Genomic DNA, 72089 nt, shown 5'->3' on the forward strand with positions numbered 1-72089 from the left:
ACATAACTCCTACCATCTTGTAAGCAATATGCTATCGAATTTCAAATCCCAATCTACCATTTTTTGGCTCATCTCTCTAATAAGAATTTTTCCTTCTAATAATACAGGAGAAAAAAGACCTAATGGATCAAATATAGAAGACAAAACCTGTCTTTTGGTTGAGACATCTTTGTTAAGGGAAACCTCCTTGATTCTCAAGGTATAATTCTTATTATAAATATATCCCAACACCTTTACCTCTTCCTTATTGCAAACTACTTCTTGTTCAAGTCTTGAAAGAATAGAAGAAAAGTTGCATGTCCACTCTGTAAGAGGTAAACCTCCATTAACCACTTCCATATGGTGACACTTACGTAGGCGTCATGAGGAGCAAGTGGGTACACGATGATGCCGACGTCGGCGTCTTGATTATATTTATTGTAGTCGTACCTACGTAACCTCCATTCTCTCTAAACTGGCTTCATCATATTTTCTATGGTTATCAAAATTCACGGGCGAAAGAGAATGAACAATTGAGCACTGACTTTATTTTTTATAATGGGATTATTATGATGCAACATCGCACATCGGGCAGCTAATGCTGCCAGACGTGCAATGTGCCCTGGAGTGAAGAGGTTAAGCATGGACTTATTAATCCTCTCGACCATAACAGGGAGGGAACGAAATTCATTGGAAGTGTAGATCAGATTGTCTACATAGAATTTATCCTTTGAGAGTCAGCCTGCATGGAAAGACAATGTTGGATGATGAAGTTCAGTATAAAGGGAGAGCAGATGAAACCAAAAATAATAGTATTATACCTATAAGGAATATAGTGGTTGTTAATCCTAAAGAAACAGAACCTATTACAATCACCCTCATCCTCCAAAAGGATCTGCAAGAAGGCCTTCATAATATCTACTAAAATGACAAAATTGTTGGTTGTGAAGTACAACAAGAGAGAGAGGAGGATGTTCATCAAATCAACTCCTGGGAATGCAGCCTCATTTAAGGAAGGGGCCTTTCCTATTTTAAGAGAGCAGTTGAAAACTGGTCTTATTTTAGAGTTGGCAAGATCATCATTCTTGAGCACATGTCTATGGGGTATAAAAATTTGGCCAGGGACTCTTTTAGTAACTGGTTCAATAATGCCCAAGGCCTCTTGCTGATCAAACACAGCCTCATATTCCTCCCTAAGGCCCTTTTGCTCAAGCTTATCATAGACCCTGTGTGCCACTGCCAAAACTATCTTTAGATTTGAGGGAACAAGGTCCACCAAATCCTTCTTCCACAGGATCTTTACATAATAATGACCATCCTCAACAGATATGGACTGTTTAGATTTATCAGCTTCCAAAGCATCAATGTCAGTGGTTTATTATTCTTTAATGCCAGTGGATTCTAAAGAATAAAAATTATCAGGACTGTACTCTACATTAGAGTTAACAAAAACTTCCTGCTAAGGATCAAATTGTAAACTTACTGGTTCTAAGCAGAAACTGACAAGTAACTTTTCCTTGCCTGACCTTTTGGGAGGAAAGTATTTAACAGTCCTTTTAGACTGAGTACATGAAGTTCCTTTCTCAGGTTTTTTTAGAGAAATTCCATTGGCTTTCAAAGAAATATTGTAGGAAATAAGAGAATCTCCATCGTATTTCTCAAAACAATTTAATAAATCTACTCCAAGGTCTGATGCGGGATTTATCCTCAAAGGGTTTCCTTCTAATTTGAAGCCATCAGACCTTTGTACTTCAGTAGAGGACATTCAGAAACCCCTGTTATCATCCCTCTTATAGAGAAAGGTTTCTTGCTAGGAGGGATATATTGAACCCCAGTCCCCTAAGGAATGAAACCATCAGCCTTGCAAGGCGGGCTACCATATAAGGGGGCTCTTACAATAGAAAACAGCTGAAAGTTTTGCAGAATGCCATTTCCAAAAATCTCCAGAACCTTCCATTGATATCCCTTCACCTTGGGAAAACTAGGGGAAACAAAAAATTCTTGATTATTCATACTTTGGAGTACAAAGTACAGTAGAAGCCTGATTTAACGAACTAATTCAGCCAAGGTCCAGTCCGCAAAATTGAATTTTCCGTTAAATTGAGCGAGTGAGTGTTGGTGTTACAGTGTTGCCAGAGCAGATTATAAAAATGATACGTACTTAAAAATTTCCTAGTGTACGCACACACACATACAGTATATATACTATTGTAAGTGAATTATAGGCAGCACAATTGTGAATTGCAAATGAACAGCAACGTGCAGTAATTTGTTGCAACGTGTGTGTATTTACCTAGTTGTATTTTACGGGAAGGGGAGCTATGCTCATGGTGTCCCGTCTTCATATCTCATTTTATCTAAACTATTTTTAAATTCATGTATTGTTTTTGCACACACCACTTTCTCATCTAACTTGTTCCAACTGTCTATTACTCTGTGAGGAAAGCTGTTCTTTTTCACATCTCTTCTATAGCTGTCTTTCTTGATTTTCTTTCCGTGTCCTCTTGTATTTCTATCATCCCATTTTATCAGATTCTCTCTATCAATAATTTCTATGTCTTTCATGATTCTGTAAATAGCTATCAAATCTCCTCTCTCTCTTCTTTGCTCTAGTGTCTGTAGTTCAAGTTTTGCTAGTCTCTCTTCATATGATAGTTTTGAGAGTGTTGATGCCAATTTTGTAATTGCTCTTTGTATCCTTTCAAGTTTTTTTTATACATTTTTTTGTACTTGGTGACCACAACGTTGCTGCATATTCCAATCTTGGTCTTATCAGAGTGATTAGAATTTTCTTCACCATTTCTTCATCCAGGTATGTAAATGCCACTTTAATTGTTCTTATTAAATTATAAGTTTCTCCAAAAATCTTATTTATATGTTTCTCAGGTGACATATTATTCATAACAATGACTCCCAGGTCCTTTTCATTTTCTACTTTTTTTTATTCCTTCCTCTCCCAATTTATATGATCCTGTTATTCTGTTTTTGCTTTTTCCAAATTCCATTATACTACACATTTTAGTGTTGAACTCCATCTCCCACTTCCTACTCCATTCCTGTACTTTATTTAGATCACTCTGTAGTGACTCACAATCTTCTTCCGTGTTCACATTTTTCAATAGTTTTGCATCATCTGCAAAGAAGCTAATATAACTTTCAATTTCTTCATCCATATCATTAATATATATAGCAAACATTATTGGGGCCAGAACTGTTCCTTGTGGAACACCGCTTATTACATCATCCCATTTTGAGTGTTTGTCTCTTATCACTACTCTCATTTTTCTTTCTTGCAAAAAGTCTTCCATCCATTTAAGCAGTTTGCCCTATATTCCTCCTTCAGTTTCTAATTTCTTAAGCAACTTCTTATGTGGTACGTTGTCAAAAGTTTTTTTTAGGTCTAGAAATGCACAATCAGCCCATCCATCTCTTTCTTGTATTATATCTATTAGCCTTGAATAGAAACAACGCATGAGTGTCCTTGTCTGAATCCAAATTGCCTTGGATTTAGCACGCTGTTTTTTTCTAAATATTTTACCCATTTACTTTTGATAATTCTTTCACAAATTTTTACTATTGTACTTGTTAGAGAGACTGGTCTATAGTTGGTAGGGTCTTCTTTATTACGTCCTTTATATATAGGTACTATATTTGCTTTTTTCCAATCTTCTGGAACTTTTCCTTCTTCCAAGGAACTATTTATTATGCTATGTATTTTGTCTGCCAGTTCATTTCTGCATTCTTTCAGAATCCAGTTTGCTATATCATCTGGTCCATGCGATTTTCTGACATCAAGATTACTCATGTGTTTCATTATTTCATTCTTTGTTACTTCTATTTCTTTGATAGGGGGGACTTTCTCTTTCCATTCGATCTCTTCCGCTTGTATATTCTCCTTTGTAAACACTGATTTAAAATGCTTGTTCATAATTTCCACCATTTCTATTTCCTCTGTGTATTCAACTCCTTGTCTTAATTTCTCCAGGTCTTGTTTGTTTTTCAGTTTGTTGTTTACAAATCTGTAGAATAGTTTCGGTTGATCTTTACTCTTTTCTATGACATCTTTTTCATATTTTCTCTTTTCCTCTCTGCATGCTTGTACATATTCATTTCTATAACAAGTATATATTTTCCATTTTCAGGTCTTTTGTCTTTCTTCAATTTAGTCCAAGCTTTGTCTCTTTTGTCTTTTAACACTCTACAACTTTTGTTGTACCAGCACTTTACATATTCTTTTTCTTGTTTTTGTCTTGGGACATACTTTTCCACTCCTTTTTATAAATTTTTGTCAAAATATTCCAATTTTTAGTTTACCATTTACATACCTGTAAAATAGTTTGGGTTGTTCCTTGCATTTTTCTATTATTTCTCTTTCATAGTTTCTTTTTTCATCACTGCATGTTTTTACATAATTGTTTCTTAATTTGATGTATGTTTGCCATTTGCTTGTGTTTTTGTCTTTTAATTTTTTTTCCAAGTTTTGTCTCTTTTATCCTTAGCTTCACTACATTTTTTGTTGTACCAGCTTTTTATGTATACTCTTTCTTGCTTTTGTTGTAATACATATTTGTTCACTCCCTCATTATAGATTTCTTTTTGTATATTCCATTTCTCTTCCATCCTTGTTTCTTCATTTAGGAATCTTTCCCAGTGTTCGTTATGAAAGAATTTTTTAAGTTTCTCAGAATTTGTTTTCTTGTACATTAATCTTCCTTTTCTATGTTTTTCGTTTCTTCTTAGGTCCACTTGCTCTTTTAGTTCAAATTCTATTAGTACATGGTTACTCTTTCCTATTGGGAGTTTTGTAATTAATTCTGTCCACAATTTCAGGTTCCTACGTAAGTATTAGATGCAGTCTTGATGGTTCCTCATTGTTTCTATATCTGGTATTTTCAAAGGATTACAAAGGAATACAAAGGCAGAGCATGCCAACAGGACCATTTGGTCCATATTTAGGTCGGATGCAAAAAGAAAAATCATAATAAAAACAAATAAATGAATAAACAAAAAATACAATGTAAATGATAATTGAAATACATAAATAGATGCATAGGTATAGTTAAATAATAAACAGGTAAATAGTAAATAATAATAAATTAACATATAAGTAGTAATAAATGAGATAATAAACAGACAAATGATAACAAAACAAATAAATAATATAAAATAAATGGTACACATTACAACATCTTAGTATTAAAGTCCACATCCCATTTCTGACTCCAGTTCCATACCTTATCCAGGTCTTCCTGCAGTGCTTCACAGTCCTTATCAGTTTCTACTTTCCTTAACAGTTTGGCATCGTCTGCAAAGAAGCTCATGTAACATTTCACATCCTCGTCCATGTCATTCACATAAATAGCAAACATTATTGGTGCCAATACAGATCCTTGTGGTACTTCACTGATCACCTCTTTCCAATCTGAATATTTTCTCTGAGCACTACTCTCATCTTTCTACCAGTCAGGAAGTCCTCCATCCATTTTAGTAGGTTCCCTTGTATTCCTCCTATGTGTTCCATTTTTGTTTTAGTAATTTTCTGTGTGGTACTTTGTCAAAAGTTTTTTGCATTTCTAGGAATGCACAATCAGCCCATCCATTTCTTTCTTGCACTATGTCTATTAGTCTTGAGGAGAAGCATATTAAGTTTGTGGTGCATGATCTTCCTTGTCTGAACCCAAATTGTCTTGGGTTTATTATGCTGTTGTCTTCCAGATGTATTACCTATCTATGCTTGAAGATTTTCTCACAAATTTTGGCTATAGTGCTTGTTAGTGATACTGGCCTATAGTTGGTGGGTTCTTCCTTGTTTCCTCCTCTATATATTGGTACAGTGTTAGCATTTTTCCAATCTTTAGGTATCTTTCCTTCTTTGAGTGAGCTATTTATTATGATGTGTATTTTGTCTGTTAGTTCTTCTTTGCATTCCTTTAGAATCCAATATGCAATACCATCCGGGCCATGTGATTTTCTGACATCAACTTTTGATAGGTGTTCTGATATTTCTTTTTGTGTTGTAAACTCACTCATTTGGGAGATTGCTTGTTATTATCTTCATCCCAATTTTGTATTTTCTCTCTGGTGAAGACAGATTTAAAGTGATTGTTCATGACTTCGGCCATTTCTAATTCTTCTGTGTATTCTATATTTCCTTGGCATAGTTTCACCATTTCCTGTTTGTTTTTAAGTTTACCATTCACATATCGATAGACTAGCTTGGGTTGATCTTTGCACTTATCTATAATATCCTTTCATGGTTCCTTTTCTCTTCTCTTCTCACATTAACATACTCATTTCTGTAGTTTATATAAATTTGCCATTTACTAGGTTTTTTATCTTTTCTCCAGCTTTTCCAAGCTGTGTCCCTTCTGTCTTTTGCCTCACTGCATCTTTTGTTGAACCAACATTTGATGTACTCTCTCACTTTTGTCTTGGCACATGCCTGTTTACCCCTTCATTGTAATTTTCCATCAAGATATTCCATTTCTCATCCACTTTTTTCTCTTCCATATAGAATTTTTGTAACAAGTTGGTCTGTACTTTGGACGTGATTTTTTTTAGTTAAAGCTCCAAATAGATTTCCTTGGGCTTTTGGCATGTCAAAGTGTATTATATCCTTAGACTATGGTAAAAAAAGTCTGCTTTCTAAAATTATTGTCTTCTAATTGCCAATATTATGACTAATGGTCCTGGACTACACACTCAATAGAAATGTTGAAGATTTGTGATGTCATGTCACTTGCCTGTGACCAGCCTCAACGGAAATATGATCATACTTATTTTTCAAATATTTTTCCTCACGCTGCATTAAGTATCTGCATTTTTACTTGCACTGTTATTTCATGGAGTGAATATATGCATTTTCATACAAATACCTTTATCAGATAATTTTGGCAATGAATATTAATTCAAGGAACAAGAGTTCCAGTGACGTCTACCAAGGCGAGCTTCCATAGAAAGTGAAATGGCACCTCCCAGGTTTTGAACTCAGGACCCTCGGGATGCAGCCCAGTAACCGTAACCACTGAACTACCGCATGATGAAAAGAGAGAAAAAAGCAAAAGCATGGCGCTGCCGAGATTCGAACTTGGATATGTTGATACAGTGTCAGCCATGTGTGCCATCACACCATGGCGCCATGCAAGGAAGGAGAATTAGAAGCATATATACCTCACATTGAGCCCACAGGGACCTTCTATGAAAGCTTGCCAGAACTCTTGTTCTTTAAATTCATGTTTGTGGCCACACATTCATTTTTATTACATTCATGCATACTTATATATACAGACGCTCCTCTAATTACGTTCATTCGTTTTGCGTTTTTTCGATTTTACGTTTGAACTGACTGTAAAAAAAATTGTAATTTTTTTTTGAGTGAATTTTTTAGTTTAGCGCGCTCTCCGTAGTTCAAACGATACTTACGCATGACGCTGCGTCCATTGTTTACATGATACAAATGACAGACTGAACGTGCCTTGCCTCCTCCACCATCTCAATTTATGTTGCTTGAATTTAATTTATTTGAAATTAATTTTACAGTAAACTCGCGCTTATCCGAACGCGTTTTAACCGAATAATCGCATTAACCGAATATTTTCTCAATACGGTAGCCATCGCTTCAACCGAATGTATTTGGATCTCAACCGAACATTCAAACACCCCGCCGCCTCTTCCGCCACCCGCAAGCTTCACTAAGTGCTCACACGGTGGCAGCACACTCCATGTTTACACCTAATCGGCTGTTTATACTCTATAGAATATTTTTCAACAAAAACCCACTGTGTTGGATAAGAAGAAATGAAATAAATAGATTCCATATATTTTGATCACGGACTGTGATCCTTTTCAGTGGAATACAGAGTAGAGGAGCAAAAGGCATGTCTTATAAACAGTAAAAGAAGGAACATGGATAGGACTCAGGTAGCGTCTAATGCTTTGCGGGGCAGGTCACCCGCCTTCACCAGAGATGGTAGTAATTTGTGGACTGCCCACCATCTCTGGTGAAGGCGGGTGACCTGCCCCGCAAAGCATTAGACGCTACCTGAGTCCTATCCATGTTTCTTCTTTTACTGTTTATAAGACATGCCTTTTGCTCCTCTACTCTGTATTCCACTGAAGAGGATCACAGTCCATGATCGAAATATATGGAATCTATTTATTTCATTTCTTCTTATCCAACACAGTGGGTTTTTGTTGAAATTTACTAATGTGTTATGACATTACTTTGTAGTTAGTTCTATAGAATATGTTTATGAACTATTATAAGCATTTCTCATGTGTATGTTAAGTTTACAGGTACGAATATTGCATACGACATTACACCATAAAACTCTACGGGAATGAAACATACAAAGTCGGATTAACCGAACATTTCTGTTAATCGGACATTTCTAATCCCCCTTGGAGTTCGGATAAGTGGAAGTTTACTGTATTTTACAATGTTATGTGTATAGTTAATGATTTAGGGGTGTTTTATAAGATACGGTAATAGAATTTACGGATGTATAGTACAGTAACAACTTACGTTCAGCCGTTCGGAACGCAACTAAAACGTAAGTTGAGGAGCGTCTGTATACATACGAACAAAAAAACATACATATATACATGCAAGCACATGGTCCAGATGGAATTGCAGACTGGATACTGAAAGAATGTATGGAAGAATTAACTGACAAAATATACATTATGATTAAAGTATTACTTAAAGAAGGAAAAGTGCCACTGGACTGGAAGAAGGCAAACATTGTACCAATCTATAAGGGAGGTAATAAAGAAGACCCATCTAATTACAGACCGGTATCACTGACAAGCACAATAGCAAAAAATTGTGAAAGAATTGTCAAAAATAGATGGGCAAGGCACCTGAAAGAAAAAACTATACTAAATCCAAATCAATTTGGATTCAGAAAAGGGAGATCATGTACAACAAATTTGATCTGCTTCTACTCAAGATTAATAGACATAATACAAGAAAGAGATGGGTGGGCAGACTGTGCCTTTCTTGACCTACAAAAGGCATTTGACAAAGTACCACATAGAAAACTTAAAAAGAAGATTAGAGTCAAAAGGTGGCATCAGAGGAAAATTATTGGAATGGATGAAAGACTTCCTGATTGGGAGGAAAATGAGAGTTGTAATTAGAGAAAAATTCTCAAACTGGGAAGAAGTGAAAAGCGGTGTCCCGCAGGGATCAGTACTGGCCCCGATCATGTTTGCCATATACATTAATGATATGGATGAAGGTGTAGAGTGTTATATGAATTTCTTTGCAGATGATGCAAAGATACTAAAGAAGGTAAAAATGGAGGAAGACTGCAACTCATTGCAACAAGATTTGGACAAGATCTGGAATTGGACCCAAAAGTGGGAAGTAAAATTCAATATAAAGAAATGTAGTATAATGGAGTTCAGAAAGAGTAAAAACAGAATATCAAAAGATTACAAAATAGGTGAAGAAAAGGTGAAAAAAAGTAAACTCGGAGAACGATCTTGGAGTGATGATTGGCAAGGACATGACACCAGATAAGCATATTAACAAAATATTCGGAGAAACCTACAATTTATTGAGATCAATCAAAGCAGCGTTTGCCTATTTGGACGAAGAAATGATAAAGAAAATCCTAACTACACTAATAAGACCAAAACTGGAGTACGCAACAGCACTCTGGACACCATGTACCAAAAAGAACATTAAAAAACTAGAAAGGTTACAAAGAGCAACAACCAAACTAGCACCAACTCTTTCCGAACTAACATATGAGCAAAGACTGTCCAAATTAGAACAACCAACTTTGGAACAGAGAAGAGAAAGAGGTGATCTGCTGACTATCTACAGAATATTGAAAGGAATGGAAGTTTTAGATAGGGATGACTTGTTAATACGGGACAACAGTAAAAAGAGAGGACACGAAAAGAAACTAAAAAAAGATAGTTACAGAAGAAATTTAAAAAGGAACAGCTTCCCACACAGAGTGATAGATTCATGAAATAAATTAGACAACGAAACAGTGTGTGCAAACACTATACAAGATTTTAAGAAAAAAACTTGATGCTGAGAGATACAAAGACAGGTTACCACGAGCATAGCTCCCTTCCCGTATAATACAACTAGGTAAATAAATACATACATACAACGGTGACACAAAAAGAAATAAGGGACCAGATAAAGAACTTTGATGTCAGAAAGTCACATGGGCCAGACGGAATAGTGAACTAGATATTAAAAGAATGCATTGATGAAGTCACAGATAAAATACACAAGATAATTGACTTCTCACTCAAAGAAGGAAAAGTACCACAAGACTGGAAAAATGCAAATATTGTACCAGTATATAAGGGAGGAGATAAATAAAATCCAAAAAAACTATAGACCAGTATCCCTTACAAGCACAATTTCAAAAATATGTGAAAGTTATCAAAAATAAATGGACTAAACACTTGGAAGAGAACAAAATACTAAACCCCAACCAATTATGATTTACAAGTGGAAGATCATGTACTACAAACTTATTATGCTTTTACTCACGATTGGTAGATATAATAGAAGAGATGGTTGGGCAGGCTGTGCCTTTCTGGACTTACAAACGGCTTTTGACAAAATACCACACAAAAAGGTACTAAGAAAAATTGAAACATTAGCTGGAATACAGGGAAAATTATTGGAATGGATGAAAGACTTCTTGAACGGAAGAAAAATGAGAGTGGTACTTAAAGAAAAGAACTCAGATTGGGTGAGCAAGATAATTGGAGACCCCCAAGGCTCCGTGTTGGTCTGATAATGTTTACTGTTTATATAAACGACATGGATGAAGGATTGAATGTTATATAAACTTCTTTGCAGATGATGCAAAAGTATTAAAGAGAGTAAGTAAAGAAGAAGATTGCAGATCTTTTCAAGAAGACCTGGACAAAGTCTGGAAATGGAATATAAAGAATGAAGTGAATTTCAACATTAAGAAATGTAATATAATGGAATTTGGAAAAAGTAAAAATAGAATATCTGGTCAATACAAAATTGGAACAAAGGAAGTTAACAAAAGTAAACTTAGAAACCTAGTAGTAATTATCTCAAATGACATGTCCCCAGACAAACATGTAAACAAAATAGTTGGAGAAACTTACAATTTAACAAGAGCAATGAAAGTGGCCTTTGACTACATGGACAAGGAAATGGTAAAGAGAATACTAGTTACACTGATAAGACCAAAATTAGAATATGCAGCATCACTATGGACACCCAGTACAATAAAAACATAAAGAAACTAGAAAGAATTCAAAGAACATTAACAAAGATGGCAACAACACTTAGCAAGTTGACATACAAACTAAGATTGGACAAACTAAACTTACTAACTCTGGAGCAAAGAAGAGGAAGGGGTGATTTGATAACCATCTACAGACTTATGAAAGGGATGGAAATCCTTGATAGGGATGATCTGCTTAAATAGGACAGAAGAAATACATGAGGACACGAGAAGAAACTTAAGAAGGACAGTTACAGAAGAGATTTGAAAAAGAACAGCTTTCCACACAGAGTAATAGATACATGGATGCAGAAAGATATAACTGTGGGCCACTATGAGCATAGCTCTTCTTCCGCAAAATACAACTAGGTAAATACACATGCCTATATTCATAGTTAGGTGTGTAAATAGGTAGATATGCTTATGTAAATACATAGTAAGGTAGATCAATACAGATAGATATAGACAAGTATAAAGTGTAACATCCAGTGACAGTTCTAATGCCTTCACATAAAGACGTGTCCACAACTGCTAAGATTTGCAGTTCCTGTTTTCATCAAGCAATTCATTGCCTTTCTTCTTTGGCTCTTCCACTCTTCTCTTTCATACTCCCTATTTTGTCATTCCTATAAATGTCTATATTAATACTATTCATCTTGCTGTTTTTATATCAAACTATTTACAAATGAAGCTGTATATCTTCTTGCACGCCATAGAAAACAAATGTCAAGGATTGATGATGTCATGTTGCTTCCCTCTGACCCCAAGATGCCTCGCTGGAGAGATAGCAGGTATGTGCAGCCTCAATAGGAATCGATTTATCTTTTGTCCAGTGTTGAAGGTGTATTTTTGCTTCTGTATTATTTAACAGACTTAACATTACATTTAAGAATTTAATATTAAGTCTGTTAAATAATACAGAAGCAAAAATAGAAATTTGGGAATGGATGCTAGGAGGAGATTGTATGAAGGAGTGATTGTGCTGACAGCACTGTACAGGACAGGCACATGGAACATAAGGGAGGAAGAGAGGAGGAGTTTGAATGTGTTTGAGATGAAGTCTCTGAGAAGTATGATAGGAGTTACTAGGCTGGATAGAGTGAGAAATGAGGAGGTGAAGAGGAGAACAGGGGTGGAAAGGGAGTTGGGAGATAGGGTAGATTAAAGAGTATTGGGATGGTTTGGATGCATGGAAAGAATGAGTGAAGAAAGGTTAGTAAAAGAGATGTGGAAGGAGTGAACATGAGGGATCGACCTAGGATGAGATGGATGGATGGGGTAAAAGGGGCTTTGGGAAGAGGGGAATGTTTGTTGAGGAAGGACAGGAGAGGACAGAAGACAGGGGTGAATGGAGAATTGTTGTAAATGAATGATGTGATGCATGAGGTGGAATGGGTGGGGGATGGGGGGTGAGGGAGTATGTATGAGAAATAATTTGACGGAGTCCGAAGGGATTTCTCCCCATCTTCTTTTCTGCATGAGGGGATGGAGAGGGGGTTCGCTGAATTAATGAAGCAGCCTTGCTGTGAATGTGCTGTGTCTTGTGACACTACTTCTGATCCAGGGCAGTGGGCGAGATACAGGGATGACGCGTCATCCAGGAGGTACCAAGATAAGAGGAAGGGAAGAGGCCGGAGGTGAGTGGAGTGTGATGGGGATGGAATGGGTGGGAGTAGTTTTTATGCCTTTGTTTTTTGGCTACCTCCCTTACAAGGGGGGAAAAAAGCCTTTGTTTTATGTATGTAAATTAACATTATAACCTTGCAATATACAGTATTATGGTCTATAACATAAAGTCACAAAACAAATGCCCTGGTTACCTTATCCATAAGAGTTTTTGTTGAAGTCTCTGCTGTATTGATATGAAATATATATGGTTCTAATTACCTTAGATGAGTGCATGGTGCTGTGGTGTGATGGCACACATGGCTGACACTGTATCAGCAGATCTGAGTTTAAATCTCGGTGGTGCCGTGCTTTTGATTATTTCTCTTTTTTCATGTTGTGGTGGTTCAGTGGTTAGAGTCACTGGGCTGCATCCCGAGGGTCCTGAGTTCGAAACCTGGGAGGTGCCATTCTAGTATCTATGGAAGCTCGCCTTGGTAGATGTCACTGGAACTCTTGTTCTTTGACTTAGTAATCATTGCCAAAATGATCTGATAAAGGTATTTGTATGAAAATGCTTATATTCACTCCATGAAATAGCAGCGCAAGTGAAAACACAGATACTTAACACAGAGTGAGGAAAAATAAATGACTAGCAAAAGTTTTGGCCAAGCCCCTATCTAGAGCCATGGGATCCATAAGTGGGTCTCATCTAAGAAACTCAGAGGACCTGCTGCGCAGATTAAAGGGGATAAGCATGAGGTGCATGAAAATGGCCAGTTATGATGTCAAGTCCTTATTCACACAAATTCCCATAGATGGCGCTTTGGAGGCAGTGTGGAGAGTGGTCATCAACGTGGACGAGGAGGAGTTGCCGCTGCCCAGGGGAGACTTCATGAAGCTGGTATCCATGTGCGTAAACTTTGGTTCATTCACCTTCGAGGGAGAAGAGTTTCTTCAGCACAGTGGCCTAGCAATGGGGTCACCTCTGAGTGCCGTGGCTGCTTGCCTCTTCATGGAGGTCCAAGAGAAGGACCACTACTCTCATATGGTAGGAAGGAGGGCAATATGGCTCAGGTACGTGGACAATGTGCTTATAATCACTCCAAACAGGACAGACCTGGATGACATCAGGAGACAATTAAATAGAAATTTGGGAATGGATGCTAGGAGGAGATTGTATGAAGGAGTGATTATGCCGACAGCACTGTAGAAGGCAGAAACATGGAACATAAGGGAGGAAGAGAGGAGGAGTTTGAATGTGTTTGAGATGAGGTCTCTGAGAAGTATGATAGGGGTTACTAGGCTGGATAGTGTGAGAAATGAGGTGAAGAGGAGAACGGGGGTGGAAAGGGAGTTGGGAGATGGGGTTGATGAAAGAGTATTGGGATGGTTTGGATGCATGGGAAGAATGAATGAAGAAAGATTAGTAAAAGAGGTGTGGAAGGAATGAACATGAGGGATCGACCTAGGATGAGATGGATGGATGGGGTAAAAGGGGCTTTGGGAAAGGGGAATGTTTGTTGAGGAAGGACAGGAGAGGACAGAAGACAGGGGTGAATGGAGAATGGTTGTATATGAATGATGTTGTGATGCATGAGATGGAATGGGTAGGGAATGAGGGTGAGGGAGTATGTCCGAGAAATAATTTGACGGAGTCTGAAGGGATTTCTCCCCATCTTCTTTTCTGCATGAGGGAATGGAGAGGGGGTTTGTCGAATTAATGAAGCAGCCTTGCTGTGGATGTGCTGTGTCTTGTGACACTGCTTCTGACCCAGGGCAGTGGGCGAGATGCAGGGATGACCCATCATCCAGGAGGTGCCAAGATAAGAGGGAGGGAAGAGGGTGGAGGTGAGTGGAGTGTGATGGGGATGGAATGGGTGGGAGTAGTTTTTATGCCTTTGTTTTTGGCTACCTCCCTTACAAAGGGGGAAAAAAGCCTTTGGTGTATATATGTATGTATGTAACATTAACATTATAACCTTGCAATATACAGTACAGTATTATGGTCTATAACATAAAGTATTGATATGAAATATGTATGGTACTAATTACCTTAGATGAGTGCATGACACTGTGGTATGATGGCACACATGGCTGACACTGTATCAGCAGATCCAAGTTCGAATCTCAGCAGCACCGTGCTTTTTCTCATGTGGTTTTTCAGTGGGCTGCGTCCTGAGGGTCCCGGGATTGAAACCTGCGAGGTGCCATTTCAGTATCTATGGAAGCTTGCCTTGGTAGATATCACTGGAACTCCTGTTTTTTTAATTAATGTTCATTGCCAAAATTATCTGATAAAGGTATTTGTATGAAAATGCATGTATTCACTCCATGATATGGCAGCACAAGTGAAAATGCAGATATTTAATGCAGAATGAGGAAAAATAAATTTGAAATAAATATGATCTTATTTCCATTGAGGCTGGTCAGAGGCAAGCGACATGATGTCACTAATGTTCTGCATTCCTTTTCTATTGCGTGTGTAGTCCATTTTATGTAGAATGGGGGGACGGAGAGGGGGGGTCGCTGATTTAATGAGGCAGCCTTGCTGTGGATGTGCTGTAACTTGCGACACTGCCTCTGGCCCAGGGCAGTGGACAAGGTGCAGGAATGACCCATCATCCAGGAGGTGTTAAGATAGGAGGGAGGGTGGAGGGGAGTGGAGTGTATTTAGGGATGGAATGGGTGGGAATGATTTTATGCCTTTTTCTCTTTGGCTACCTCCCTTGTAAGGGGGAAAAAGCCTTGGTCTTTACCTAGTTGTATTTTGCGGGAAGGGGAGCTATGCTCGTGGTGTCCCGCCATTGTATCACGCAGTGTCTAGTTTGCTTTTAAACTCATGAATGGTTTTTGCGCATACTATTTCATTATCCAGTTTGTTCCAAGTGTCCAAAACTCTATGTGGAAAACTGTTTTTCTTCAGTTCTCTTCTATAGCTATGTTTTTTTTATTTTCTTTCCATGTTCTCTTGTGTTTTTCTTGTCCCAGTTAAGTAAGTCCTCTCTATCAAGTATCTTTGTGCCTTACATGATTCTGTAGATGGTCAATAGGTCACCTCTCTCTCCTCTTTGCTCCTGTGTCGGTAACTCCAGTTTATCCAATCTCTCCTCATATGATAGGTTTGCAAGTGCAGGTGCCATTTTTGTAGCTGCTCTTTGGAATATTTTCTTTATATTCTTTTTGGTACTGGAGGACCACAATGTCGCCGCATACTCTAGTCTAGGCCTTATCAATGTACAGTATATGTATGTATGTATAGTCCAGGAGTATCAGGTATAATATTGGCAAAAAGAGGAAAAACATTTTACAAAGCGAACTTTTTCACCATAATCCAAAAACATAAAGTACTTTAACATGCAAAATCTCCCAAATAATCTATTCAGAGCTTAACAAAAAATCACGTCCAAAATATAGGCCACCCTTGTTTTGACATAACGCCTTGATACCCTGAAAGCTCTAGTAAATCTGTATTTTTTTTTTTTTTTTTTTTTTTTTTTGGTAGAGACTATCAAAATACAGATAGAATTTTGGTTTGGAGATACTAAATAAACTTTATATCAGTGAATTCAAACAAACAAGCATAATAAACAGCTTCCAATACAATTTGTGTCATTTATAGTCTAGTCAATGAAAGTTGGATAAGAATTCTTAATTGCTCTTAGTGTGTTTTGTCTTCACTTGAGACATCTGCAGTGTATGCATATGTCTAAGGCTCACAGTTGCAGCACATAGATAGCTTATTAAATGAATAGTTGGATATTTACATCAATAGATAAATAGATTAATGAATACATAGATTGATAAATAGATAAACAATTAAAAATATTAAACAAATAAATAGATGAATAGATAAATGAGTTAAGAGGTAAATAAAAAGATGAACAAATAAATATATGAGGAACTAGATAAATAAATACACAAATAACTGAACAAATATATAGATAAACAAATCAACAAAAGAATAGCCGATTAAAGAATTACTGAATGATTATAAAAATAAGTAAATACACAAATATATAAGAAATTAAGTAGTACCGTATTTATGGTTTACAAATTTCATCTGTACAGTCTGAGAACTTACTTGTTTCTGTTCTCAGACATTAGTAGTCTGAAGTTGAAGTGAAATCTTGATGGCTTCCTATTTACTTAGTTGTAATATACGGGAGGGGAGCTATGCTCGTGGTGACCGTCTTTGTATCTCTCCGCATCAAGTTTTATCTTAAAATCTTGTATAGTGTTTGCACATACTGTTTTGTTGTCTAATTTGTTCCATGTATTAATCACTCTGTATGGGAAACTGTTCCTTTTCAAGTTTTTTCTATAGCTATCTTTTTTCAGTTTTTTCCATGTCCTCTCATTTTACCGGTGTCCCCTTGTTTTACCGTTGTCCCCTGGTTTTACCGTTGTCCCACACTAACAGGTCGTTCCTGTCTAAAACTTCCATTCCTTTCATTATTCTGTAGATAGTCAGCAAATCTCCTCTTTCTCTTCTTTGTTCCAGTGTTGGTAGGTTCAGTTTGGATAGTCTTTGCTCATATGTTAGTTCGGCGAGAGTCGGTGCTAGTTTGGTTGTCGCTCTTTGTAATCTTTCTAGTTTCTTAATATTCTTTTTGGTGCTGGGTGTCCAAAGTGATGCTGCGTACTCAAGTTTTGGTCTTATTAGTGTAGTTAGTATTTTCTTTATCATTTCTTCATCCATATAAGTAAATACCACTTTGACTGACCTCAATAAGTTGTAGGTTTCTCCGAATATTTTATTTATATGCTTATCAGGTTTCATGTCCTTTCCAATCATCACTCCAAGATCTTTTTCAGAGTTTGCTTTTTTTTTTTTTTCTTCTCCAATTCTGTAATCTTTTGATATTCTGTTTTTACTCTTTCCAAATTCCATTATACTGCATTTCTTTATATTAAATTTCACTTTTCAAGGATAATGTAGATGAAGGTGAAACTGGGAAAGGAGATGTGGGTCTTTGTAAGTGCATATGGGCCGGGCAGTGAGAAGAGCATGGAAGAAAGGGAGGCCTTTTGGATAGATTTAAATGAGTGCATAGAGGGTTTAGGAAGAAATGTCAATGTAATAGTACTGGGAGACCTTAATGCTAGAGTGGGAAACGGTCCAATCAATGGAGTGGTTGGGAAGTGTGGAGTTCCAGGAAAGAATCGTAGTGGAGAGTTGATGGTGGAAATGTGTCTAGAAAGAGAGTTGATGATAGCAAATACAGTGTTTCGGAAGAAAGTCAAGCATAAGTACACATGGGAGAGGGTGGTGGAGGGAAGGGTGGTAGATAGAGCGCTAATGGATTATGTAGTGGTAAATAGGATTATGATAGGAAGAGTTAAGGATGTACATGTGCTAAGGGGAGAGGGTGGGGGAATATCAGATCATTTTTTGGTGGAAGGTAAGTTGAGAGTGGAGGATAGATGGAGAAGGAGGAAAGGGACAAAAGGTAGGGAGGTTCTTAGAGTGAACTCCTTGAATGAAAAGGAAAAGGAGAAGGAGTACGAAAAGAAGCTGAAGGAGGAGTGGGAGGGAGTTAAGGATAGAGCAGAGATGGGTGTGGAGGACGAATGGGGATGGTTCAAGGAGGGAGTCTTAAAGTGTGCAAGGATGGTGTGTGGAACAAGAAGGACAGGAGGAAATAGAAGAAAGGGTAGTGAATGGTGGGATGAGGAAACAAAGAAGGTTGTAGAAGAGAAGAAGCGAGCATTCACAGATTGGTTACAAAAGAGGACAGGGGAGTCATATGAGACGTACAAAGAAAAGAAAAGAGAAGTAAAGCAAAAGGTAAAGGAGGCAAAGAGGAGAGCAGATGTGAAATGGGGTAGGAGTATGACAGAAAATTTTGAAAGTAATAAAAAGATGTTTTGGAAAGAAATTAAGAGAGGAAGAGGAGGCGAATCAAGTAGGGAAGAAAAGGTAAAAGGTACAGATGGAGAGTTGATAATGGAAGAGACGGCAGTGAGGGGAAGATGGGCAGAATAATTTAGGGAGTTGCTGAATGTGAAGGAGGATAGGGAGGGAAAGATAGCTGCAGTGGGAAATACGAAGAAAATGAGAGTGATGAGTGAGGAGAATGGAGGAGAAATAAGGAAGGATGAGGTGAAGGCAGTTGTAAAGATGATGAAAGCAGGTAAGGCACCTGGTCTGGATGGATGTCATGCAGAATGTCTGAAAAAGGGAGGTTCAGTGATGGTGGACTGGTTGGTGAGATTATTTAATGTTTGCTGGAGAGAGGGTAGAGTACCGGAGGACTGGAGTAGTGCCTGTATAGTTCCTCTGTACAAGGGAAAAGGGGACAAGTGTGAATGTAGTAATTTCAGAGGGATTAGCCTGTTGAGTGTAGTAGGGAAGGCTTATGGGAGAATCTTAATTGAGAGGATTAGGAGAGGAACAGAAGGAGTAATTGGTGAGGAACAGTGTGGATTTAGGACGGGTAGAGGTTGTGTAGATCAGATCTTTGTGGTAAGACAGATATGTGAGAAAGCTATAGGAAAGGGGAAGGATGTTTTTTGGGCTTTTATGGATCTGGAAAAGGCTTATGATAGGGTAGACAGAAAGGCACTGTGGGAGGTTATGCAGATTTATGGGATAGAAGGAAAGCTTCTGGGAGCTGTCAAGAGTTTTTATGTGAGTAGTAGAGCATGTGTTAGGATTGGAAATGGAGAGAGTGAGTGGTTTGAAGTAAAGGTGGGACTTCGTCAAGGATGCGTTATGTCGCCCTGGCTGTTCAACTTATACATGGATGGGGTGGTGCGAGAGGTGAATGCTAGGGTAGTGAGTCAGGGATTGGAGATGGTTAAAGAAAATGGAGAAAAGTGGGAGGTGAGCCAGCTGTTGTTTGCAGACGACACTGCGCTTGTGGCAGGGTCAGAGGAGGGATTGAGGAAGCTGGTGGCAGAGTTTGGGAGAGTATGTGATAGAAGAAAGCTAAAGATAAATGTGGGTAAAAGTAAGGTGATGAGATGTACAAGGGGTGAAAGTGGCAGTAGACTGGAAGTGAACATTAAGGGAGAGCGACTGGAGGAAGTGGATAGTTTTAGATACTTGGGTGCAAGTGTAGCAGGAAAAGGTGGAGTGAAGGTGGAGGTAGAATGTAGATTGAGAGAAGCGAGTAAATGCCTTGGTGGTTTGAAGAGTGTAATGAGGAATAGACATTTGGGAATGGATGCGAAGAGGAGACTGTATGAAGGAGTGATTGTGCCAACAGCACTGTATGGGGCAGAAACGTGGAACATAAGAGAAGAAGAGAGAAGGAGTTTGAATGTGTTTGAGATGAGGTGTCTGAGAAGTATGGTGGGGGTTACTAGGCTAGATAGAGTGAGAAATGAGGAAGTGAGGAGGAGAACAGGGGTGAAAAATGATTTGGGAGATAGGGTTGATGAAAGAATATTAGGATGGTTTGGACACATGGAAAGAATGAGTGAAGAAAGACTAGTAAAAGAGGTATGGAAGGCAGATGTGGAGGGAGTGAACATGAGGGGACGTCCTAGGATGAGGTGGATGGATGGGGTGAAGGGGGCTTTGGGGAAGAGGGGAATGTCTGTTGAGGAAGGAAGGGAGAGGACGGAAGACAGAGGTGAGTGGAAAATGGTTGTATATGGATGATGTTGTGACTGCATGAGGAGGAATGGGCCGGGGGGTGGGGGGTGGGGTAGTATGTGTGAGTAATTTTTGACGCAGCCCGAAGGGATTTCTCCCCGTCCTCTCCTTATATGCAAAGGGGGACGGAGAGGGGGGGTCGCCGATTAAATGAAGCGGCCTTGCTGTGGATGTACTGTGTCTTGCGACACTGCTTCTGACCCAGGGCGGTGGGCAGGGTGCAGGGATGTCCCGTCATCCAGGAGGTGCTCAGATGAGAGGAAGGGTGGGAGGGGTGTGGAGTGTATTTAGGGATGAAATGGGTGGGAGTGTTTTTATGCCTTTCCCTTTTTGGCTACCTCCCTTGGAAGGGGGAAAAAGCCTTGGTATATGTATGTATGTATGTAAATTTCACTTCCCACTTTTGAGTCCAATTCCATATCGTGTCCAGATCTTGTTGCAATGAGTTGCAATCCTCTTCCGTTTTTACCTTTTTAAGTAATTTTGCATCTGCAAAAAAATTCATATAGCACTCCACGCCTTCATTCATGTCATTAATGTATACGGCGAACATGATCGGGGCCAGTAACGATCCTTGCGGGACACCACTTTTTACTTCTTCCCAGTTGGAGAATTTTTCTCTAATTACAACTCTCAATTTCCCCCCAATCAGGAAGTCTTCCATCCATTCCAGTAATTTTCCTCTGATTCCACCCTTTGATTCTATCTTATTTATTAATTTCTTATGAGGTACCTTATCGAATGCCTTTTGCAGGTCCAGGAAAGCACAGTCCGCCCATCCATCTCTTTCTTGTATTATGTCTACTAATCTTGAGTAAAAGCAGATCAGATTTGTTGTACATAATCTCCCTTGTCTGAATCCAAATTGATTTGGGTTCAGTATAGATTTTTCTTCCAGGTATTTAAACCATCTGTTATTGACAACTCTTTCACAAATTTTTGCTATTGTGCTTGTTAGTGAGACCGGTCTGTAGTTAGATGGATCTTCTTTATCACCTCCCTTATAAATTGGTACAATGTTTGCCATTTCCCAGTCCAATGGTACTTTTCCTTCTTTAAGTGAGGATTTAATTATATATTTTATCAGTTAATTCTTCCATACATTCCTTCAGTATCCAGTTTGCAATCCCGTATGGGCCATGTGATTTTCTGACATCAAGGGTTTTAATTTGATCACAGATTTCTTTTTGTGTTACGTTTATTTCTTTCATTGCTGGGGATAATTCTCTCTATCTACACTGTTAGGTGAGTTTTCTATTGTGAATACTGATCTGAAGTGGTTGTTCATGATTTCACCCATTTCCAGTTCTTCTGTATATTCCTTTTTATCTTGGTGCAGTTTTTCTATTTCATGTTTGTTTTTCAGTTTTCCATTTACATATTTGTAAAATAGTTTGGGTTCTTCCTTACATTTGTCTATTATCCTTTTTTCATAATTCCTCTTTTCATCTCCGTGTATTTTTACATATTCGTTTCTTAGTTTGATGTATGTTTGCCATTTGCTTTGTTTCTTATCTCTTTTCCACTTTTTCCAAGCTTTGTCTCTTTTTTCCTTAGCTTCACTACATCTTTTGTTGTAGCAGCTCTTTATGTATGCCTTTTCCATTTTTTGTTGTGGTACATATTTGTTCACTCCTTCATTATAAATTTCTTCTAGTATGTTCCATTTTTCTTCTATCCCTGTATCTTCGTTTTGGAATTTTTCCCCAGTTTGCATTGTGAAAGAATGTTTTAAGTTTCTCAAAGTTTGTTTTGTTATACATAGGTCTTCCTATTTTATGTTTATCATTTTTGATTTGGTCCATTTGTTCTTTCAATTCCATTTCAATTAGTACGTGGTCACTTTTTCCTATCGGAGTTTTATAATCAATTTTTTCAATAATCTCAGGTTCTGTCGTAAGTATTAAGTCCAATTTTGAGGGTTCTTCATTTCCTCTGTATCTAGTATTTTCTCTAATCCACTGGATCATTGTGTATTCAATGGTCAAGTCAAGGAGTACATTGCCCCAGTGTTTCTCTCCCCCCTTCACTGTCATTTCTTCCCAGCATATTTCTTTTGAATTAAAGTCACCCATAATAACTGTATTTCCTCCATCTTTCAGTGTTTCAATTAATTCATCCTTTGTATCTTCTAGTAACTCGGAATGATCCCTTTCTGTCCAGGCTTGTGTTTTAGGAGGTACATATACCACTACAAATTTTCTTTTCTTCATTTGTTTACCTTCGACTTGTACTATAATTGATTCTACATTGTATTTTCCTTCAGTTATTTTTGTTACACTCAAATCTTTCTTAGTCAATATTAGAACACCTACGCCCTGTTTGTTCTTTCTATTCTTTGTCCAACAGTTGTATACACCTTGTCCCACAGTGTGGGGTGTTAGGGTGTACTTTAATTTGGTTTCTACAATTCCCATTATGTCTGGTTCTTCTGAGACTAGATAATCATTTAGTTCGTTTATTCCTGAGATTATTCCATCATATTTGTATAAGCTATTTTTAGTTTCTTTTCTCCTCCTTCCCTTCTGTCTTCTTTGTTTCCATTTTCCATATATATCTTTTTCTCAGCCTCATGTCTATCACTCTCCAAAAAGACTCCTCCTTTTCCTTTTCAGTTCTATTCTCATTCCTTTGATTCCCCTAAGTTCTTTTTCTTTCTCTTTTTCTTCCTCACTCATTTCTTTTTTTATCCAAATACTTTTGTACTGTTCACTGTTTGCTAATCTTATTGTTCTAGATAATATTTCTTCTGCGCTTGATTGCAATTTAAGTTTAACTTTTAGTGGTCTATGCTGTTTATCTTTAGAGTACCTGCCCATTCTATGGGTTTCCTCGATTTCTCGGTCCCAGCATAACTCATCTGTTTGTAACTCTTTTAGTATTTCTTTGGCAATCTCTTTTTCCTCCTTTTCTTGAGAGAAGCATCTGGTACCAGTGCTGAAGGTAATCTGACGTTCAGTTGACGAAAAGCAGTGTCGTTTGGCAGGGACTCTTACGTGTTCATAAAAGCTTCAAATTCTCAAAGTTCCCGATTTATAAACCAAAATTACATCATAGGTTTAATAAAATAAAGAGGGAGGGGAATTTAATTGTTTCTTAATTAAAGTTACGATAGTGTGGTTCGCAGTTTCAGGAAAGGTTCCTGAATCGAAATTAAACAAGCCTTGAGGGAAATTGCCGTAACTTAAGGTAAACAATGCAATTCCCCAACAATAATTACCACAGGCTCCCTGACAACAAAATTAAAGTGTTTAAGAAATGTAACACTTTTGAGCAAAATTTACAACAAGTTTTTGAGTGCTAGAGACTCTACTAGGTCTCTAGAGCCCAGGGCAGTCTTACGAGTTGGCCTCAAAGAGGTAGGTTCCAGAGAGACACAGTCATCTTGTAAAGAGTTAACCTCCTCTAAGTCTGAGGCCTCTTCAAAGGGTTCCAACTCTCTAGCCTGAACATTAGGATCCTTTGGCCAAGTATGAGGTGGCAACAACAACCATTCAGGTCCATAAATCCACCAATTGAATTTTTCCTTGAACACCTTAGCACTACAAGGTTTAGTTAGGAAATCAGCCATATTATGTTCAGAAGGAACATAAGTAAAAGAAATAGGTTTGAACTTGGCCTTGAAAATTTCCAAGAGGTTGGAAATTTCCTTTTAATCTATTATTAACAAATATCATTTTCTTAGGAACCTTGTTGGTCAGGATCCAAGAAAGGGCAACTTGACTATTAACAAAAAGAAACACAAATTCAACCAGTGGGGCAGATATCAGTCCTTCCTCAAAAATAGTGCTGAGGCATTTCAAAGAGAGAGAAGTTGCCATAAGCTCCAAAGACAGTAAAGTTCTTTGTTTAATAGGAGCCACCTTGACCTTGGCAAATAGAAGAGAGGTATTAGACTCCTTTAATTCTCTTCTTTCTTGCCCTACATAGATGGCACATCCATACGCTTCCTTGGAAGCATCAGCAAATACAAATAATTTGAGGGGAGATTCAGAACAGAAAGTTTTCCTTTTAAAGGATAGGTTATTAACCTCCCTAAAATTTTCACATAACTTGTTCCATCTAGCAAGTAACTCGCTATCTAATTTCCAATCCCAATCCACCATCTTTTGGCACATCTCTCTAATAACATGCAACAGCATCAGGAGAGAAAAGCCCTAAAGGATCAAATACAGAAGACAAGGAAGACAAAACTTGTCTTTTGGTTGAGGCATCTTTGTCAAGGGAAACATCCTTGATTCTCAAAGTATCATAATCCTTATTATAAATATATCTCAACACTTTTACCTCTTTATTCCAAACTACTTCTTGATCAAGAACAGAAAGAACAGAAGTTAAGTTGCATGTCTACTCCCTGAGAGGTAAACCTCCATTGAGCATGATCTCATTAATCTTCTCGACCATAGCAGGGAGGGAACAAATACCAAATTGTCTACATCAAATTTATCCTCAATTAAGGAGACAGTTAGAGTGTCAGGCTGCAAAAAAAGATGGTGTTGGATAATAAAATTCAGAATGAAAGGAGAGCGAATGAAGCCAAAAATGATAGTATTATACCTACTGGTCGTTAATCCTCCTAAAGAAACAGAATCTGTTACGATCAGCCTCATCCTTCAGACGGATGTGCAAGAAGGCTTTCATAACATCAGCCAAAATGACATAATTACTGGTTCTGAAATACAACAAGAGGGAGAGGAGGTTGTTCATTAATTCAACTCCCGGGAATACAGCTTTTCCTACTTTAAGAGATCAATTGAAAACTGTCCTTATTCTAGAAGTGGCAAGATCATCATCCTTCAACACATGTCTATAGGGTATGAAGATTTGTCCAGGGACTCTTTTAGTTACTGGCTCAATAATACCCAAGGCCTCTTGCTGGTCAAACACAGCTTCATATTCCTCTCTAAGCCCCTTTTGCTCAAGTTTGTCATAAACCCTTTGGGCCACTGCAAAGGCAATCTTCAGATTAGAGGGAACAAGGTCCACCAAATTCTTTTTACCACGGGATCTTCACAGAGTAGTGTCCATTCTTGAAGGAAATGGACTGTTTAAATCTATCAAGTTCCTCTTTAATGCCAATGGACTCTAAAGAATAGAAATTGTCAAGACCATACTCTACATTAGAATTAATAAAGACTTCCTGCAAAGGTTCAAATTGAGAACTTCCAGGTTCTAAACAGAAGTTGACAAGTAACCTTTCCTTGCCTAACCTTCTGGGAGGAAAGTATTTAACAGTCCTTTTAGACAGAGAAAGGGAAGTACTCTTCTCAGGTTTTAGAGAAATTCCATTGGTCTTGAAAGAGGAATTATAAAAAACGAGAATCTCTATGATATTCCTCTAAGCAATTAAATGAATCCAATCCAAGGTCAGAATTTGGTTTTACCCTTAGAGGCCTCTCCTTACATTTGAAACTATCAACATTTTGCATTTCATTAGAGGGCATTTCTGGAATCCCCCTTATCATTCTCTTTAAGTAGAAAGGCTTCTCACTAGGAGGGATATATTGAGTCCCACGTATGGAATGAAACCATCAGCAAGTTTGATAACCTTGCATGATGGGCTACCATATAAGGGGGCACTTTCAATTGAAAAATGTTTAAAGTTTTGAAGAATATCATTTCCTATGATGCCTAAAACATTCAGTTGATCTCCCTTCACTTTTGGAAAACTAGGTGAAACAAAAAAATTGTGATTATTTATACTAAGTAGTACAGAGGATAAGGAAGGAATTTGTAAGGACAAGTTGAATCCTTCTATAGCAAAAATCAAACTAAACAAATTCATCCCTTAGGGGAGTTTTAAGTTAGCAGTGTAGTTAAAACTTCTTTTATTCATTAGAGGTAAACCAAAGGAAGAAACTAACTTGTCCATAGGAGGACTTAAACAAGGTCTGACTCCGTCCTCTACAAATTCCTTGTTAATAATAGAAAACTGGGCTCCAGTGTCCAACAAAAAGAGACATTGGGCAGTTCTCTTGCCTCTGCTAATAGGAAGGGAAACCAAAGGAACAATGGAATTGGATAGATTATGAAAATTAAACACTTTACCTTCAGAAAGTGGTGACTTATAAGCCATAGGACACATGGCTCCATGGTACTCAGGTTTGTTGCAAACAAAACATTTGTAAGGCAGAGCAGCCTTTAACCCGGGGCATTCCAAAGAACCATGTCCATGATTAAGATATCTATTGCACAGTCCTAATTGAGCTGCTCTAACTTTCCTGTCCTCAAGGGAAATATATGAAGTACACTTCAAACTAGCATGGTCGGAAGCAGGGCAAAATCTACATCTACTGATAGACTTCTTAAAGGAATCTGAATTGACCTTAAAGGAGCCACCAACTCCCATACAGGAATCAAGAGTTTTTTTCAAGGAATTTTCCTCGAAAGCAAGGGAGCTGGTAGAAAGACTTCGTTTAGGTTTGACACTAAGATCATCTGATCCCATTTTAAGTCTAACTAAAACTGACTGGTAAACTTCCTTGAGTTGATTAAAATTGGGGTAATTTGAATTAATCACTCAAGACAGTTCAATTAAGAAAAATTTAGGTAACTTATTTAAAATTAATTTACTGATCAAAAGAAGGCCCTCGCTTCCTGGCTTAGTGAAATCTACTCCAATTCCCTTAAGGTCTTGTAGCTTGGAATCTACAGACCTAATGTAACTTTCTAGGTCCCTTAAGGGTGAGACCTCCGGTGCATTGATAATGGAAATCAACACCTTGTCCAGTAATTCCTGTTTTTTTAAATACAACTCATCAAAAAGAAGGAATGCAGAGTCATAATTTGAATCATCCACTAGTACATTCTCCACAAAATGGAAAGCCTCCCCTCTGAGATATCCCTTGAAATAAATTTACTTCTGACTGTTAGTCAGATTGGGGATACCAGCTAAAGCATTCAGAAAACCCTTTTTAAAATTGAAATAAGCAAATGGATTGTTGGAATTTTTCTCAAAATTTTGAAGAACAATAGGAGGAAGAAGTTTTATAGAATTAACAGCAGTAGACTTGCTAGATTTTTCACCAATTTTAGAGTCAAGAACTCCCTTTAACTCTTGTCTCCGTTCCTTAAAAGCAGACATTTCAAGAAGAATGGACAGGCAGTAAGCCCTGGATTTTTCCATATCCTCGTCCTTTTCTTCTTCGAGGAGTAAGTCGAAATGTCATCATCTAAATCTTGTATTTTTGAGAGGAAATGCTCAATCTGAATTAACATGTTGTCAAGGACGGAAATAAATAAAGAGTCAGACTGTGAATTTAGAACCTTAAAGTCCTTAGAGATAAGGCCCTTTTTATGACCTCTCTGTCTTCGGAGTTTTTTCAAAACCTCCAAGTCAGACAAGGATTTATTGTTGCTAGTCATATCGAAGCGGCAACCCCAACAAACTCGTCACCAAATACACAAGAGTAAGACAGTTGTACCAAAAACTGTCTTGCAAACTAAGCAACAATTAAGACAGAATTTAAGAAAAAATCATCAATTTGGTTTAAATACATGTTTAAATTGAAAGAAGGCAAACAGATCAAGGGAAACCACGACAATATAACAATAGAGGCCACCAAGTTGAAGGAACAATTCGATGAATTTCGAAAGTTCTTGAGAATAACAAAGTCTCCTTAGCCGGCAATTCCCGTCAAAGAAAATAAGGTCATCAAACGAGGAAATTACTAAAACTGAACAAACTCGGTACAAAGAACAGGAAACCGGACTTCGTAACCAACTATCGTCACTTTAATAGCAAAAGTTGAAAAAGTCAGCAAATAAATGAATAAGTAAATAAATAAAGAAAATAATACATGAAGAGATGAATATATAACAAAGATCAAAGAATAGATTTATAAAAGAATAAATCTAGGAATGAATATATGAAAAAACAAATATATTGGTAATTATCATGACTATATACATCTATAATTTATTATTCGTTATTTATGATATACTTTATATTATATACTAATTGTAATTCATAATTTATTACCTATTATTTATCATTCACCATTTATTATATTTTATCTAATATTCATTATATATGATTTATCATTTATTATATACTGTTGATTATTTATAATCTGGAACTTATTATTTATTATCTATCATATATTATTTGTTGTATATAATTTAATATCTATTATTTATCATGTACATTAAGAGAAGCAAGTAAGTGCCTTGGTGGATTAAAAAAGTGTAATGAGAAATAGACATTTGGAAATTTATTTACCTAGTTGTATTTATTTACCTAGTTGTAATATACAGGAGGGGAGCTATGCTCATGGTGACCCATCTTTGTATCTCTCCGCATCAAGTTTTATCTTAAAATCTTGTATAGTGTTTGCACATACTGTTTTGTTGTCTAATTTGTTCCATGTATTAATCACTCTGTATGGGAAACTGTTCCTTTTCAAGTTTTTTCTATAACTATCTTTTTTCAGTTTTTTTCCGTGTCCTCTCGTTTTACCGTTGTCCCACACTAACAGGTCGTTCCTGTCTAAAACTTCCATTCCTTTCATTATTCTGTAGATAGTCAGCAAATCTCCTCTTTCTCTTCTTTGTTCCAGTGTTGGTAGGTTCAGTTTGGATAGTCTTTGCTCATATGTTAGTTCGGCGAGAGTTGGTGCTAGTTTGGTTGTCGCTCTTTGTAATCTTTCTAGTTTCTTAATATTCTTTTTGGTGCTGGGTGTCCAAAGTGATGCTGCGTACTCAAGTTTTGGTCTTATTAGTGTAGTTAGTATTTTTTTTATAATTTCTTCATCCATATAAGTAAATGCCACTTTGACCTCAATAAATTGTAGGTTTCTCCAAATATTTTATTTATACATCAGGTTTCATGTCCTTTCCAATCATCACTCCAAGATCTTTTTCAGTTTGCTTTTTTATTTTTTCTTCTCCAATTCTGTAATCTTTTGATATTCTGTTTTTACTCTTTCCAAATTCCATTATACTGCATTTCTTTATATTAAATTTCACTTCCCACTTTTGAGTCCAATTCCATATCGTGTCCAGATCTTGTTGCAATGAGTTGCAGTCCTCTTCCGTTTTTACCTTTTTAAGTAATTTTGCATTATCTGCAAAAGAAATTCATATAGCACTCCACGCCTTCATTCATGTCATTAATGTAAACGGTGAACATGATCGGGGCCAGTACCGATCCATGTGGGACACTGCTTTATACTTCTTAGTTGGAGAATTTTTCTCTAATTACAACTCTCATTTTCCTCCCAATCAGGAAGTCTTCCATCCATTCCAATAATTTTCCTCTGATGCCACCCTTTGATTCTATCTTATTAATTTCTTATGAGGTACCTTATCGAATGCCTTTTGCAGGTCCAGAAAAGCACAGTCCACCCATCAATCTCTTTCTTGTATTATGTCTACTTATCTTGAGTAAAAGCAGATCAGATTTGTTGTACATGATCTCCCTTGTCTGAATCCAAATTGATTTGGGTTCAGTATAGATTTTTCTTCCAGGTTTTTAACCCATCTCTTTTTGACAAAAATTTTTGCTATTGTGCTTGTTAGTGAGACTGGTCTGTAGTTAGATGGATTTTCTTTATCACCTCCCTTATAAATTGGTACAATGTTTGCCATTTCCCAGTCCAATGGTACTTTTCCTTCTTTAAGTGAGGATTTAATTATATATTTTATCAGTTAATTCTTCCATACATTCCTTCAGTATCCAGTTTGCAATCCCATCTGGGCCATGTGATTTTCTGACATCCAGGGTTTTAATTTGATCACTGATTTCTTTTTGTGTTATGTTTATTTCTTTCATTGCTGGGGATAATTCTGTCTCTCTATCTACACTGTTAGGTGAGTTTTCTATTGTGAATACTGATCTGAAGTGGTTGTTCATAATTTCAGCCATTTCCAGTTCTTCTGTATATTCCTTTTTATCTTGGTGCAGTTTTTCTATTTCATGTTTGTTTTTCAGTTTTCCATTTACATATTTGTAAAATAGTCTGGGTTCTTCCTTACATTTGTCTATTATCTTTTTTTCATAATTCCTTTTTTCATCTCTGTGTATTTTTACATATTCGTTTCTTAGTTTAATGTACATTTGCCATGCTAAGAGGAGATTGTATGAAGAAGTGATTGTGCTGACAGCACTGTATGGGGCAGAAACATGGAACATAAGAGAGGAAGAGAGAAGGAGTTTGAATGTGTTTGAGATGAGGTGCCTGAGAAGTATGATAGGGGTTTGGCTGGATAGAGTGAGAAATGAGGAGGTAAGGAGGAGAACGGGGGGTGGTAAGGGAGTTGAGAGATAGGGTTGGGATGGTTTGGACACATGGAAAGAATGAGTGAAGAAAGACTAGTAAAATAGGTGTGGAAGGCAGAAGTGGAGTGAGTGAACATGAGGGGGGACCTAGGATGAGAGGGATGGATGGGGTGGAAGGGGCTTTAGGGAAGAGGGAAATATCTGTGGAGAAAGGATGGGAGAAGACAGAAGACAGGGGTGAATGGAAAATGGTTGTATATGGATGAGGTTGTGATGCATAAGGTGGGATGGGGTGGGTGAGGTAGTATGTGTGAGAAAAATTTGATGCAGCCCGAAGGGATTTCTCCCTGTCTTCTCTTTTTCTGCATGAGGGGACGGAGAGGGGGGGGGTTGCCGATTTTATGAAGCGGCCTTGCTGTGGATGTTCTATGTCTTGCGAGACTGCTTCTGACCCAGTGCCAAGATAAGAGAGAGGGTAGAGGGTCGAAGGGAGTGGAGTGTATTAGGGATGAAATGGGTGGGAATGGTCTTTATACCTTTTTTTTTTTTTTTTTTTGCTATTTCCCTTGTAAGGGGGAAAAAGCCTTTGGTATATGTATGTATATATTATTTCCTATTATATGATAATTACATACATACATATACCAAAGGCTTTTTCCCCCTACATGGGGGGTAGCCAAAAAGAAAAAGACATAGAAACCACTCCCACCCATTCCATTTCCTATGTATTCCACTCCTCTCCACCCTCCATCTTATCTTGGCACCTCCTGGATGACGGGTCATCCCTGCATCCTGTCCACTGCCCTGGGTCAGAAGTATGATAATTAAGCAGTGTCGCATTATAGGATAATTAAGAAATTAATAGTTATTATTTATCGTTTATTATATATTTATTAATCATTATGTATATGCAGGTTACATACAGCTGATACTTTAGGGTCTATATGGGGTGCCCCTACAGACCAGAGTCACACATCATTTTGTCTTTGATAGAGGAAATCTCTGTTTGTAGAGAAATGATGATACTTTTATTATACTGTGACTGTCCCTCTGTTATGCTGTCTCCCCACCCCTTGTTACTGTCCTGTACCATTTCTCTGAATATTCATTTCCTTTTTTCGCCTAACCCTGTGGTGGGGGAAAAATGCTACCACCAAGTTGTACAAGGTGACATACTCGTAATGGGACGGGGATAGAACTAGGAATCCTGCTACCTGTAGCCCCATGGATGTGTAAAGATGAGAGTAAAAGAGAAGAGATAGCCAGTATGTTTATGATAAAAAAGATGGATGTGTTGGTATTGAATGAAACCAAGTTGAAAGGGAGGGGCGATTGTGAGTTTGGGAGTGTAGTTGGGAGGTTCTCAGGAGTGAAGAGAGGACGAGGGAGAGAACGGGTGGCTATACTCGTAAGTGAAGAGATATGTAAGCATGTAGTGGAGTGGAAGGAGGTTTCTTCAAGGTTAATGTGGATGAAGGTGAAGCTGTGAAAGGAGATGTGGGTTTTTGTAAGTGTAATGAGAAGAGTGTAGAAGAAAGGGAGGCTTTTTGGATGGATTTAAATGAGTGCATAGAGGGATTAGGGAGAAATGTCAATGTAGTTGTACTGGGAGACCTTAATACTAGGGTAAGAAATGAACCAATAGATGGAGGGATTGGGAAGTGTGGAATTCCAGGAAAAAATTGTAGTGGTGAGTTGATGGGGGAGATGTGTCTCGAAAGAAAGATGATGGCATATAAAGTGTTTCGGAAGAAAGTAAGTCATAAATAAACATGGGAGAGGGTGGTGGATGGAAGTATGGTAGATAGAGTGTTAATGGACTATATAGTAGTACCCAAGGGTATAGTAGGAAGAGTTAAGGTTGTATATGTTCTAAGGGGAGAGAGTAGGGGAATATCAGATAATTTTTTGGTAGAAGGTATGTTGAGAGTGAAGGATAGGTGGAGAAAGAGGAAAAGGGCAGAAGGTAGGGAGGTACTTAGAGTGAACTGCTTAAATGAGAAAGAAAAGGAGGAGTATAAGAAGAAGCTGAGAGAGTGAAGGATAGCGTAGAACTAGGAGAGGAGGAATGGAAATGGTTCAAGGAGGGAGTTAATGAATTATTAGATGAATAATTAAATACACAAATAAATAAGAATTTAAATGAATAGGTAAACAGGTACACAAACTGCTGAATAAACAAGTCAGCATATAAATTAATGAAAAAAAAATGATTGATTAATCATTAAATAGAGAAAAATAGATAAATATATATATATAAATAGACTTTTCAATAAATTTATATGTTGATGAATGAATAAATAGGTAATTAGATAAATGAATAATTAAAGATATTAATAAACAAACTGAAAAATGAATAAATAAGTACCGTACATACATATACCAAAGGCTTCCCACTGCAACTACCTTTCCCTCCCTATCCTCCTTCACATTTAGCAACTCCCTAGAATACTCTGCCCACCTTCCTCTCACTGCCTTCTCTTCCATTATCATCTCTCCATCTGCACCTTTTACCTTTTCTTCCCTACTTGATTCGCTTCCTCTTCCTCTTATAATTTCTTACCAAAGCATCTTTTTTATTACTTCAAAAAATTTCTGTCATACTCCTACCCCATCAGCTCTACTCTCTTCCTCCTTTATCTTATGCTTAACTTCCTTTCTCTTTACTTTGTACCTCTCATACAGTTCCCTTGTCCTAATTTATAGCCAATCTATGAAAACCTGCTTCTCTTCTACACCCTTCTTTGCTTCCTCATCCCACCACTCACTACCCTTCCTTCTATTTCCTCCTGTCCTTCTTGTTCCACACACCATCTTTTCACACTTTATGACTCCCTCCTTGAACCATTCCCATTCCTCCTCCACTCCTAGACTCTATCCTTCACTCCCTCCCACTCCTCTCTCAGCTTTTTATACTCCTTATCCTTTTCTTTCACACATTATGACTCCCTCCTTGAACCATCCCCATTCCTCCTCTACTCCTAGACTCTATCCTCACTCCCTCCCACTCCTCTCTCAGCTTTTTATACTCCTTATCCTTTTCTTTCTCATTTAAGGAGTTCACTCTAAGTACCTCCCTACCTTCTGCCCTTTTCCTCTTTCTCCACCTATTCTCCACTCTCAACTTACCTTCCACCAGAAAATGATCTGATATTCCCCTACTTTCTCCCCTTAGAACATATACATCCTTAACTCTTCCTACCATACTCCTGGTCACCACTATATTGTCCGTTATTGCTCTATCTGCCACCCTTCCATCTACCACCCTCTCTCATGTGTACTTTTACTTGACTTTCTTCCTAAACACTGTATTTGCTATCATCTCCTCTTCGCATCCATTCCCAAATGTCTATTTCTCATTACACTCTTTAAACCACCAAGGCATTTACTCGCTTCTCTCAATCTACATTCTACCTCCACCTTCACTCCACCTTTTTCTGCTACACTTGCACCCAAGTATCTAAAACTATCCACTTCCTCCAGTCGCTCTCCCTTAATCCCTCTATGCATTCATTTAAATCTACCCAAAAAGCCTCCCTTTCCTCTACACTCTTCTCACTACCAGGCCCATACGCACTTACAAAAACCCACATCTCCCTTCCCAGCTTCACCTTCATCCACATCAACCTTGAAGAAACCTCCTTCCACTCCACTACATGCTTACCTATCTCTTCACTTACTAGTATAGCCACCTCTTCTCTCCCTCATCCCCTCTTCACTCCTGAGAACCTCCCACTTACACTCCCAAACTCACACTTGCCCCTCCCTTTCAATTTAGTTTCACTAAAAGCCAACACATCCATCTTTTTTCTCACAAACATACTGCCTATCTCTTTCCTTTTACTTTCATCTGTATCACATCCACACACATTAAAAGACCCAAACCTTAGGATACTCGTTGGAAAACTCCTAGACCCTCTTATGCCTTTACTTTTTAGGAATGTCCCCTTTGGGCCTACAGGTAGCAGGATACCTAGTCTTATTCCCGTCCTATTTTTTTTCTCGCTTTTTATGACTCAAGTGGGAATACTTGGTGGCAGCATTCTATTCCCCCACTACAGGGTAGGTGAAAAAAGGAAATGAATATTCAGAGAAATGGTACATTACAGTAACAAGGGGTTGGGGGACAGCATAATGGAGGGACAGCCATAGTATAATAGAAGTGTCATCATTTCTCTATGAACAGTCTTCCTGTATCACAGAAAAAATGATGTGTGGCTCTGGTCCGTAGGGGCACCCCATATAGACCCTAAAGTATTAACTGCATGATACTTTGCCACAATAACATGATGTATTATATACTGTTGAATATTTGTCATTTATTTCTTATTATCTGTTATATATTGTTTGTTATATATATTTTATCTATCATTTATCACCTAGTATTTATGTATAATTACTTATAACATGTTATTACTTATTGTTTAATATCTATCAAATACTTTATATATTATTGATAATTTATTATATATATCTTATATATTATATATTATTATATAATATATACATACATTACCAAGGCTTTTTCCCCCTTACAAGGGAGGTAGCCAAAAAGAAAAAGGCACAAAATTATTCCCACCCATTCCATCCCCAAACACACTCCACTCCCATCCATCCTCCCTCCCATCTTAATACCTCCTGGATGACGGGTCATTCCTGTACCGTGTCCACTGCCCTGGGTCAGAGGCAGTGTCACAAGACACAGCACATCCACAGCAAGGCCGCTTCATTAAATTGGCTACCCCCTCTCCATCCCACCCATGCATAAAAGGAGAAGACGGGGAGAAATCCCTTCGGGCTACATCAAAATTTGCTCACACATACTACCTCACCCCCCATCTCCCCACCCATTCCACCTCATGCATCACAACATCATCCATATACAACCATTCTCCATGCAACCGTCATCTGTCCTCTCCCGTCCTTGCTCAACAGACATTCTCTTCTTCCCAAAAGCCCCCTTTACCCCATCCATCCATCTCATCCAAGGACATCCCCTCATGTTCACTCCCTCCACATCTTCCTTCCATACCTCTTTTACTAGTCTTTCTACACTCATTCTTTCCATGTGTCCAAACCATCCCAATACTCTTTCATCAACACTATCTCCTAACTCCCTTTCCACCCCTGTTCTCCTCTTCACCTCCTCATTTCTCACTTTATCTAGCCTAGTAACCCCTATCATACTTCTGAGACACCTCATGTCAAACAAATTCAAACTCCTCTCCCTTCCTCTCTTCTATTCCATGTTTCTGCCCCATAGAGTACTGTTGGCACAATCACTTCTTCATACAGTCTCCTCTTAGCATCCATTCCCAAATATCTATTCCTCATTACACTTTTTAATACACCAAGGCATTTACTTGCTTCTCTCAATCTACATTCTACCTCCATCTCCACTCCACCTTTTCCTGACACATTCACACCCAAGTATCTAAAACTATCCACTTCCTCCAGTTGCTCTCCCTTAATGCTCACTTCTAGTCTGCTGCCACCGTCACCCATTGTACATCTTATCACCTTACTTTTACCCACATTTATCTTCAGCTTTCTTCTTTCACACACTCTCCCAAACTCTGTCACCAACTTCCTCAATCCCTCCTCCGATCTTGCCACAAGCGCAGTGTCATCCGCAAACAACAGCTGGCTCACCTCCCACTTTTCTCCATTTTCCTTAACCATCTCCAATCCCTGACCCACCAACCTTGCATTTACCTCTTGCACCATCCCATCCATGTACAAGTTGAAAAGCCAGGGCAACATAACGCATCCCTGACGAAGTCCCACCTTTACCTCGAACCACTCACTCTCTCCATTTCTAATCCTGACACATAATTTACTATTCTCGTAAAAACTCTTGACAGCTCCTATAAGCTTTCCTCCTATATAGCTGCAAAACCTACCACAGTGCCTTCCTGTCTACCCTGTTGTAAGCCTTTTCCAGATCCATAAAAGCCCAAAAAACATCCTTCCCCTTTCCAATAGCTTTCTCACATATCTGTCTTTCTTACCACAAAAATCTGATCCACACAACCTCTACCTGTCCTAAATCCACACTGTTCCTCACCAATTACTCCCTCTGTTCCTCTCCTAATCCTCTCATTCAAGATCCTCCCATAAGCCTTCCCAACTACACTTAACACGCTAATCCCTCTGAAACTACAACATTCACACTTGTCCCCTTTTCCCCTGTAAAGTGGAACTATACAGGCACTCCTCAAGCCCTCCAGCACTCTACCCTCTCTCCAGCAAACATTAAATAGCCTCCCCAGCCAGTCCACCATCACTGTACCTCCTTTTTTCAGACATTCTGCATGGCATCCATCCAGACCAGGTGCCTTACCTGCTTTCATCATCTTAACCACTGCCTTCATTTCATCCTTCCTTATTTCTCTTCCATTTTCCTCTTTCATCACGGTCATTTTCTTAGCATTTCCCACTGCAACTATTTTTCCCTCGCCATCCTCCTTCACATTTAGCAACTCCTTAAAATATTCTGCCCATCTTCCCCTTACAGCCTTCTTTCTCTTCCATTATCATCTCTCCCTCTACACTTTTTACCTTTTCTTCTCTACTTGATTCGCCTCCTCTTTCTCTCTTAATTTCTTTCCATAACATCTTTTTATTACTTTCAAAATTTTCTGTCATACTCTTACCCCATTTCACTAAATTTAAATTATTTATAATTTATTACTTATTTTCACTATTCATTATAATGTATTATATAGTAACTATCATTTATTATTTATTTTTATTGTTTATTATTTCTTATTATTGTGTATTAGGATTTATTATTTGTTATTTATTATTTATTATGGTGTATTATTTTTTTTCATTGTCTATTATTTATTACTTATAATTCCTTATTTATTATCTTTAATTATCATTTGTTATTTATTACCTCTTAATTAGTATTAATCATTTATTGTTTTCATTCATTATATTTTTTCATTACATGTTATCACCCATGTGTTTGTTTGATATGCACTGTAATATCTGATATCTATCATTTATTATACCTAGTTTATTATTCATTTCTTATAATTTATCATTTCTTATCTAGTATTTAATACTTATTAAATATCATTGATCATTATAATCATTTATCATAACAAGATTTTATCATTTAATATTTACTATGTTTGCTGGAGAGAGGGTAGAGTGCCGGAGGACTGGAGGAGTGCCTGTATAGATCCACTTTACAAAGGAAAAGGGGACAAATGTGAGTGTAGTAGTTTCAGAGGGATTAGCTTGTTAAGGAGATTGTCCATCAGAAAATCACGAAAATATAAAAAAAAGATACGAAATTCTGAAAATATTTCCTCTAAAAGTTTTGCTCATTAGCTATCTTTTGGCTGAGTATGGATGTTGTTTCTTGATTTTTACTATCTAAAAAAGAATATAATACAATACCCCCCACCCTACTGTGGCTGGGTCATATGTGCTGTGTACTGCATATCACGTTTTCTGTTGTTACATATAATTGCTAACAAAAGAAACTGCGTATTTTGCACAATATTTATGCTTTTGTATGATAAATAATAGCATACGATATGGCAACAGGGACCCGACTGCTTAACGTACTGTCGTACAGTATGTGAACGTGACTTATTCATAGCTTGTCATCAAGTGAGTGAGATGTACTATTTCCTAGAGTTTAATTCTGTGCTAAAGTTGCAGTTCTGAACCACATCTTTGGTTATGAACATGCATATATGCCATCAGCAAGAGGGACAACAACCAGTACTGCCATAAAACAGCTTAGGATGGCAGATAAAGATCGTCTGTCGCCAAAGATGCATCGCACCAAGAAAAGGAAAAGTGCACGCCTGGAACCTGAGCAATATAACCCTGGTGGATACTAACTGGATTCATCATATAAACCTGTAATTAATCAAAAGCTGGCAATAAAGAGTAGAGTGGTGCCTATGATACCCTTTCAACACCATAACATCTTAAATAATGAAAGGGGACCAGTAGCCATGAACAAAAAACTATGATGCTCATTCCTGAAAAACTTGATTTTTGCACATTTAACTTGATTCATATCCAGAACGCCTTCACTGATTTTCAACTGCAAATCCTTTTCGGATTCAGCAGAACTGGGTGAACATTTGGAGGCAGATTTATGTCCTTCTGTCATGGACTAGTAGGATTTTTTCATATATACATTTTTTTTTTCTTTTTCTTTTTTCATCAGCTTACTTTGGGTTTTTTTTTTCTCATAACAGACTGATCAGAACATAATAATTCTGCCTTCATTTCTTCATCTATCTTAGCCCATTATATAGACAAAAAATAATCAGTATCCAGTCAAAGGTCTATCCTCTGAATCAATTTCAACATTTTCAAAAATTACCCCGAAAAAAAAAAATCACAATAAAAAAAGTATAAGCATAAATGACTTGAAAACTTGGTGGCATCTTCTCTGAGACAAGAGAGTTACTAGGAAAAATTTTGGCCACTTTCACCCCATACATGAAACGTTCGATTTTCTAGTGGACGTGCCCTAAGTGTAGTAGGGAAGGCTTATAGGAGGATCTTGATTGAGAGGATTTGGAGAGGAACAGAGGGAGTAATTGGTGAGGAACAGTGTGGATTTAGGACAGATAGAGGTTGTGTAGATCAGATTTTTGTGGTAGGACAGACATGTGAGAAAGCTATTGGAAAGGGGAAGGATGTTTTTTGGGCTTTTATAGATCTGGAAAAGGCTTACAACAGGGTAGACAGGAAGGTACTGTGGGAGGTTCTGCAGATATAAGGGATAGGAGGAAAGCTTCTAGTAGCTGTCAAGAGTTTTTACGAGAATAGTAGAGCATGTGTCAGGATTAGAAATGGAGAGAGTGAGTGGTTCGAGGTAAAGGTGGGACTTCGTCAGGGATGGTTTATGTCTCCCTGGCTGTTCAACTTATACATGGATGGGATGGTGCGAGAGGTAAATGCAAGGTTGGTGGGTTAGGGATTGGAGATGGCTAAAGAAAATGGAGAAAAGTGGGAGGTTAGCCTGCTGTTGTTTGCGGATGACACTGCGCCTGTGGCAGGATTGGAGGAGGGATTGAGGAAGTTGGTGACAGAGTTTGGGAGAGTGTGTGAAAGAAGAAAGTTGAAGATAAATATGGGTAAAAGTAAGGTGATGAGATGTACAAGGGGTAAAAGTGGCAGCAGACTGGAAGTGAACATTAAGGGAGAGCGACTGGAGGAAGTGGATAGTATTAGATACTTGGGTGCAAATGTGGCAGGAAAAGGTGGAGTGAAGGTGGAGGTAGAATGTAGATTGAGAGAAGCGAGTAAATGCCTTGGTGGATTAAAAAATGTAATGAGGAATAGACATCTGGGAATGGATGCTAAGAGGAGACTATATGAAGGAATGATTGTGCCAACAGCACTGTATGGGGCAGAAACATGAAACATGATAGAGGAAGAGAGAAGGAGTTTGAATGTTTTTGAGATGAGGTGTCTGAGAAGTATGATAGGGGTTACTAGGCTGGATAGAGTGAGGAATGAGGAGGTGAGGAGGAGAACAGGGGTGGAAAGGGAGCCGGGAGATAGTGTTGATGAAAGAGTATTGATATGGTTTGGACACATGGAAAGAATGAATGAAGAAAGAATAGTAAAAGAGGTATGGAAGGCAGATGTGGAGGGAGTGAACATGAGGGGACGTCCTAGGATGAGATGGATGGATGGGGTGAAGGCTTTCGGGAAGAGGGGAATGTCTGTTGAGGAAGGACAGGAGAGGACAGAAGACAGATGAATGGAGAATGGTTGTATATGAATGATGATGTGATGCATGGGGTGGAATGGGTGGGGGGATGAGGTATTATGTGTGAGCAAAATTTGATGCAGCCCTAAATGATTTCTCCCTGTCTTCTACTGTTCTGCATGTGTGTGTGTGTGTGTGTGATGGGGGGGGGGTGACAATTTAATGAAGCTGTGGATGTGCTGTGTCTTGTGACACTGCCTCTGACCCAGGGCAGTGGACAGGGTGCAGGGATGACCTGTCATCCAGGAGGTGGTAAGATAAGAGAGAGGGTGGAGGGTATATAGGGATGAATTGGGGGGAATGATTTATGCCTTTTTCTTTTTGGCTACCTCCCTTGTTAGGGGGAAAAAGCCTTGGCATATGTATGTGTTTACTATTTTTATTTATTATCTATTACTAATTTTTCATTATTTATTTTATTAGCTACAAGCGCTGGCTTCACCATGGGCACTTGGCCTGCAGAGCTGCTCGCTTTGCGAGCGGCCAATCAATCATCTCTGTTACTGTGACGTCAGCGTTCTCAGCCAATTAGTCATCTCCGTTGCCGTAACGTCACCACTCTCGGCCAATCAGTTGTCTTCGTTGCTGTGACATCACCACTCTCTCAGCCAATCAGATCCTTGTGGACTGTTACCAAATAGCTGTCACCAGCTAGATAATTTTGCCAAAAAATGTAATTTTTTTTATTTTTGATAAATAATTATTTATTATTTATTGTCTTTAATTTATTATCTGCTGGTTTTTAATCATTTAATGTTCATTGTTCAATGTATGTATTTTTATTCATTTTTTTTTATTCATTGTTTAAGATTTGTTGTTCATTATTCATTGATTAATTATCTACTAATACTAATGATTAATAATTACTTGTTATTAATTATTTATTATTCATTACTTATTATTTTGTACTTATGACATTACTTATTGGTTATCATTTTAATCTACTATTTATCAATTATTGTTTATTTTCAATTTATTATCACTATCATTTATTGCATATTTTTTCATTTCTATGTATTTTTCATCATTATTTAGTTATCCTTTTATTTCTATTGTTTATTTTATGTCTATATTTTTCCGTATTTGAATAATTAGTGATAATGGATTGGAATCTACATATCCCTTTCTCTCACCCTCTCTTCTTAATCTCTCCCTGTTTCTCTCTCTCTCTCTCTCTCTCTCTCTCTCTCTCTCTCTATATATATATATATATATATATATATATATATATATATATATATATATATATATATATATATATATATATATATATATCATTCACTCTACCTCTCTGTCTGAAGGCAAGCAGGAAGGTAGGCAGACACAAAGGCAATAGGTAGTTTGGCACAGAAAGGCAGGCAACCAGGCCTTCACAACCAACCACCTTGGAGTGAAGGAGGCGGCCTCCCCCTGCCTGGTCAGGATCAGCTGGAAATGCTAGAAATTCTTCAGAAATTTTGCTAACATTACTTATCATTGTCCAAAGTTGAACAACTTTGAGGTAAAAGTCTATTTGCCATGAGTGATTTTCCCTTTACTAGGATTGGTGAATAATTACAGTATATTGGGCACATACATACTTCGCATGTATATATATATATATATATATATATATATATATATATATATATATATATATATATATATATATATATATAATATATATAGTCTTGAGGAAGGAGGCAAAGAAAGACACGGGTCTAGGGCGGAGTTTATTCCTGACCAGTTTCACTTACAGGTAAGAAAATAGGACACTTGGTAACACCAACAACAAAGGTAAGTAACGACCTAAGTGTAGTCTACAAGATCCCTTGTAGCAAATGTAAGAAAGCTTACTTTGGCCAAAGCCATAGAGGTCTTCAAAAGAGAATTAGGGGGTACTAGGCAGATTTAAGAAACCATCACCTCTCAAATGCGCTGGTGAACCACACGGAAAAAGAGAAACATCTACCCAAGTGGCAAGAGGCAGAAGTATTGAGAAAAGGCCTAACAAAGAGACAGAGAAAGGTAATTGTGGCCTTATACATAGCTACCAAAAAGAACATGAACCAAAAGGTAGGGGACATAAAATGGTCTAAATACATAGCAAAATACACAGCTGTTAGGAGTAACACAAACATGGCGTCAACATAGATCAGTGGTCAAAACATCCAATGATCTTTTGTCCGGCAGGTTCCAAATTCCACACTCATGCAAGTTTTCTCATTAATCTTACATTCTTACTCATTTTGAATACATGAATTGAGAAACTCGTTTTATTTTATCTTATTCATTTTATTTTATTTATTCTCAATTGATTATTTACAGGTCTCTCTCCCACATCCCTTGCCCACTTGGTGGGATTGTGGTGTCGGACTACTATGTATACCGTCAGTGTCATGCAGGATCAACATTCCTCTGAAGATGCTGTAAGCAAAAACGGTCAGGAATAAACTCAGCTCTAGACCTGTGTCTTTCTCTTCCTCCTTCCTCAAACCTGTCACAATGTCTCAATATATATAGTTGTATTTACCTAGTTGTATTTTACGGGAAGGGGAGCAATGCTCATAGTGACCCGTTTTTGTTTCTCTCAAGATCAAGTCTGTTCTTGAATTATTTTATGGTGTTTGTACACACTATTTTTTTTATCCAATTTGTTCCATATGTCTATCACCTTGTGTGGGAAGCTGTGCTTTTTCAGGTCTCTTCTGTAGCTTCCCTTTTTGAGTTTCATTTCATGTCCTCTTGTTTTTCCTCTGTTCCTTTTTGATAAGTCCTCTCTATCAAGGTAATCCTTTTCTTTCATAATCCTGTAGATGTTTAGTAGGTCCCCTTGTTCTCATCTTTGTTCCAGGGTTGGTAATTCCAGTTTGGCCAGTCTTTGTTCATATGTCAAGTTTGAAAGTGTTGTGTCCATCTTTATCGTTGCTCTTTGTATTCTTTCTACACACATATATCAAAGAATTTTTCCCCCTTACAAGGGAGGTAGCCAAAAAGAAAAAGGCATAAAAACCATTCCCACCCATTCCATCCCTAATACACTCCACTCCCCTGCACCCTCCACACTCCCTCTTATCTTGACACCTCCTGGATGATGGGTCATCCCTGCATCTTGTCCACTGCTCTGGGTCAGAGGTAGTGTCACAAGGCACAGCACATCCACAGCAAGGCCGCTTCATTAAATTGGCGACCCCCCCTCTCCGTCCCCTCATGCAGAAAAGGAGAAGACAGGGAGAAATCCCTTTGGGCTGCATCAAATTTTTCTCACACATACTACCTCACCCCCCATCCCCCCACCCATTCCACCTCATGCATCACAACATCATCCATATACAACCATTCTCCATTCACCCCTGTCTTCTGTTCTCTCTCATCCTTCCTCAACAAACATTCCCCTTTTCCCCAAATCCCCTTTCACCCTATCCATCCACCTCATCCTAGGTCGCCCCCTCATGTTCACTCCCTCCACATCTACCTCCCATACCTCTTTTACTAGTCTTTCTTCACTCATTCTTTCCATGTGTCCAAACCATCCAAATACTCTTCATCAACCCTATCTCCCAACTCCCTTACCACCCCTGTTCTCCTCCTCACCTCCTCATTTCTCACTCTATCCAGCCTAGTAACCCCAGTCAAACTTCTCAGACACCTCATCTCAAACACATTCAAACTCTTTCTTCCTCTCTTATGTTCCATGTTTGTGCCCCATAGTGCTGTTGGCACAATCACTCCTTCATACAGTCTCCTCTTATCATCCATTCCCAAATATCTATTCCTCATTACACTTTTTAATACACCAAGGCATTTACTCGCTTCTATCAATCTACATTCTACCTCCATCTCCACTCCACCATTTCCTGCCACATGTGCGCCAAGTATCTAAAACTATCCACTTCTTCCAGTTCTCCCTTAACATTCATTTCCATTTTGCTGCCACTTTCACCCCTTGTACATCTCATCACCTTATTTTTAACGACATTTATCTTCAACTTTCCTCCTGCTCACTCTCCCAAACTCTGTCACTAACTTCCTCAATCCCTCCTCTGATCCTGCTACAAGCGCAGTGTCATCCGCAAAAAACAACTGGCTCACCTCCCACTTTTCTCCATTTTCTTTAACCATCTCCAAACCCTGACCCACCACCCTTGAATTTACCTCTCACACCACCCCATCCATGTATAAGTTGAACAGCCAGGGCGACATAACACATCCCTATTGAAGTCCCACCTTTACCTCGAACCACTCACTCTCTCCATTTCTAATCCTGACACAAGCTGTACTACTCTCGTAAAAACTCTTAACAGCTCCTAGAAGCTTTCCTCCTATCCCATATGTCTGCAAGGCCTCCCACAGTGCCTTCCTGTCTACCTTTTCATAAGCCTTTTCCAGATCTATAAAAGCCCCAAAAACATCCTTATCTTTTTCTACAGCTTTCTCACATATCTGACCACAAAAATCTGATCTATGCAACCTCTACCTGTCCTTAATCCACACTGCTCCTCGCCAATCACTCCCTCTGTTCATCTCCTACTTCTCTCAGTCAAGATTCTCCCTTAAGCCTTCCCAACTACACTTAACAAGCTCATCACTCTGAAACCACTACACTTACAATTGTCCCCTTTACCCTTGTAAAGAGGAACTATACAGGCACTCCTCCAGTCCTCCAGTACTCTACCCTCTCTCCAGCAAATATTAAATAACCTCACCAGCCAGTCCACCATCATTGTACCTTCTTTTTTTTAGACATTCTGCATGGCATCCATCCAGACCAGGTGTCTTACCTGCTCTCATCATCTTAACAACTGCCTTCACTTCATCCTTCCTTAATTGTCCTCCATTTTCCTCTTTCATCCCAGTCATTTTCTTAGCATTTCCCACTGCAACTATCTTTCCCTCTCTATCCTCCTTCACATTTTGTAACTCCCTAAGATATTCTGCCTATCTTCCCCTTACGGCCTTCTCTTCAATTATCATCTCTCCATCTGCACCTTTTACCTTTTCTTCTGTACTTGATTTGCCTCCTCTTTCTCTCTTAATTTCTTTCCAAAACATCTTTTTATTTCTTTCAAAACTTTCTGTTATACTCTTACCCCATTTCGCATCTGCTCTCCTCTTTGCCTCCTTTACCTTGTGCTTTACTTCTCTTTTCTTTTCTTTGTACCTCTCCTATGACTCCCTTGTCCTATTTTGTAATCAATCTGTGAAAGCTCGCTTCTTCTCTTCTACAACCTTCTTTGTTTCCTCATCCCACCATTCACTACCCTTCCTTCTATTTCCTCCCATCCTTCTTGTCCCACATACCATCTTTGCACACTTGGTGACTCCCTCCTTGAACCATCCCCATTCCTTCTCCACTACTAGTTCTACTCAATCCTTCACTCCCTCCCACTACTCTTTCAGCTTTGTTTTGTATGATTTGAAGGGTGTTGTGGTGTGTCTCACCCTTCAAATCATACAAAACAAAGCCCTAAAAACAATTACAGGCTGCACAAATACATCACCTACAGACCATTTACACCATGAAACAAAAGTCCTCAAAGTCAAGGACCACCTCGACATGAGAGGCACACAAACACTTGCTGCAGCCACCACAAACACATCACACCCGCTACACTACATAGCAGAACACCCACACACACCAAGAAACATTAAAACTACACCCAAAGACCTTTATTACACACAGATACTCTCTTCTCTTCCTCCACAACCACCAAATACCAGCCTCCGGAAACATATTCATAATCATATCACTCACCGCTCAATTAACACACTGAAAGACAACACACTGCTGCATGCCAGACCCCCTGATATCCACCCTTCTGAATCCTCTCTCCCACGTAAGGACAGAGTCCACTTGGCCAGACTGCGATGCGGTCACCACCCAGCACTTCTAAGCTACCAGAAGAGGCTGGACGACCGTGTTGTGAACAGCTGCCCAGGATGTAACACTTCACCCCATACCATACAACACATAATGGAAGACTGCATTATACACAATCATACACGCAAACAACACAACATACACTCTATAAAGGATTTGTGGGAAAACCCAGTTTCGGCTGTGGCCTTCCTTGGGGAGACGGGACTGCTCGGACAGACAGTCTAGGGAACGACAACAACAACAACTCTTTCAGCTTGTACTCTTCTCTTTCATTTTCATGTAAAGAGTTCACTTTAAGCACCTCCCTACCTTTTGTCCTTTTCCTCTTTCTCCATCTATCCTCTACTCTCAACTTACCTTCCACCATAAAATGATCTGATGTTACCCCACTCTCTCCCCTTAGCACATGTACATCCTTAACTCTTCCTATTATGCTCCTATCTACCACTACATAGTCCATTAATGCTCTATCCACCACCCTCTCCCATGTGTACTTATGCTTGACTTTCTTCCGAAATACTGTATTTGCTATCATCAACTCACTAGACACATCTCCATCATCGACTCTCCACTATGATTCTTTCCTGGAACTCTACATTTCCCAACCATTCTGTCAATTGGTTCATTTCCTACACTAGCATTAAGATCTCCCAGTAGTACTACATTGACGTTCCTCCCTAATCTCACTATGCACCAATTTAAATCTATCCAAAAAGCCTCCCTTTCTTCTACACTCTTCTCATTACCAGGCCCATATGCACTTACAAAAACCCACATCTCCTTTCCCAATTTCACCTTCATCCACATTATCCTTGAGGAAACCTCATTCACTCCACTACACGTTTACCTATCTCTTCACTTACTAGAATAGCCACCCCTTCCATCCCTCGCCCTCTCTTCACTCCTGAATACCTCCCAATTACACTCCCAAACTCAGACTCGCACTTCCCTCTCAACTTAGTTTCACTCAAGGCCAACACATCCATCTTTCTTCTCACAAACATACTACCTATCTCTTCCCTTTTACTCTCATCTATACCACATCCACGCACATTAAAAAACCCAAACTTTAGGGTGCTGGTTGGAAAACTCCTGACCCTCTTATGCGTTTACTTTTTTAGGAATACCCCCTGTGGGGCTACAGGATGAAGGATGCCTGGTCCCAATCCCCGTCTCATTTTTCTCACCTCTTACGATCCAAGTGGAAATACTTGGTGGCAGTATTCTCCCCCCCCCCACCACCACAGGGTAGGCGAAACAAGGAAATGAAATTCAGAGTAATGGTACAAGACAGACAAGGGGTTGGGGGACAGCATAATGGAGGGACAGTAGCAGTATAATAAAAGTTTCATCATTTCTCTGTGAGCAGAGTCCTCCTCCATCACAGACAAAATGATGTGTGGCTCTGATCCGTAGGGGTGCCCCATATAGACCCAAAAGTATCAACTGCATGCATGCTACTTTGACATAACAACATGCATCCAATACCCCAGACAGGTATATTATATTCTTTTTTTATATTGGGTGACCATATCAGCGCTGCATATTCCAGTTTTGGCCTTATCAGTGTTTGTAATATTTTTTTTTATCATTTCCTTACCCAGGTATTTAAAAGCCACCTTTATTGATTTCAACAAATTGTATGTTTCTCTGACTATTTCATTTATAAGTTTATTTGGTGACCTGTCTTTGTTGATGATTACTCCTAGGTCCCTTTCTGAATTTACTTTCTTTACTTCTTTTTCATTAGTTTATAGTGTCCTGGTATTCTGTTCTTGCTTTTTCCAAATTCGATTATACGGCCTTTCTTGAAGTTGAAATCTACTTCCCATCTCTTGTTCCACTCTTGAGACTTTGCTCAGATCACTCTAATGACTCACAGTCTATTTCGGATCTTATTCTCTTTAATAACTTTGCATCATCTCCAAAGAAGTTCAGGTAGCATTCAATACTTTCGTCCATGTCATTCACATAAATAGAAAACATTATTGGAGCTAGTACTGACCCATCTGGGATGTCACTACTCATTTCTCCCCATTTTGAATATTTGTCTCTGAGCACTACTCTCATTTTTCTTCCATGTAGGAAATCCTCCATCCAGTTTATTAGTCTTCCATATATGCCTCCTATTGTTTCCAGTTTATATTGCAATTTTCTGTTTGGTACCTTATCAAATGCCTTTTGTAAGTCCAGGAATACACAGTCTGCCTAGCCATCCCTTTCTTGCAAAATATCTATCAATCTTGAATAGAAACAAATCAAATTAATCATGATCTTCCCTGTCTGAATCCCAATTGGCTCGGGATCGGTATATTGTTCTCCTCCAGATATTTTGTCCATCTATCTTTGATGATTCTCTCACAAATTTTAACTATTGCACTCATTAGGGACACTGGTCTATAATTTCTTGGGTCTTCTTTATTTCCCCCCTTGTATATCGGCACTATATTGGCATTTTTCCAGTCTCCTGGTAATTTTCCTTCTTTGAGTGAGCATTCAATTATTTTGTATATTTTTCCTGTTAGTTCATGTAAGCATTCCCTTAGTATCTAATTTGCAACTCCGTCCAGCCCATGTCATTTGTTAATGTCAAGCTTTAATATTTGCTTCCTTATTTCATTCTGAATAATATTTAATTCCTTCATTTAAGGAAATCTTACTTCATTTCTTCTAACACAGTTTTGTAGATTTTCTTTTTGTTTGGTGAATACAGATTTGAAGTGTTCTTAATATCTGCCATTTCTATATCTTGTGACATAACTTAAGTATTTCCTGTTTGTTTTTTAATTTGCTGTTTACATACATACATATACCAAGGCTGTTTCCCCCTTTCAAGGGAGGTAGCCAAAAAGGGAAAGGCATAAAAACACTCCCACCCATTTCATCCCTAAATACACTCCACATCCCTCCCACCCTCCCTCTCATCTGAGCACCTCCTGGATGACGGGTCATCCCTGCACCCAGCCCACCGCCCTGGGTCAGAAGCAGTCGCAAGACACAGCACATCCACAGCAAGGCCGCTTCATTTAATTGGCAACCTCCCCTCTCCGTCCCCCTTTGCATATAAGGAGAGGACGGGGAGAAATCCCTTCGGGCTGCGTCAAAATTTGCTTACACATACTACCTCACCCCCACCCCCCCGCCCATTCCTCCTCATGCAATCACAACATTATCCATATACAACCATTCTCCACTCACCTCTGTCTTCCATCCTCTCCTTTCCTTCCTCAATAGACATTCCCCTCTTCCCCAAAGCCCCCTTCACCCCATCCATCCACCTCATCCTAGGATGTCCCCTCATGTTCACTCCTTCCACATCTGCCTTCCATACCTCTTTTACTGGTCTTTCTTCACTCATTCTTTCCATGTGTCCAAACCATCCTAATATTCTTTCATCAACCCTATCTCCCAGCTCCTTTTTCACCCCTGTTCTCCTCCTCACCTCCTCATTTCTCACTCTATCTAGCCTAGTAACCCCCACCATACTTCTCAGACACCTCATCTCAAACACATTCAAACTCCATCTCTCTTCTTCTCATATGTTCCACGTTTCTGCCCCATACAGTGCTGTTGGCACAATCACTCCTTCATACAGTCTCCTCTTTGCATCCATTCCTAAATGTCTATTCCTCATTACACTCTTTAATCCACCAAGGCATTTACTCGCTTCTCTCAATCTACATTCTACCTCCACCTTCACTCCACCTTTTCCTGCTACACTTGCACCCAAGTATCTAAAACTATCCACTTCCTCCAGTCGCTCTCCCTTAATGTTTACTTCCAGTCTACTGCCACTTGTACATCTCATCACCTTACTTTTACCCACATTTATCTTTGGCTTTCTTCTATCACATACTTTCCCAAACTCTGCCACCAGCTTCCTCAATCCCTCCTCCGATGCTGCCACAAGCGCAGTGTCGTCCACAAACAACAGCTGGCTCACCTCCCACTTTTCTCCATTTTCTTTAACCATCTCCAATCCCTGACCCACTACCCTTGCATTCACCTCTCGCACCACCCCATCCATGTATAAATTGAACAGCCAGGGCGACATAACGCATCCTTGACGAAGTCCCACCTTTACCTCGAACCACTCACTCTCTCCATTTCCAATCCTGACACAAGCTCTACTACTCTCATAAAAACTCTTGACAGCTCCCAAAAGCTTTCCTCCTATCCCATAAATCTGCATAACCTCCCACAGTGCCTTTCTGTCTACTCTATCATAAGCCTTTTCCAGATCCATAAAAGCCCAAAAAACATCCTTTCCCTTTCCTATAGCTTTCTCACATATCTGTCTTACCACAAAGATCTGATCTACACAACCTCTACCTGTCCTAAATCCACACTGTTCCTCACCAATTACTCCCTCTGTTCCTCTCCTAATCCTCTCAATCAAGATCCTCCCATAAGCCTTCCCAACTACACTTAACAAGCTAATCCCTCTGAAACTACTACATTCACACTTTTCCCCTTTTCCCCTGTAAAGAGGAACTATACAGGCACTCCTCCAGTCCTCCGGTACTCTACCCTCTCTCCAGCAAACACTAAAAAACCTCACCAACCAGTCCACCATCACTGAACCTCCCTTTTTCAGACATTCTGCATGGCATCCATCCAGACCAGGTGCCTTACCTGCTTTCATCATCTTAACAACTGCCTTCACTTCATCCTTCCTTATTTCTCCTCCATTTTCCTCACTCATCACTCTCATTTTCTTAACATTTCCCACTGCAGCTATCTTTCCTTCCCTATCCTCCTTCACATTTAGCAACTCCCTAAAATATTCTGCCCATCTTCCCCTTACTGCCTTCTCTTCCATTATCATCTCTCCATCTGCACCTTTTACCTTTTCTTCCCTACTTGATTCGTCTCCTCTTCCTCTCTTAATTTCTTTCCAAAACATCTTTTTATTACTTTCAAACTTTTCTGTCATACTCTTACCCCATTTCACATCTGCTCTCCTCTTTGCAACCTTTACCTTTTGCTTTACTTCTCTTTTCTTTTCTTTGTACCTCTCATATGACTCCCTCGTCCTCTTTTGTAACCAATCTGTGAATGCTCGCTTCTTCTCTTCAACAACCTTCTTTGTTTCCTCATCCCACCATTCACTACCCTTTCTTCCATTTCCCCCTGTCCTTCTTGTTCCGCACACCATCCTTGCACACTTTATGACTCCCTCCTTGAACCATCCCCATTCCTCCTCCACACCCATCTCTACTCCATCCTTTACTCCCTCCCACTCCTCCTTCAGCTTCTTTCCGTACTCCTTCTCCTTTTCCTTTTCATTCAAGGAGTTCACTCTAAGAACCTCCCTACCTTTTGTCCCTTTCCTCTTTCTCAATCTATCCTCCACTCTCAACTTACCTCCCACCAAAAAATGATCTGATATTCCCCCACCCTCTCCCCTTAGCATATGTACATCCTTAACTCTTCCTATCATAATCCTATTTACCACTACATAATCCATTAGCGCTCTATCTACCACCCTTCCCTCCACCACCCTCTCCCATATGTACTTATGCTTGACTTTCTTCCGAAACACTGTATTTGCTATCATCAACTCTCTTTCTAGACACATTTCCACCATCAACTCTCCACTACGATTCTTTCCTGGAACTCCACACTTCCCAACCACTCCATCGATTGGACCATTTCCCACCCTAGCATTAAGGTCTCCCAGTACTATTACTGTTTACATATCTATAAAATAACTTGGGTTGATCTTTACATTTGTCTATTATGGCCTTTTCATAATTTCTTTTTTCTTCCCTATGTATTTTTCTATTTTCATTTCTTAGTTTGGTGTATATTTTCCATTATTCAGATTTTTTCCCCATATTTTCCAGGCTTTATCTCTTGTCTTGTGCCTCACTTTTTTGTACCAGGATACAGGATACATATACCCTTTCCTGTTTTTGTCTAGGTACATACATGTCCACTCCTTCCTTATAGATTTCCTTCCAAATTGTCTATTTCTCTTCCACCTTTGTTTCTCCATTATCAAATTTTTCCCAATTTGCTTCTTGAAAGAATTTTCCAAGTTTCTTAAAGTCTGTTTTGTTATACATTAGTCTTCATTTTCTGTGTTTTTCATTTTTTATATGTTTCTTCATTTAATTCTAGTTCTAGTAGTATATGACCACTTTTTCCAATTGGCATCTTGTATTTGATTTTATCCACAATTTCGGGTTCTAATGTGAATGTCAAATCAATTTTGATGGTTCATTGTTATTTTTATATCTGGTATTTTCCTTGACCCATTGCATCAATGTGTAATCAATGGACATTTCTGGTAATATGTTTCCCCAGTGATCTTTTCCACCTTTCACAGTCATTTCTTCCCAACATATTTCTTTTTAGTTAAAATCACCCACAATTACCAGATTTCCTCCTTTCTTTAGGGTTTCATTTAGTGTTTGTCTTGTATCTTCCAGCATTTTAAGTTAAATTTCATTAGCCACTTTTCAGAACGTTGTTGTAATTCATCTAAATCTTCTTGAATATTTAATTGATTTAAGTGATCGTTTGCCATTCCGCACAGTTTCGTATTAGCAGATTTGGAGACAATAGATTTTAGTCCGTGGTCTATATCACTTATATATACTATGAATTGAAGTGGCCCAAGAACGGAACCCTGAGCAACTCCACTCATAACATTTTTCCATCTAGAAGCTTTACCATTTAAAAGAAAACTCTGTTTTCGATCATTTAACCCATTTCTAGTCCAACTTAATAGGCTACCACATACTCCGTGTGAAGCTAATTTAGTAAGTAGCCTTACGTGGGGAACGTTATAAAAAGTTTTTGCAAAGTCTATATTGTTTCTTTTGTCATAATTCGAGATGACTGTGTTGTAGAATTCAAGTAAGTTAGTCACGCAAGAATGTTTCCATCTGAATCCATGCTGGCTATCATTTATCAAACAGTTACTTTTTGTATGATGTTCGACAGCATCTCTGATGATAGTTTCCATCATTTTTCCTACGATTGAAGTCAAGCTTATATATATACATATGTTTTTAACACGTGATATTTGGCTTTTGGTATTACTAAATGATGTATACATAGCAAGATATTGATCAGTGTTCAATTCTGTTCAGTTCACTTTTTCTAATTTTACTTCATCTAACCAGAACTCATCATCGTTTGTCATTCTTGTTTGATAACTAGTTTTATGTTCATTTATAACTAATCTCAGTATTTTACACACATGTTGTAGGTCACTTAAAGCATTACACATCGACTCGTTAGTTTTGGATTTTATAAGGATGTCATCAGCATAAATGATCATTTCAGCTCCATAGGAAAAGTTGTAACTTGCAATTTGATCCATGAGAACATTAAAAGGCATTGGGCTTAACAATTTTTCGTTAATTTTGTCAATGCATTCTTTGGACGCGTGTCTTTCACCACAATACCCACACTTAAAGCTTTCATTGCATTTCCATGCCATACGTCCCCATTTGCTGCTGCATTTGTAGCATATTACATGTTTCTCTTTGTGAATATCAATTTTCTTGTCCCCTATATTTTGTCAGTCAGCTGTCCTTTCACGAGTGTGATAAGCTGGGGTTTCTCCACCAATTCCCCTTCAGCTTTAACGATCCTACGTTTAACCCATACAAATTTCTCATCGTCCAAATAATCATTATGATCTGCATAAAGAGGAAAATTAAAAATGACAACTTTTGTAAGATTTTCGGTTGTGTCTGGAGCCACCATTTTTATATTTTCAAAGCCATGGCTTGTTAAATGTGTGGCCTATTCTTCCCTTCCTTAAACAACTCCTCAAATTGGGGATGTCTTTTGAATAATCTTAAGGTCCTCTTGATTTTCTTTTCCAGGTTTAGTTCTGCGTTGGCTGTAGGGAAATATAGTTTTGGTCTTCTTTCACTGTTCCATTGTTCTTGCCGCTTGTGTTGTATATTTTCCTCCTGATATCCTGGTGTTGTACGCTCTTTCTTACCCATGTCACTGGTCACTTCGTGTAGTCTGTTCCCAGATCCACTTGGCTCATTGAAATTGATATGTTTCTTTTATCCCGTAGCTATGTTGTTAGTCTCGTAGTGGTCATCATCACTCATGAAAGTAACTTAGGACGCCTATTATTATGATGATGATTATTATTATTGTTATTATTATCATTATTGTTATTATTAATACTATTATTATTATCATTATTATTGTTACTATTTTTATTACTTTGATTATTATTTTATCATTATCTTATTATTTTTGTTATTCTTTAATATTTTATTATTATCTTATCATTATTTTGTTTGTATTTCATTATTATTATTATCTATATTTTATTTTGTTATTATTATTATTATTATTATCATTATCATTATTGGTACTAATATTATTATTATCATAATTGTTACTATTTTTATTTCAATTATTTTATTATTGTTTTATTATTTTATTTTTATTATCTTTATTATTACTATTTTTATTACTATTTTCATTATCATTTGAATGTTTCATCATTAGCTTATTATTTAGTTTTTATTTTATTATTATTATTATCATTATTATATTTTTATTTTATTGTTATTATAATTATTATTATTATTATTTTTATTATTATTATTATTATTGTTATTATTATTATCATTATTATTATTATTATTTTTATTATCATTATTATTATTATAACTATTATTATTTTTATTATTATTATTATTACAATATCGAATTCTCATCTTGTCGACATGTTTTGTATAGGCTGAAAATGTCGATAAGATGAGAATTCGATACTAAGCAGATGTCACATTTTGCAGCAGATGTCGCATTTTGCGCAAATTCGAATGTACTTGGCTTGATCCTTGAGAGTCTTTTCGGAAAAAATAAATCTTTACATATGATGCGAGTCGGCAAAAAGATTCTACTCGTGATGTTTTCTTGATTTTTTTTCCCAAGTGTTGATTTGTAAACAAAATTAAAATTACCTCCAGTTTGCACTTATTACGATTATATTGAAGTGCGGATGTTTTGTTTCTTTAAAAAGTCCCTAAAGGTTTTTACAGAAAAGTCACTCGGAGCCTTTGCCCTCTTTGGGTCCTTGGGAAAATGTTGCCTGGAGCCTTTGCCGCTGGCATGTAACCCAGGTTGGCTACAGGAAAGTTACCCGCTTAAAGCGTGGAAAAATGAGTAGCACTGACTCAATATATGTCAACTGGACCTTGCGTAGCTAGCGCCGAATAAAACTCCTTTGAGGGACCCTGCTACATGACCTCCGACAGCGAGGCTCGATGTGGGCTGCTCCTGCATTAGATTTTTCTAGATGCGGCAGCTTTGCTTTCCCGCACAATATGAAGTCAGTGGTATTGGCCATAAAGTCAGTCCTTTTGGCTGGAGCCGGAAAATATTTTTCTCACAGCCGGAGTCTCGGGCACTACGTTCAAATCGTTTCTTGGCGATGGCAAATTGTTGCGCCGCCAAAGACTATCAGGGAGCCAAGGGACACAATCCCGTTCTTTCAAGCCCAAAAATCCATGCAGGACAAAATTTCCCTGCAGGAATTCGGAGAACCCCACCAGCTGGAGCCTGGGTCACAGCAATATAATTGCTGCGCCTTTTAAAGGCTCCTCACGTTGATATTGGCTCGGGCGGGAAATCCGCCAGCTAACAACGGACTCTCGAGTGAGGAAAATTCTTCTGGCCCCAAAAGTAGTGATCGAAGAAGCTAAAAACGTATATCCATTTCCATCTGGCCAATACTACTGACTTCATATTGTGCGGTAAAGCAAATCTGCCGCATCTAGAAAAATCTAATGCAGGAGGAGCCAGTAGATGTGAAAATGCCAGACGCATCCTGTGGCCTCGTTGTATGAGTGCGCGCGCGTGAGTGTTTCAGGTACGCCAGAGGAGGTCTTAGAACTCGTTGTACGAGTGTCTCAAGGTTGTCTGAGGACTCCTTGTATGAGTGTGCGCGTGCGCGCGTGTTTGTATGTAAAGAGAAGAGTAATTTTTTTTCTGTACACGTTTTTTCTTTCTATACACGCGTGATTAGTTTTTATGAGCGTGCGTTTAAGATTTTTTTCTGTATACATGTTTTTTCTTTTATTTCTATACACGCGTGATTAGTCTTATGAGCGTGCGTTTAAGAGAAGAGTTGCTTTCCTGTTTTTCTGTATACATGTTTTTTCTTTTTGGTTTCCAGACCGGGTATAATTTTTTTACACGCGTGATTAGTCTTATGAGCGTACGTTTAAGAGAAGAGTAAGTTTTTTTCTGTACAGATGTTATTATCGATATGATAGGATTTTTGAGGGATAATCAAACTATAAGTTTACTTAAGATTGATTTTAGTAGAGTTAGTTTTTACAATACAATGTAATAAAAATGATACACATTAATAAGTTTGCTTAAGATTAATATTAGTAGAGTTAGTTTTTACAATATAATGTATTCTAATTACCCATTAACCCTATATATCCCAACCTGACGAAATCGTCAGTCAAGCTTCGGGCGAGTCTCACTGGCATAGAAAAACAGTTATAAACGGTGTGTCTGTCCTGACGAATTCGTCTAGGCTTCCTCTCTCTGAGAACAACACTTGAAGCTGATTGGTCGAGAGTCCTTTGGGCAGTTGCCCATCAGCTGATGACATCAACAGTGGTGTCAAACGCGGTATTTCTGGTGCTATTTATTTCATCGTGGAGGAGTTGTCAGATATGTTACATGCTGCATATAATTTTTTTCTGAAATGGGAATAGTTATAGATGTCTGAGAATGTCATACTGTTTCTTTTTTGATGAAATAAGGACCCTATGAGCTCATTTTATGTCGATGACAAATCCGTCATGTTGGTCATATGGCGCACACAAAGAAATGTATGACCAACATGACAGATTCGTCATCTACGTCTTTGGACCAGAAAAACAGAGTACACCCCTTCACCTTCACCAAATTTTATCCCTGGCAATGAGACAGCTTCAATCAACAGTCGAACCCATTATGGTATTTCACACAGTTTTTCACTCCTGATTTTTTAGATATGATAGTCTATCAGTCTAATTTATATGCTACACAAAAATATGTGAACAAACCTCTAAACCTCATTAGGCAAGAACTTGAACAATGGATAGGTCTACTTATTCATTTCAACATTATTGGGACTCCCCAGACACGTCTCCATTGGTCTGGTGAATTATTTGGGAGGTATAGAGAGTATACTGCTTTAGTTATGAGTTGCAACATATGGGAGACTATAAAATCCAACTTACATCTTCGGGACAACATTGATGAGTTAAACAATGATAAACTGTTCAAAGTCAGGCCAATGGTAGACCATTTGCGGAAAAAATTCCAAGACCTTCCATTGCAACAAAACCTCTGCATTGATGAACAAATGGTGCCTTTCAAGGGAAGGCACTCTATGAAACAATACATGCCCATGAAACCCAGAAAATGGGGTTTTAAGTTCTTTGTTCTTGCAGACAGTGGGGGTCTTATTCATGACTTCATACCTCACACAGGGTCAATTCAACCTGTGAATGGAGACGGTATTCCAGATCTGGGTGCATCCTCTAATATTGTCTTACACTTGGCTGAGACAATTCCAAACAATAAGAATCACCTACTTTATTTTGACAACTGGTTTACATCTTTACCACTTTTAGAACATCTGGCTGACAGGAATATATGGTGTTGTGGGACAGTCCGGGCAAATCGGCTCCAAGGCTTCAAGTTCACATTGGACGCTGACATGAAGAAGAAAGGCAGAGGTACATTTGAGGAATGGAAATTATCTGGTGAGGTCAGCCAGGCAACAACAGTCAAATGGTTTGACATTAAATGTGTGACATTATTGTCTTCCTTTGCTGAGGGCAATCCAACTCACATTGCACGACGCTATGATAGAAGTCAGAGGAAAGTTGTGGAAATTCCACAGCCTAACATCGTACATTTGTACAATAAGAACATGGGAGGTGTAGACGTGGCTGACTGTCTTCTAGCACTATATAGGATCCCGGTACGTTCTAAGAAATATTATCACAGACTCATCTATCACATGATTGACATGGCTATCAATGAGGCATGGCTGGTATACCGAAGAGATTGTGAGGCCAAAAGGATTCCCCAGGAAAAAAGACATTCCCTACTGACCTTCAGGATGTCCTTGTCAGAATCACTCATCAATGCAGGGAAATATTTCCCCAAGCGAGGTGGTCCATCTTCAAGTGAGAAAACTCCTCCTCCACCATCAACAAGAATTCAAAGAGTTGGCCAATTCAATCCCCAGAATGATGTGAGACTAGATAAAGTAGGGCACTTCCCAGAGGTGAAAAATCCTCGTTTGTACTGCAAACGAGTTGGATGTGCGGGTCGCACCAATATCAGGTGTATCAAGTGCAAAGTGAGTTTGTGTCTAAATGAGAGAAACAACTGTTTTTTACAATTCCATACTTAAGACAGTGTGAATCCCTCCCTCTCATTTCCTAGTGTAAGGAGTGAGACAAACAAATACATGCACTGTATTTTTTTCATGATAATTATTATTTTCCTCCTTTCCAACAAATTTCTCACTGAGGAGTTCAGGTGTTTTCTTTTCTAAAGTATAATATTTTGAATAAAGGTGTTATTGATGATATTTCTACAATTTCCAGCAAGTTTTTCACTGCTAAGAACAGGTATATTATTTTTTGTAATAACCCATATTACAAATAAAGGTATTTCAATTATTTATATGCTTAAAAACAATTAATTTTCATTAACAAGATGTCAAGTTATCAAAAGTTTAATTTCTCAATAAAATATTCATTTTTGGTGAGATGAGCAACAGAATTGCTTTCTATATTCTAATAATGTAATCAATTTTGATAACACAATCATTAGCCAATTTCATTTCCCTCGTGACCAACATGACTAATTCGTCATGGTACTGTATTATTGCATAGACTGTAGCAATTGCCGGGAAAACTGATCTGTAACATTCCTCAGGTCCATAATAGCCTAGAAACAAATGCATGATTTTTTTTTGTCCGGCCAAAATATATGTGGTCCATATAGGGTTTAGCTTCATTCTACTTTTCTTCCACGTTACATTTTCGTTCAGCTATCGTCTCTTTTCCTTTAATCATCTACAATCTTTCCTTCAACTCTTTCTAAACATTCTATATAAATTTCCTAGAGTACGCCTATTTTAGATGATTTTCAACATTCACTCTTATATCTGGCATGTCTGTAATCAGGACGCGTTGTCAAAAAACACTAAATGTTCCAGTGTGCAGAACAACAAGAAGCCACTTTTCACCTGAAGCCCAAGCCTTCTTTTACCTGCTGGCACAGCCCCCTGCCACCTCTAACGCCCACCACAGCCACCCACCACCTCGTCCATCTCCATCCAGCCCCGTTCACATCCATCAACTCCAGCAATTGTGTGTCAACTTGCACCTCCTGGGCGCTTGCTAAAGGTCTATTTTTTTTTTCTTTTTTGCTGTCCCTGAAGAATGTGTCTTTTATTGTTTAACGAAAGGTCATTCGCTTTTATGTATTCATATGATATCATAACTTATGCTGAAAAATAAACTTATGGGGAATCCGGAAAACGGTACATGTTCATGACAATGGGAAAGACGAACAATGATTATTTAGAGAAAAAGTACAGAGAAGAGTTTCATGCCAAAGCACACAAGCATACGCATATACATACGCACAATACGTGCGTATACAAGCACACACACACACACGTACACACACACACAATATTTAATTCTTTGTTACTTCTATTTCTTCCATAGGGGGGACTTTCTCTTTCCATTCAATCTCTTCAGGTTGTATGTTCTCCCTTGTAAACACTGATTTAAAATGTTTGTTCATAATTTCCGCCATTTCCATTTCCTCAGTGTATTCAACTCCCTCTTGTCTTAATTTCTCCAAGTCTTGTTTGTTTTTCAGTTTATTGTTTACAAATCTGTAGAATAGTTTTGGTTGATCTTTACACTTTTCTATGACATCTTTTTCATATTTTCTCTTTTCCTCTCTGCACATTTGTACACATTCATTTCTATAACCGGTATATATTTTCCATTTTTCAGGTCTTCTGTCTTTTTTCCATCCGGTCCAGGCTTTGTCTCTTTTGTCTTTTAACTCCCTACAACTTTTGTTGTACCAGCATTTTACTTATTCTTTTTCTTGTTTTTGTCTTGGGACATACTTTTCCACTCCTTTTTTTGTAAATTTTTGTCAAAATATTCCATTTCTCTTCCACTGTTGTTTCTTCTTTGTATATTTCTTCCCAGTTTTCTTGTTGAAAGAATTCTCTTATTTTATCAAAGTTTATTTTTCATACATTCTTCCTTTTCTATATTGCTCATTTCTTTTCCTATATTTTTCTTCATTAAGTTCCAGTTCAATCAATATGTGGTCACTTTTACTTATTGGTGTTTTATATTCAATCTTGTCCACTATTCTAGGTTCAGATGTAATTATTAAGTCTAGTCTCGATGGTTCTTCATTTCTATACCTGGTGTTCTCCTGTATCCATTGTGTCATTGTATGGTCAGTAATCATCTCAAGTAGAGCGTTTCCCCATGAGTCGTCTCCACCCTTTACTGTCATTTCTTCCCAGCAGATTTCTTTGCAATTAAAGTCGCCCATTATAACTATTCTTCCTCCATCTTCCATTATTCTATTTAATGTTATCTATGTGTCCTCTAACATACTTTTATGTTCACTCTCCTCCCATGAGGCTGTTTTTGGAGGCACATAATTTATCACAAATTTTCTGCTCTTCTTATCTGTCTTCCACTTCTATCATAATCATCTCTACTGTATTCTTTCCATATATGACACCCTTCACGTTTATATCCTTCTTAGTCAGGAACATAACTCCACCCCCTTCCTTTTTCTCTCTGTTTTTAATCCAATGATTATATGCATCATGTCCTACACTGTTGGGTGGTATTGGGCCTTTTAATTTTGTTTCTACAATTCCCATTATGTCCTGTTCTTTTTCTTTCAAATAATCATTCAGCTCATTCAATCCTGTTATTAATCCATCTATATTTGTGTAAGACACTCTTAGTTTTCTGTCACTTCCATTGTGTTCTCTGTTTCCCTTTTGTTTTTCTCTTGTATGTCGAACTGCCTTAGTTTCATATTCACTACTCTCCAATAGAATCTCTCTTTCTCTGACTCCGTTCTGTTCTCGTTTTTTTGTCTTAGCTTCAAGTCTTTTCTGCTTTTCTTCCTCTCTTTCCTCTTTATTCATTTCTCTTTTTATCCATACTTTTTTATATTGTTCACTTGTTGCTAGTTTCCCTGTTTTGGATAAGATATTCTCTGCCGTTGTTTGTGACCTGAATTTAATCTTAATTGGTCTGGTCTTATCCTTACTATACTTTCCGAGCCTGAATTTTTCCTCAATTTCCTTCATAATTTCTGGTTCATCTTCCTGAACTAATTTTAGTAAACTGCTTACTTTTTAATTTTCCTCATTGGTTCTTGAGGTTCTATCTGGGTTATGTTTCTCTTCCATTCCTAATATAATTATACATTTTTTGTCAGCTAAGTCTCTTACTATATTCTCCTTCTGTCTCATTACTTTAATAACTGAGTCTTCAGTTTGTTCTCTCATTTGCTGTTTAATTATATCAGTAAATGCAACTTTACTGTTTTCTTTTATCGACTTCCATCCCTCTCTGTCTTCTTTACTATTCTTCTTCAATTCCTCATTCTCCACCTTTACTTCTTTTAACTGTCTTTTCAGGTTTTCTATTTCATCAGTTAAGTTTTTGTTCGCCTTCTCTAGTTCTTCCAATTTTTCAACCCGCCTTATAATATTGTTAACATGACCGAACCTACGCTCCAAGTCCTCGATCATCTTATCGACCTTCTCTTCTAGTCTTGTCAGTCGGGTGGGGGGTGGGGGGGGGGGGTTGTGTCCCCCCCCCACCCTCTTTAAATCCCTGGAAAATATTCTCATCACTTTCTACTGTATTGCTCTTATCTATACTTCTAATCTTTACATTTTTATTAGACATTTAATCGTCGTCGGGAGGTCTTTTGTTTACCTTTCGCCTGTCTGTCTGGGCCAAGTCTACTCCTTCCTCATTTCCCTCAGTAATCCCTCCCCTTCTCCTCTTTCCCTACTTTCCTACTACCTCACGAGCAATTTCCCCCCACCCTGTAAATACAATAGGCACTTCTCTTTGCGTTGGGATCCACAATACTTCAATTTTCTTCAGAACGTCTTCTAAGCCGTCCGTTCGTTGAAGTGTGTGTGTGTGTGTGTGTCTGCGTGTATGTCGGTGCAAGGACCAATTTGCTCAAACGGCATCTGAGTAATATAATCTTCGTTCTTTACCTGCATCTGATGTATGGGTTCGTCTTCCTAATGTGTTGGCCAAGACATGAGGAACAAGAAGTACGTTTTTGTCGTTTCATGACAAATTTAACAGAGACAATCATAGGTTAACAGAATGTACACTGTAAACTTTTATCTTGAATATAATTCAATGGGTATTTACTTTGCTTCAATGCAGATCTAGTTTATGTGTTAGTTAATATTTTAAAGGTGTGGTTACTCTGAATTTCCTAAGTACTCTGCCTCTAGATATATTCTAGTAATATCCCGAAATCTGATATTTCCCGCTGTGTTTTTTCAATGCAATCGGAACCACAACAAAAATCATTATTAGTATAAAGTCTATTATCTCCTTTGGGATGATTAGATGTATTTTCAAATTAAAAACAAATATTTATTCATATCCAGGATATGAAGTTATTCACGAAAAAGTAACGTTTTGACTTGAGTTAGTATGTGAATTATTTTGTCAGAATTCGTGTCATAGAGCAATATACGCTTATTTTTATTCTTAAGCTAAAACATTACATGAATCGAAAACATAAAATCGTGTCTTTGATGTGCAAATTCAAATAAACTAAGTTATCAACTATTTACAGCACTCCAATTAAAAACAGAAAATTTATTTCTCTTTTAACGTAATCCAAACCTACGTTCATAGAGTCATGGATTAGATATAGATTTTCGAACGAACGACCAAAGTGTATTTTCAGTCGATTACAACCGATTTTATCCAGGTGTCTTGATTCATAACGCTTATCGTATCTGTAAACTTAAAGAAGAAATTCGACTGATTTTGTTCGTCTATTCATGACGTTGTAATTAATACTAAAATAACAATATCAATGATATACTGATTATTATTCTGGTTGAGCTTTGCATTTAAAAGAAATGAAAGATATTCCCCGTTTTTGTTTTCGAAAGGGTTACGGGTTAAAAAACCATAAGGAAAAAAAAAAGTTAAATCTTTGAGGGCGCAGATGGATTAAAATATATTTTCTACCATTCTGCTTCAGTTGTTTCTCACAAACATGAGAGTCTTGATTTCTCCATCCAGTCATTTATTCATTCTGGCCCAAGGTCATTTTACTCTGCTAAGGAACTACCTAGTGTAGGCCTTATGGTCTCTTGCAGTCTTTTTCATTGTTATGTTCTTAAGGAAGACCCATTTTGCAACCAGAAGGTGTAAGGAAATATTTCAATTTTTATGAGTTTCCGTCTTTCCAGTGATAAAAAAAGAAGAAAATGGTTATTACGAAAATACTTATATTCTAGGTTCACATGAAAACACTGGTGAATCAAACAATAAAACCCTGAATTAAAAAGACTCAAAATATCAACTAGTATTCCCGTGTGTTTTCTACACTCAAAAAGTACATACAGGCAGTATGTTATCTTCAACAGATCTCTCTCACCATCTCTCTCTCTTTCTCCCTCTCTTTTTTTTGTCAAGCCCTCCTGTATATACATACATACTACCAATGGCTGTTTACCTCTTACAAGGGAGGTAGCCAAAAAACAAAGGCATAAAATCCACTCCCACATTCCGTCCCCAAATACTCCACTCCCATTCACCCCCCTCCCTCTCATCTTGGCTCCTCCTGGATGACGGGTCATCCCTGCATCTCGCCCACTGCCCTGGGTCAGAAGCATTGTAGCAAGACACAGCACATCCACAGCAAATCCTCCTGTATGTCTCGAAAAACCTAACGTGTTTATTATTGATATATATGTTTTCTTACCCAGATATGGTAATTATCCTTTTCTGAAATATTTTCTGATGAGATTAAAAAGAGAGGAAATAATGATCTCTTTTTGAAGGCAATAGAAAGCAAATTTTGAGGATCACAAACTATAAATTATTCGTACCGAATATACAGTTGAAAACAACTCGCATTTATTCATGACGAGTTTTTGTGATTATTGGTTTATATATCCGCTAAAAATAAACAATGGCAGAGGATTCGGTCAGGTCAGCGCAACCTTTATCTTAATTATATCCAAAATCGGAGAACGAAAAACATTCCCAAGGACTCGAACCTATCCGATACGTAAAAAGTTCGTGTATATGTAACTGAAGCATACATATAGAAGAAATTGTTTAACTTATATCCTTCTTGATGGTTGAATTGTTTAGGTCACTATTTTTTACGTATCGGCTAGGTTCGAGTCCTCAGCCTGACAGCGTCTCAGTTTCCGAATATGCTTCCATCGAGCTACGTACTCGTGTTTGCAAGGAATTAAAACGGAAATAAGTTAATGTGATGATAAGATGAATATCTTTGTAATGGAGACTATTCAGTATCTGTTTATATATATATACATTTTTATCAACCACAATACACTTTAATTTTAAGCCGTCAACATCGAGAGACTTGCGGAGGCCCGCATGCAGTAATTGAAACGTGGTACGACCCATGCTGGCCTTTGCGAGTATCTCGATGTTGATGGCTTAGAATTAAAGTGTACTGTGGTTAATAAAAAAAAGTATATCTGTTCACTGGGACTCATTCAATGTTGTACATATACAGTATATATATATATATATATATAGTGATGGCCCACCATCCTCTACATATCTAAAATGTCTGTAAATTATGTATGTACTGTAAATTACTTGTATACGTTGTGATGGCCCACCATCCTCCATGTATCTAAAAATACCTGTATCTGTTGTTCTGTACTTGTTAGGTAATTACGTATGTACGATGAAACTGCTTGTGTATTTTATGGATCTACTCTCTAAAGCCGACGGACGTGAAAACCAGTTCTGTCCGGCTCATCCTTCGCCTTCCTCCCGTCCTCGCCAACTGTATATAATGCCTGCCGGCTCCTTGATAATGGCCTTACCTGGACCCCACACTTCCGCAAGCAGGGAGCGAAGGCTAGGGCTGTGCTGGGTAAGCTCAGACGCTTCAAAACTGCAACACTGAGAACCAAATGTCGATTGTACCTAGCCCTCGTCAGACCGATTCTGTGCCAGTCCCCGGGACTAAGCCAGCTGACATGTGCCACTAATAACTACGAGCATCAGAAGGTTCAGAATGCCGCTGTCCAGTTCATCACGGGCTCGCGATGGAGCGACTTCAGAACCACTGAGTCTCTACACCAAATTTCCAACATCCGTCCACTCAACCAACACAAACACAAACTTCACTCAAGACACCTAGAAAAACTGCACGCCAAACACAAACATCTGATACAACATATTACACCTAGACCACACCGTACAGACTATCTGTCAGCTGCGCCCGTCCCACGTGCGGTGTACACGATAAGACGTGTATAACTGTACCTACAAGTAACACACCCCTTCACCAGCTTGACTGGTGATAACCGCAATAATGTAATAATAATAATAGTAATGGTAATAATGATAATAATAATAATAATATCGCATTAACTGACAGGCTACTCAAACCCAACCTGGGGTAAAACAGGAATTCTCATGCCTTACCTGGGGCTAATCAGGAACGCCCTCTACACGCGGGAAGTGAAATCTACTCACTAACCGTAAATTACACACACACACCTCTCACGAACATAGCCGCATCCCACGCACAAACATATACACTTCCTTTTTCTTCGACTAAAATTCGTTTCCTTTCTCACTTTCTCTTATACTACATCTTCTCATTTCAGTTTACCTCCCACTAAAGATTTTTCCGTTTTTCCTCCTTTTTCTCCTTCTACGTCTCCTACCATTTTCCAAACTTTCGTTGGTGATATAATATGCTCTTCCTCCCGGCATTGGCGCCGCCGTCCAAGTTCCTAGCCCAGTTCTCCTAAGCCACGACAACAAATAAGCCCCAAATCACTCGCAATTCGCCCGGTGGCAATAGCCCTCTTTTATACACTACTATCTTTTAATTTTCCTACAGACATTCTTCCCCTCCCACAAAACCCGATCCCGCGCAAGCGAGGTGGTCTTTCCTTGGAATCCAGAATCCAGAATCCAGACTATTTCGCTGGCGAGCGGCGCGTAACTTAACCTCTCCCATATCGCTTTTGCTCTAGTATCGTGGCGTCACCACGTAATCTATATTCTCATGACTTGGTTTTCGGTGGAGGAATTAATTGTCAATTGATTAATTTTGTTGTTGTAAAGTTCTTATATTTGTTTTATTGGCTTTTTGTTATTCATTGAATTAGTTATTTATGTTAACTTCCGTTTGGTTTTGCCTTAACCACATCAAGGCCACTAAGTACGAACCCCTCCTAGACATATTTCCTTATATCCTCACGGAAGGCATAACATATAATGGGGGCCCGTCGGAATCCTCTTACCCGAACAAAAACTAAGAAGGTGTGAGATATACGAGCGAAACGTAATACATAAGTTACACTTGCATCCCCACAACCATCGAAATTGTCCATCTGTCCGGTAAACTTGCAACTCAGTACCCCAGTACAGTAATTCAGTTAATCGTAAATACGCCATTGCACATGACCACGTTAAACTCTTGCAGCTGTAAATTTCGTAAGAGTACTGATGTAGGATCCGTTTAGGATACGTGTGGGAACGTTAATTCTATCCTACTTACGGCATGTAGTTTTGGTTAATGTATTCTGTCCCAAAGATTTATAATATTCGTGGGAGTCGAGAATTATAATTCTACTTGTATCTCTTGTCCGGTATAACACGTAAGCGAACCAAGCGTTCTACCTTGCCGAGTAGCAACTGTTAGCGAGTAAAAATTTCGCGATGTCAGAACTGAATATCGAAAACTTTGTTGAGAACCCCTCGGTGGAAGAACTGATAATTCAGAACCCAAATAAAGAATGTCTGAAAGAAATAGCAACAATATGGGAATTAACTTATCCAGCGAACATTAGTAGAACTGAATTAGTTCAACTAATATTGAGTCACATAGATCAGTTAAAGAAAACGGAAGACGAAGACGGAGAATTTGAACGCTTAGAACAAATAGTTGCAGCCAAATTAGACATTAGCCCTACGAAAGAGATTCAATTAGACCCTCTAGAATATCAGATACTTGAAAGGAAGATGAAGCATGAACTGCAAATTAAGGAACTCGAAGTGCAGCGTGAAAGAGAGCATGATAGAGAGCAAAGAGAGTATGATAGAGAGCAAAGAGAGTATGATAAAGAGCAAAGAGAGCATGATAAAGAGCAAAGAGAGCATGATAAAGAGCAAAAAAGAGAGCAAAGACAACACGAACTTGAAATGAAACGACTCGAACTATCGACTCCATCAAATTCAAGTAAGTTAGATCTTTTGCAGTACACCAAACTTATTCCCTCTTTCTCAGACGAGAATCCAACCTTATTTTTTCGAGAATTTGAAGAAGTAAGTAAACATTTTGCAATTCCCCAAGCAGATTGGATATGGTTAATTAAACCAAAGTTGTCCACAAAAGCGTTACAAGTATGTAACAATCTGGAAAATAACACTGATTACGAAACGGTCAAACAGACAATTCTTTCCGCTTATGAAATTTCCACCGAAGGTTATCGACAAGCATTTCGAAATTCAAACAAACTTAGCCATCAGACATATATGGAATTCGCGTCAGACAAACTACGAGCGTTAAGAAAGTGGATTAAATCGGCATCAGCCAATAATCTTGAGAAAGTAGTGAACTTGATCGCGTTAGAGGAATTCGTGCGTAAAATTCCTCATTACTTGAAAATTCACATTGTTGACAAGGAGGAATTTGACCTTATGAAAGCAGCCAAATTGACTGATACCCTCTCATTGATTCACAAAAATGTTGGAAAGGACAGTAACCGCCAACAACCTCATGTAAAACCAACTAGTGGTAGTAAAGATGGGAAAATTGATAGCCCTAGTTTCCCTCTTTGTTTCTTCTGTAAGAAACCAGGACATGTAATTGCAAATTGCCCAGACCCAAAATGTAAAGTAGTTCAAAAGAATATAAAATCTGTAGCTTCCTTTAACCATTCTACTGCCAATTCTGTAGATCCTTTTCAGCCCTTCCGTTCAACGAGAACAGTATCACTTGGTTCAGATCACGTAGAACACAACCTCCGAATAGTACGGGACACAGGAGCAGCACAGTCCCTGCTACTTCAGTCAGCACTGCCGGGAGTCCAACGTAATTATACAGGAGAACGTGTATACTTGCAGGACTTCCACAATCCCTTCTCAGTACCTCTGGCAAAGGTGCACCTGAACTGTGGACTCATCAAGGATACTGTCTCCGTAGGAGTAAGTGAAACGGCAACCCTACCTGTTCCTGAAGCAGATTTTATACTAGGTAACGATCTAGCAGGAGAACTAGTCCATCCTCCTTTAATTGTTTCTACTTCTCCCCTACCATATAACCCAACTTCTACCATAGAGCAAACCCAACCCAACCTATTTCCAACCTGTGCTATCACACGATCCCAAGCGCCAGCTAACCAACCAACTCTTACCTCTCCAACCACCCCAACCACCCCGCTTACTCTACCCTCCGAGCTGAGCATCAAAGAGGCTCAACAGAACGACCCTTCACTAGTTCACTTGTTCAATAAAACCATTCCCAAGGAGGATATCCTACATACTCCTTCCTTTTATTTGCACGAAGGAATACTGATGAGACTATATAAACATCGTCACCTTTCTGATGATGATACCTGGGCAGAATGTCACCAAATTGTTCTACCTGTTAACTTGAGGACTCGGGTAATAGAGATTGCTCATGCTGAACACTCAGGACACTTAGGTATTCAGAAAACTTATTTACGACTCTTGTCAGAATTCTTTTGGCCTGGCATGAAAGCAGAGGTAAGTAAATTCGTTAAATGTTGCCACACTTGCCAAATAGTAGGCAAGTCAAACGAGTCTATTCCTCCGTATCCCCTTCAACCCATTAAAGTACCTAGTGAACCCTTTCAGAAACTAGTGATTGACATAGTAGGCCCGTTGCCTAAAACCAAGAAGGGTAACCAGTACATTTTAACAGTTCTTTGTCCCACTACCAGGTACCCTGAAGCTTTTCCTTTAAAGAATATTTCTGCTAAGAGTGTAATTAAGTGTTTAACTCGCATGTTTACTTCCTTTGGTATTCCTCAGGAAATACAGTCAGATAGAGGTTCTAATTTCACAAGCAAACTCTTTACCCAAGTCCTCAAGGAATTAAATGTTAAACAGTCTCTGTCTACAGCGTACCACCCCGCTAGTCAGGGAGTTCTAGAACGATGTCATCAAACGTGAAAGAATATGATACGTAAATTCTGTTACGAGGAAGACCGTGACTGGGATGAGGGATTGCCTTTCCTCCTCTTTACGCTCCGTGAAACACCATCCGAAGCTCTGGGTGTTTCTCCCTTTGAATTGTTATATGGAAGGAAGGTAAGGGGACCCCTCAAGGTAATCAAAGACCATATCATATCTTCTTCTACCTCACCTTTACAGTCTGTTAACCAGTATATTGCTTCCCTTAAGGATAACCTAGCCAGAATTCATTCCTTTGCCTTGAAGAACCTTGAACATGCACAAAGTAAAATGAAGGTTAATTTTGATCAGAAATCTCGTAAGAGAGAATTCAAGGAGGGAGATATGGTTCTTGCATACATTCCTATCTCTGGACAGCCTCTTCAAGCTAAATACCATGGTCCTTATAAAATTCAGAAAAAGATGTCAGAATATAATTACGTACTAGAAACCCCTGACAGACGTAAAACTACTCAACTTGTTCATGTTAACTTGCTTAAGCCATACCTTGCCAAAATACCACTAGACAGTTCAGTCAAACCATTGCTTTCGTTAAATCATGGTACCAGTAAAATACCTATGTCAACCGACCGTCCACGAGTCCACGAACCGACGTTGCCACATTTCGATCCTCCCACAGTCGGCAACAACAGCGGCATCTTGAACAACCTACTTTCGTACCTTAACCACTTGAATCCTGATCAAGCTAAGGAAATTTCTGAAATTATTTCTAGTCACAGATCCTTGTTCCGAGATAATCCTGGCCGTTGTAACCTGACGTCCCATGAGATTCAACTGTATCCAGGAACTTCTCCTAGCCACCAGCACCAGTACCGACTGCACGGCTCCCGCTACCCGAAAGACGGACGCAAGTGATCAAGCCGTCGGAGCTGTTCTACTCCAAGAACATGATGGGATATTGCATCCTGTCGCGTACCACTCGGCTCAACTAGATAAACACCAAAGGCAGTATTCGACCACCGAGAAGGAGCTACTGTCCATCATCTCTACCCTGCGGAAGTTCGAATGCTACGTAACACACAGCTCGACCCTTTTACGGATATTCACGGACCACAATCCGTTAATATTCCTTGAACGGAACAAGAACAATAATAGGAGGCTATTACGTTGGTCCTTGTTCCTCCAACAATACCTCCTCGAAATAAAATTTATCAAGGGATCTGAAAACCTCCTTGCTGATGCCCTTAGCCGTCCTGATTAGAGCTCCCAACTCGTCTGTTCTCCTGAGTTGATGAGTTCTAGGGGGTGTGTGTGATGGCCCACCATCCTCTACATATCTAAAATGTCTGTAAATTATGTATGTACTGTAAATTACTTGTATACGTTGTGATGGCCCACCATCCTCCATGTATCTAAAAATACCTGTATCTGTTGTTCTGTACTTGTTAGGTAATTACGTATGTACGATGAAACTGCTTGTGTATTTTATGGATCTACTCTCTAAAGCCGACGGACGTGAAAACCAGTTCTGTCCGGCTCATCCTTCGCCTTCCTCCCGTCCTCGCCAACTGTATATAATGCCTGCCGGCTCCGAGAGCGAGAGCAACACAGACGTCGGCAGCTCTTAGCAGCAGACAGTCCGTATTTGCACGAGCATAGTTATACTCGCTAGGGCTACTCTCTAGAGTTAACTTGTTCACGCAATCCAACTTTACGTTGGATAGCCTTGTTGGTAGTTTACACTACCACCCACTTCTGGGCATTTCCCAGCACTTTGACCTTATACCATTTTCTCGTCATTTCGTAGCTCTCCGGGATCCGCACGAGCCCTTGTTGGCTCGTGAGACTTCTTCTTCGTCCGGCCCGGCGAAATCTAGTAAATTCTGTCGTAGTTTAGAAGTAGTGTAGACCCCGTACCCACTGGGCACACAGTGGTCCTACTACGCGGCTGTCACCAGTCGCCAAAGGAAGCTGTGTGACCCCGTTATATTATATTGTGCTCTGCTGGGCACATTTTTCTGTGTACCAGGGGGCTCGTCCCCCCACCCCAACGCGCAGGATGGAGTCCTCAACTCCATCCCTGCAAACTAGGAGGACTTCCCCTGACGACCCTAATATCGACCCGGACAAGGCTAGACACGTGTTTCTTCATTCTGACTAGACCCGATTAGCTGACCTAAACCCATTTATGCTCAAAAATGTCTTGAACAATTTACCAATGATATCAACCAAGTTAAGAAACTTAGAAGCGGAGACCTCCAAGTTACCACCAACTCTGGAAGAGCTACACGCGATCTTCTTAAGGCTAGGAAATTCCATTCCTTCGATGTTGTTGCATCCCTCCCTAGGTCCCTC

General features: G+C 38.6%; 1 protein-coding gene across 2 annotated transcripts; it reads left to right on the forward strand.

Annotated features, from left to right (window-relative positions):
• The first annotated feature begins 13040 nt into the window (after positions 1–13040).
• On the forward strand, positions 13041–41016 carry LOC143024033 (uncharacterized). Of its 2 annotated transcripts, XR_012966246.1 has the most exons (3): positions 13041–13387; positions 13646–13904; positions 40836–41016. XR_012966246.1 is itself a non-coding variant. In XM_076182745.1 (2 exons), exons 1-2 carry the CDS (start codon positions 13516–13518, stop codon positions 40942–40944), a joined length of 498 nt encoding a protein of 165 aa, XP_076038860.1. In that variant the 5' UTR covers positions 13432–13515; the 3' UTR covers positions 40945–41016. The 2 variants fall into 2 exon arrangements, 1 of the variants encoding a protein (XP_076038860.1); XM_076182745.1 differs by lacking the exon at positions 13041–13387 and having other exon boundaries at positions 13432–13904.
• The last annotated feature ends 31073 nt before the right edge of the window (positions 41017–72089 follow it).

This window comes from Oratosquilla oratoria, unplaced genomic scaffold, assembly GCF_046742065.1.
Source record: "Oratosquilla oratoria isolate Oo_2021 unplaced genomic scaffold, ASM4674206v1 SCAFFOLD83, whole genome shotgun sequence".
In the NCBI taxonomy this organism is placed as follows: domain Eukaryota; kingdom Metazoa; phylum Arthropoda; class Malacostraca; order Stomatopoda; family Squillidae; genus Oratosquilla; species Oratosquilla oratoria.

What these genes read in the sequence shown, in the direction of transcription:
- LOC143024033 (XM_076182745.1), top strand. Translation starts at nt 13,516, where the DNA reads ATGGGATCCATAAGTGGGTCTCATCTAAGAAACTCAGAGGACCTGCTG. An exon ending in AGGAGGGCAATATGGCTCAG is followed by an intron (nt 13,905 to 40,835) that starts GTACGTGGACAA and finishes TTATTTTATTAG; the next exon opens with CTACAAGCGCTGGCTTCACC.